Source organism: Anomaloglossus baeobatrachus, chromosome 4, assembly GCF_048569485.1.
Source record: "Anomaloglossus baeobatrachus isolate aAnoBae1 chromosome 4, aAnoBae1.hap1, whole genome shotgun sequence".
In the NCBI taxonomy this organism is placed as follows: Eukaryota; Metazoa; Chordata; class Amphibia; order Anura; family Aromobatidae; genus Anomaloglossus; species Anomaloglossus baeobatrachus.
This window is the reverse complement of record NC_134356.1, coordinates 673,741,313-673,812,858: the sequence shown is the minus strand read 5'-3', so window position 1 is coordinate 673,812,858 and position 71,546 is coordinate 673,741,313. Positions and strand designations below refer to the sequence as shown.

Here is a 71,546-nt window from a genome sequence, read left to right as displayed (position 1 = left end):
TGTTCCTGGAAGAAGTCGCCAGCAGCATGTGGATGCCGTCCCGAAGCACCGTAGCCCCCGCGCCGGGATCCGCGGCGTGGGTGGAGATCCGGACCGCGCAGCTCTATCAAAGGCTGCAGGTCAAAATGCAGCACCTCATGGAGGAGTGGGAGGCCGACATGGCGGACGTGATAGCAACCGTGCGGAGACGCGAGGAGGAAGCTGAGGAAGGGAGGGTGAGTGACCCACGCCCCGATGCCCTTGAAGGGCCGGTCATCGCGGCTGCGGGACCCGGTCCAAACCCTCTCGCCCTGTTACCTCCCTCGCCACCCGTCGCGGAAGCTGTGACCCCGCCACTAGGCCCACTGACCCCGCAACCAGTAGCGATACCCAGCATGCCCGCCCCGGCGGGCCGACCTGTAGCCGGAGTCCGTAGCAAATCGGAGGTGCTGCCATGGAAGGACCCGAAGTCTGCACCAGAGGCATCCCCTGAGAAGTCCCCCGAGCTGGAGCTGATAACCCGTTCCGAGCCGAAGGCCCAACCGCGGAAAGCCCCTGTGCCCACCCCCACACCTCGGCTGAGGTTCCACCGGGTTGCCGCTGCAAGGCGGCGTCCAAGGCCAAGACGCCGCGGAACCTGCCGCCCAGATCCCTGACAGTGGGCAGCGTCCAGAATGTCCCGCGGGGCCCGACCCGTGCGCCGGAGCTCGTAGCAGCGCCGTATTGGGACAGGGAGCCAGTACCGCTGGGCCCGGAGATCGGTGAGAGGGAAAGGAAGAAAGCGGAGCTGGTGGCCCGTGCAATCAGAGAGAAAGAGAGTCTGAGACAAGCGACTTTCCGTGTCCGGGGCCCGCTGTATGAGGGGCAGGTGAGGCGGTTTGATGTCCGCCGGGGCTATGGAATTATATATGAACCGGGCCTGGAGGCCGAAGTGTTTATAGCCCGGCGGGATGTGAATGCTCACCTGCCCGAGGAGCACCCTGGTCGGAACCTGATGCCGGGCGACTTGGTCCAGTACACCCGGCACTGTGGAGAGAGGGGGTGGTTTGCCCTAGATGCGAAATTGAGGGGCAGCCAGGAGTCTCGTGTAAGTGCTGCACCTCCTCCCCCAGAAGAAGTCGAAGACTCTGAGTAGGGCAGCGGAACCCCGTTGTCCAGTCCCCGTTGGGACCACCAGTGTGCCTGTTTAAAAAGGTTTGAAAGTTTTGAAAATGATGATAAGTAAATGGAACCGAACAGTCACCTGATTCACAGTGATTTGGAAAACCGGCCGTTGCCGGCACCGTTGTCCCCGTGGGGACCATTTAAAGTTGTATGAGGAACTGCTCATGGACAAGCCCGTGAACTTGCAGGGCAACCACAGACGCTAGTGGCTTGTAAATAAGTTGTGTTACCGGTACCGTTTCCGCAATTGCCGCCTCCGGAGAGGCAGGTTGGAGGGAGGGCCCCCAGTAGAGCCGGCTGGGGCCCAGCCACCACAGGAACCGGTGGCTACCCTCTGGAGGGGAAGGACAGATCCCGCTCGGGTAACTTGGTGCAGGACTGGGGTCAAGGGGTGCTGCCTGTTTTCTTAGGGGCAACATCAGGGCCAGGTTGCTTGGGTGGGAGAGAGCGGAGACCGTAACCGTTAACCGTTTGAAAACCGTAACGTTTAAATAAGAGTACCTCCCGATGTGGGAAGATGTTATTTTACTTGTAAATATGTTGCCGTTTTCTATCTTTTTCAGAAAAAAAAAAAGGAAAATAAATCCGGTGTTGGACGGGCAGCCCGAGGACGGTCTGCGTTTTGCTAAGGGGGAATGTGACGCCCTGGGCAAGCCAGGGGTCACAGGTCATAACACCACACGCACCCCACATTCCCTGCAGGTACACTGAAGTCAAAACTCAAATCCTCGGCCTCGTATCTAGAGCACCCGGCCTGACCGCCCTCATGATCTGACTGACCACCCCTGGACTTCTGACTGGTGACTATATGGCATTTATTCTGTCCCCTTCCACATGACTGGACTTCGGCCGCATGGCCTCAGGCAGCTGACCACTCTGTATCGGACCGTTTCTGGTATACATTCTGCTCTCCTCACATGCAGGCAGCATATGGGTGAACAATAGCAGCCACCCCTTGGCCTCAAACTTGGTTGGATTTCCATCTTCTCTTTCCCACTCCCTCAAAGGAGTCACTATACTCCTGGGACTGGCTTTGCCTGTTGTACATACAGAATATAGCATACTGCACCCGTGGTGCGGTTCCTGTTGGCCGCATTGCAGCTGCGTTTCCACATTTGAATACTAACGCATATCCTTTGTAGTTACTACTTTGGGGCTTTTTGATTGCCAAGTTTCCAACACCCCACGCCCTGGTACCTATACAGGATTTATGGTGTGGCTATCAAACCACATGGTTTTTGCCAGGGACATATTACACTAACTATCACCAAGTGACTTATATTGGTCCCTTCAGCATTCTGTATATGTCTTTCTGACACAGGACATGGGTTTGCAAGGTCCATATTGCAACATGCGTGTGTTTTTTTATATGTATTGTGATTAACATCTGCCATATCTTCTCAGTCTTTTGGTGCCATTATATGGATTGTTACCATCTATAATATGTGATATGCAATATTTGTCCTTTCCAGGGTTTTGATCTTTCTGTCATTTTTGCATCATTTGATATTATACTGTACTTCTTGACCATTTTTGGTCATCTGTGATACACGTTATTTTGGGCATTGGGTCTCGCCTCAGTGGTGCTCCTATGTTGTGTTGTATGTTTTTTAATTGTTTTTAAAGACGTGTTTCTTATGTGCAATAATAAAGGTGTGTTTTATACATTATATCATTGGTGTGCCTCTGCTTGCATGTGCGGATTCTTTTTCCCTTCCTGTTTCATTTTACTTGTAAATATGTTGCCGTTTTCTATCTTTTTCAGAAAAAAAAAAAGGAAAATAAAACCGGTGTTGGACGGGCAGCCCGAGGACGGTCTGCGTTTTGCTAAGGGGGAATGTGACGCCCTGGGCAAGCCAGGGGTCACATGTCATAACACCACACGCACCCCACATTCCCTGCAGGTACACTGAAGTCAAAACTCAAATCCTTGTTGCCTTCCTCCAGGGGCTGATGTCCACACCAGGGGGTGGGCCAGGCGGTTGGCCCCGCCCACCGAGGAGTTCACAGCCCTGGAGGCGGGAAAACCAGGCAGATCAGAGTGAGAGTTCAAAGAGTGAGAAGTAAACAGTGAAGGAGAAGGAAGGAAGTGAGAGTAGTGATAGAGAAAAGTGACAGCAAGAAGCCTGAAGTTGGTCCGGGTGTGTGCCCCGGACTGAGACAGCAAGGTTGGCAGACAGCGGTGACCGTCTGCAGGAGAGACTGCTCGGAGGTTGCCGAAAGGACCGTGGGTGGGTGGTGACCCGGCGGTACCGGAGCGGTATACGAAGAACAGTCTGCACCAGGGCAGGGGCCTTTTGGATCCCGGCAAGGCTAGGAGTCGCCATAATTTGCCAAATCCGCCAGTGAAGGGGACCTCCGGGTCTCCCAGCAGCAAAGTCCCGAGTGAAGGCAACCGTCCAACCGTGAAGGGGAGACACCGCCACCGCCAAGGCACCAGTTTCCCAGGGCCAGCGCCTGCGGGCAAGAGAGGGGCTCCTCCGGCTCATATCCAGGTCGGGGAGCGGGTTACCGGTGGGAATCCATCGCTACTAAAAGACTACACATAGGTGCAGGGAAGAGACCGTCACCGTCAACTGCAGGGAACATCAGCACCGTGACCGTCTGAGGGACCCGTCCAACCAGCCGTTTGTTTACCGAGAACTGTGTCGTGTTTACTGGCCGAGTGAGTACCTCCGTGCCGTGCGGCACAGCGCTGCCCCTGCGCCCCTGCACCTCCACAGGCCCCATAACCCGCCTGTCCACCATTCCAACCCCATCACTGGGCCCCGGGACTACCAAAACCCCTACCCACGGAGGGGCAAATCAACAACTGGCTGCTCCGTACCATCCCTCCCGGGCTCCCCAGGCAGAGCAGCGGTGGTGTCCACTCAATCACCACAACCGTGGGTGGCGTCACGGACAATAAACTATCCCAACCACCAAACCCCTTTCACTAACAAGCGAGGAGCACCGCTCGAGTCCCCGGGATCCGGCCCATCGCTTGAGCCACCGAGCAGCAGCAGGCCGCAGCAGCAGCGGCAGCCGGACCTGAGCAGTGGGAGAGCGCAGCGTCCCCTCCTCCGCCCGCGACAACTTGGCGTCACGAACAGGATCTTACCGCTCTGCCGTTGGGTAGAGGTGTGTCGCGGGCGGGGAGGAGGGTGTCAGCACACTACGCTCACCCCTCTGCTCGGGTCCGGCGGCTGCTGCTCAGTGGTGGCTCGAGTGGTGTGCTGGATCCCGGGGGTTCTCGAGCGGCGCTCCTCGCCCGTGAGTGAAAAGGGGTAGTTGGGTGTGGGGATTGTTTATTGTCCGTGACGCCACCCACGGTTGTGGTGATTTGTTAGCACCACCGCTGCTCGGTGTGGGGATCCCGGGAGTGATGGTGGGGGAGCAGCTAGTTGATGTATCGCCCCTCCGTGGGTAGGGGTTGGTGATCCCGGGGCCCGGTGATGAGATGGGAGATGCAGGGCCTGGTGGGCGCAGGGACGCGGGGGCAGCGCTGTGCCTTGCGGCACTGTGGTACTCACTCAGCCTGAGACGTTGACACAGTTTTACGGTAAACCACACGGCTGGAAAGACGGTTCCCACGGACGGCTGCACTTGCTTTCCCCAGAAGGTGACGGTGATGTCCCTTTTCCTGCACCTTTAGTTGTGGATGGTTTCGATGGGTTCCCACCGGTAACCTGCTCCCCGGCTTCAAGCTGGACCGGAGGAGGTCTACTGTTTGCCAGCAGGCGCTGGCCCTTAGAAACTGGTGCCCTGGCGGTGGCGGTGTCTCTATTGTAATGGTTGGGCTGTTGCCTTCAATCGGGACTTGGTTGTTGGGGGATCTACGTCCCCTTCACTGACGGATTTGGCAAATTATGGCGACTCCAAGCCTTGCCGGGGTCCGAGAGGCCCCTGCCCTGGTGCTGACTGTCCTTTGGTACACTGCTCCAGACCGCCGGGCCACTACCCGTCCGCGGTCCTTCCAGGAACTTCCAAACGGTCACCCCTTCAGACAATCACCACCGTTGCTGACCTTGCTGACTCTGTCCTGCACACAGCTGGACCCACTTCAGGCTTTCTTACTGTCACTGTTCCTACTTTTCTTCTTTACCACTTTACTTCCTTCACTTCACCACTTTCACTTCCTTAGCTCATCTTAGCTGTTTACTCCGTCACCTCCCTAGCTTAACTTAGCTCCACACTCTAGCTCTTCCCTGAGCTGACTCTCTGGTTTTTCCCGCCTCTAGAGCTGTGAACTCCTCGGAGGGCGGAGCCAACCGCCTGGCCCACCCCCTGGTGTGAACATCAGCCTCTGGAGGAAGGCAACAAGGATTTTGGGTTAACTTTGATGTTCCTATCTGGGGATGTAGGGTGTGTTGGTGCAATGACCTGTGATCCCTGGCTTGCCCAGGGCGTCACAGGTGCACCTTGTGACCGCCGGAGGTGTCCGGCCGAAAAATTTCAGAAGCCGCCATCTTGGGCGCGAAGAGTTCCCGCTCGAGCGTCTTCTCGAGTAGCAGAGGCGCGAAGGCCAAAACCCCGCCCCGATAGAGGAGGGGCCGGAAAAGAAGCTAAGGGGGACGCGATGGCGGCTGGCTGCATGTGAACGCAGCTATAAAAGCAGGGACGCCAGGACTCTGCAGTCACCCTGTTCCTGGAAGAAGTCGCCAGCAGCATGTGGATGCCGTCCCGAAGCACCGTAGCCCCCGCGCCGGGATCCGCGGCGTGGGTGGAGATCCGGACCGCGCAGCTCTATCAAAGGCTGCAGGTCAAAATGCAGCACCTCATGGAGGAGTGGGAGGCCGACATGGCGGACGTGATAGCAACCGTGCGGAGACGCGAGGAGGAAGCTGAGGAAGGGAGGGTGAGTGACCCACGCCCCGATGCCCTTGAAGGGCCGGTCATCGCGGCTGCGGGACCCGGTCCAAACCCTCTCGCCCTGTTACCTCCCTCGCCACCCGTCGCGGAAGCTGTGACCCCGCCACTAGGCCCGCTGACCCCGCAACCGGTAGCGATACCCAGCATGCCCGCCCCGGCGGGCCGACCTGTAGCCGGAGTCCGTAGCAAATCGGAGGTGCTGCCATGGAAGGCCCCGAAGTCTGCACCAGAGGCATCCCCTGAGAAGTCCCCCGAGCCGGAGCTGATAACCCGTTCCGAGCCGAAGGCCCAACCGCGGAAAGCCCCTGTGCCCACCCCCACACCTCGGCTGAGGTTCCGCCGGGTTGCCGCTGCAAGGCGGCGTCCAAGGCCAAGACGCCGCGGAACCTGCCGCCCAGATCCCTGACAGTGGGCAGCGTCCAGAATGTCCCGCGGGGCTCGACCCGTGCGCCGGAGCTCGTAGCAGCGCCGTATTGGGACAGGGAGCCAGTACCGCTGGGCCCGGAGATCGGTGAGAGGGAAAGGAAGAAAGCGGAGCTGGTGGCCCGTGCAATCAGAGAGAAAGAGAGTCTGAGACAAGCGACTTTCCGTGTCCGGGGCCCGCTGTATGAGGGGCAGGTGAGGCGGTTTGATGTCCGCCGGGGCTATGGAATTATATATGAACCGGGCCTGGAGGCCGAAGTGTTTATAGCCCGGCGGGATGTGAATGCTCACCTGCCCGAGGAGCACCCTGGTCGGAACCTGATGCCGGGCGACTTGGTCCAGTACACCCGGCACTGTGGAGAGAGGGGGTGGTTTGCCCTAGATGCGAAATTGAGGGGCAGCCAGGAGTCTCGTGTAAGTGCTGCACCTCCTCCCCGAGAAGAAGTCGAAGACTCTGAGTAGGTCAGCGAAACCCCGTTGTCCAGTCCCCGTTGGGACCACCAGTGTGCCTGTTTAAAAAGGTTTGAAAGTTTTGAAAATGATGATAAGTAAATGGAACCGAACAGTCACCTGATTCACAGTGATTTGGAAAACCGGCCGTTGCCGGCACCGTTGTCCCCGTGGGGACCGTTTAAAGTTGCATGAGGAACTGCTCATGGACAAGCCCGTGAACTTGCAGGGCAACCACAGACGCTAGTGGCTTGTAAATAAGTTATGTTACCGGTACCGTTTCCGCAATTGCCGCCTCCGGAGAGGCAGGTTGGAGGGAGGGCCCCCAGTAGAGCTGGCTGGGGCCCAGCCACCATAGGAACCGGTGGCTACCCTCTGGAGGGGAAGGACAGATCCCGCTCGGGTAACTTGGTGCAGGACTGGGGTCAAGGGGTGCTGCCTGTTTTCTTAGGGGCAACATCAGGGCCAGGTTGCTTGGGTGGGAGAGAGCGGAGACCGTAACCGTTAACCGTTTGAAAACCGTAACGTTTAAATAAGAGTACCTCCCGATGTGGGAAGATGTTATTTTACTTGTAAATATGTTGCCGTTTTCTATCTTTTTCAGAAAAAAAAAAAGGAAAATAAATCCGGTGTTGGACGGGCAGCCCGAGGACGGTCTGCGTTTTGCTAAGGGGGAATGTGACGCCCTGGGCAAGCCAGGGGTCACAGGTCATAACACCACACGCACCCCACATTCCCTGCAGGTACACTGAAGTCAAAACTCAAATCCTTGTTGCCTTCCTCCAGGGGCTGATGTCCACACCAGGGGGTGGGCCAGGTGGTTGGCCCCGCCCACCGAGGAGTTCACAGCCCTGGAGGCGGGAAAACCAGGCAGATCAGAGTGAGAGTTCAAAGAGTGAGGAGTAAACAGTGAAGGAGAAGGAAGGAAGTGAGAGTAGTGACAGAGAAAAGTGACAGCAAGAAGCCTGAAGTTGGTCCGGGTGTGTGCCCCGGACTGAGACAGCAAGGTTGGCAGACAGCGGTGACCGTCTGCAGGAGAGACTGCTCGGAGGTTGCCGAAAGGACCGTGGGTGGGTGGTGACCCGGCGGTACCGGAGCTGTATACGAAGAACAGTCTGCACCAGGGCAGGGGCCTTTCGGATCCCGGCAAGGCTAGGAGTCGCCATAATTTGCCAAATCCGCCAGTGAAGGGGACCTCCGGGTCTCCCAGCAGCAAAGTCCCGAGTGAAGGCAACCGTCCAACCGTGAAGGGGAGACACCGCCACCGCCAAGGCACCAGTTTCCCAGGGCCAGCGCCTGCGGGCAAGAGAGGGGCTCCTCCGGCTCATATCCAGGTCGGGGAGCGGGTTACTGGTGGGAATCCATCGCTACCAAAAGACTACACATAGGTGCAGGGAAGAGACCGTCACCGTCAACTGCAGGGAACATCAGCACCGTGACCGACCGAGGGAGCCGTCCAACCAGCCGTTTGTTTACCGAGAACTGTGTCGTGTTTACTGGCTGAGTGAGTACCTCCGTGCCGTGCGGCACAGCGCTGCCCCTGCACCTCCACAGGCCCCATAACCCGCCTGTCCACCATTCCAACCCCATCACTGGGCCCCGGGACTACCAAAACCCCTACCCACGGAGGGGCAAATCAACAACTGGCTGCTCCGTACCATCCCTCCCGGGCTCCCCAGGCAGAGCAGCGGTGGTGTCCACTCAATCACCACAACCGTGGGTGGCGTCACGGACAATAAACTATCCCAACCACCAAACCCCTTTCACTCACAAGCGAGGAGCACCGCTCGAGTCCCCGGGATCCGGCCCATCGCTCGAGCCACCGAGCAGCAGCAGGCCGCAGCAGCAGCGGCAGCCGGACCTGAGCAGTGGGAGAGCGCAGCGTCCCCTCCTCCGCCCGCGACAACTTGGCGTCACGAACAGGATCTTACCGCTCTGCCGTTGGGTAGAGGTGTGTCGCGGGCGGGGAGGAGGGTGTCAGCACACTACGCTCACCCCTCTGCTCGGGTCCGGCGGCTGCTGCTCAGTGGTGGCTCGAGCGGTGTGCCGGATCCCGGGGGTTCTCGAGCGGCGCTCCTCGCCCGTGAGTGAAAAGGGGTAGTTGGGTGTGGGGATTGTTTATTGTCCGTGACGCCACCCACGGTTGTGGTGATTTGTTAGCACCACCGCTGCTCGGTGTGGGGATCCCGGGAGTGATGGTGGGGGAGCAGCTAGTTGATGTATCGCCCCTCCGTGGGTAGGGGTTGGTGATCCCGGGGCCCGGTGATGAGATGGGAGATGCAGGGCCTGGTGGGCGCAGGGACGCGGGGGCAGCGCTGTGCCTTGCGGCACTGTGGTACTCACTCAGCCTGAGACGTTGACACAGTTTTACGGTAAACCACACGGCTGGAAAGACGGTTCCCACGGACGGCTGCACTTGCTTTCCCCAGAAGGTGACGGTGATGTCCCTTTTCCTGCACCTTTAGTTGTGGATGGTTTCGATGGGTTCCCACCGGTAACCTGCTCCCCGGCTTCAAGCTGGACCGGAGGAGGTCTACTCTTTGCCGGCAGGCGCTGGCCCTTAGAAACTGGTGCCCTGGCGGTGGCGGTGTCTCTATTGTAATGGTTGGGCTGTTGCCTTCAATCGGGACTTGGTTGTTGGGGGATCTACGTCCCTTTCACTGACGGATTTGGCAAATTATGGCGACTCCAAGCCTTGCCGGGGTCCGAGAGGCCCCTGCCCTGGTGCTGACTGTCCTTTGGTACACTGCTCCAGACCGCCGGGCCACTACCCGTCCGCGGTCCTTCCAGGAACTTCCAAATGGTCACCCCTTCAGACAATCACCACCGTTGCTGACCTTGCTGACTCTGTCCTGCACACAGCTGGACCCACTTCAGGCTTTCTTACTGTCACTGTTCCTACTTTTCTTCTTTACCACTTTACTTCCTTCACTTCACCACTTTCACTTCCTTAGCTCATCTTAGCTGTTTACTCCGTCACCTCCCTAGCTTAACTTAGCTCCATACTCTAGCTCTTCCCTGAGCTGACTCTCTGGTTTTTCCCGCCTCCAGAGCTGTGAACTCCTCGGAGGGCAGAGCCAACCGCCTGGCCCACCCCCTGGTGTGAACATCAGCCTCTGGAGGAAGGCAACAAGGATTTTGGGTTAACTTTGATGTTCCTAACTGGGGATGTAGGGTGTGTTGGTGCAATGACCTGTGACCCCTGGCTTGCCCAGGGCGTCACAGGTGCACCTTGTGACCGCCGGAGGTGTCCGGCCGAAAAATTTCAGAAGCCGCCATCTTGGGCGCGAAGAGTTCCCACTCGAGCGTCTTCTCGAGTAGCAGAGGCGCGAAGGCCAAAACCCCGCCCCGATAGAGGAGGGGCCGGAAAAGAAGCTAAGGGGGACGCGATGGTGGCTGGCTGCATGTGAACGCAGCTATAAAAGCAGGGACGCCAGGACTCTGCAGTCACCCTGTTCCTGGAAGAAGTCGCCAGCAGCATGTGGATGCCGTCCCGAAGCACCGTAGCCCCCGCGCCGGGATCCGCGGCGTAGGTGGAGATCCGGACCGCGCAGCTCTATCAAAGGCTGCAGGTCAAAATGCAGCTCCTCATGGAGGAGTGGGAGGCCGACATGGCGGACGTGATAGCAACCGTGTGGAGACGCGAGGAGGAAGCTGAGGAAGGGAGGGTGAGTGACCCACGCCCCGATGCCCTTGAAGGGCCGGTCATCGCGGCTGCGGGACCCGGTCCAAACCCTCTCGCCCTGTTACCTCCCTCGCCACCCGTCGCGGAAGCTGTGACCCCGCCACTAGGCCCGCTGACCCCGCAACCGGTAGCGATACCCAGCATGCCCGCCCCGGCGGGCCGACCTGTAGCCGGAGTCCGTAGCAAATCGGAGGTGCTGCCATGGAAGGCCCCGAAGTCTGCACCAGAGGCATCCCCTGAGAAGTCCCCCGAGCCGGAGCTGATAACCCGTTCCGAGCCGAAGGCCCAACCGCGGAAAGCCCCTGTGCCCACCCCCACACCTCGGCTGAGGTTCCGCCGGGTTGCCGCTGCAAGGCGGCGTCCAAGGCCAAGACGCCGCGGAACCTGCCGCCCAGATCCCTGACAGTGGGCAGCGTCCAGAATGTCCCACGGGGCCCGACCCGTGCGCCGGAGCTCGTAGCAGCGCCGTATTGGGACAGGGAGCCAGTACCGCTGGGCCCGGAGATCGGTGAGAGGGAAAGGAAGAAAGCGGAGCTGGTGGCCCGTGCAATCAGAGAGAAAGAGAGTCTGAGACAAGCGACTTTCCGTGTCCGGGGCCCGCTGTATGAGGGGCAGGTGAGGCGGTTTGATGTCCGCCGGGGCTATGGAATTATATATGAACCGGGCCTGGAGGCCGAAGTGTTTATAGCCCGGCGGGATGTGAATGCTCACCTGCCCGAGGAGCACCCTGGTCGGAACCTGATGCCGGGCGACTTGGTCCAGTACACCCGGCACTGTGGAGAGAGGGGGTGGTTTGCCCTAGATGCGAAATTGAGGGGCAGCCAGGAGTCTCGTGTAAGTGCTGCACCTCCTCCCCCAGAAGAAGTCGAAGACTCTGAGTAGGGCAGCGGAACCCCGTTGTCCAGTCCCCGTTGGGACCACCAGTGTGCCTGTTTAAAAAGGTTTGAAAGTTTTGAAAATGATGATAAGTAAATGGAACCGAACAGTCACCTGATTCACAGTGATTTGGAAAACCGGCCGTTGCCGGCACCGTTGTCCCCGTGGGGACCGTTTAAAGTTGCATGAGGAACTGCTCATGGACAAGCCCGTGAACTTGCAGGGCAACCACAGACGCTAGTGGCTTGTAAATAAGTTGTGTTACCGGTACCGATTCCGCAATTGCCGCCTCCGGAGAGGCAGGTTGGAGGGAGGGCCCGCAGTAGAGCCGGCTGGGGCCCAGCCACCACAGGAACCGGTGGCTACCCTCTGGAGGGGAAGGACAGATCCCGCTCGGGTAACTTGGTGCAGGACTGGGGTCAAGGGGTGCTGCCTGTTTTCTTAGGGGCAACATCAGGGCCAGGTTGCTTGGGTGGGAGAGAGCGGAGACCGTAACCGTTAACCGTTTGAAAACCGTAACGTTTAAATAAGAGTACCTCCCGATGTGGGATGATGTTATTTTACTTGTAAATATGTTGCCGTTTTCTATCTTTTTCAGAAAAAAAAAAAGGAAAATAAAACCGGTGTTGGACGGGCAGCCCGAGGACGGTCTGCGTTTTGCTAAGGGGGAATGTGACGCCCTGGGCAAGCCAGGGGTCACAGGTCATAACACCACACGCACCCCACATTCCCTGCAGGTACACTGAAGTCAAAACTCAAATCCTTGTTGCCTTCCTCCAGGGGCTGATGTCCACACCAGGGGGTGGGCCAGGCGGTTGGCCCCGCCCACCGAGGAGTTCACAGCCCTGGAGGCGGGAAAACCAGGCAGATCAGAGTGAGAGTTCAAAGAGTGAGGAGTAAACAGTGAAGGAGAAGGAAGGAAGTGAGAGTAGTGACAGAGAAAAGTGACAGCAAGAAGCCTGAAGTTGGTCCGGGTGTGTGCCCCGGACTGAGACAGCAAGGTTGGCAGACAGCGGTGACCGTCTGCAGGAGAGACTGCTCGGAGGTTGCCGAAAGGACCGTGGGTGGGTGGTGACCCGGCGGTACCGGAGCGGTATACGAAGAACAGTCTGCACCAGGGCAGGGGCCTTTCGGATCCCGGCAAGGCTAGGAGTCGCCATAATTTGCCAAATCCGCCAGTGAAGGGGACCTCCGGGTCTCCCAGCAGCAAAGTCCCGAGTGAAGGCAACCGTCCAACCGTGAAGGGGAGACACCGCCACCGCCAAGGCACCAGTTTCCCAGGGCCAGCGCCTGCGGGCGAGAGAGGGGCTCCTCCGGCTCATATCCAGGTCGGGGAGCGGGTTACCGGTGGGAATCCATCGCTACCAAAAGACTACACATAGGTGCAGGGAAGAGACCGTCACCGTCAACTGCAGGGAACATCAGCACCGTGACCGTCCGAGGGAGCCGTCCAACCAGCCGTTTGTTTACCGAGAACTGTGTCGTGTTTACTGGCTGAGTGAGTACCTCCGTGCCGTGCGGCACAGCGCTGCCCCTGCACCTCCACAGGCCCCATAACCCACCTGTCCACCATTTCAACCCCATCACTGGGCCCCGGGACTACCAAAACCCCTACCCACGGAGGGGCAAATCAACAACTGGCTGCTCCGTACCATCCCTCCCGGGCTCCCCAGGCAGAGCAGCGGTGGTGTCCACTCAATCACCACAACCGTGGGTGGCGTCACGGACAATAAACTATCCCAACCACCAAACCCCTTTCACTCACGGGCGAGGAGCGCCGCTCGAGTCCCCGGGATCCGGCCCATCGCTCGAGCCACCGAGCAGCAGCAGGCCGCAGCAGCAGCGGCAGCCGGACCCGAGCAGTGGGAGAGCGCAGCGTCCCCTCCTCCGCCCGCGACAGCAGCTTTAACAGCTTCCATTCTTCTGGGAAGAAGGTCTACAAATGTTTGGAGGCGTCTGTGGGAACTTTTGCTCCTTCATCCAGAAAAGCATTTGTGAGGTGACACTGATGTTGGGGAGAGGCCTGGCTTACAACCTTTATTATAGGTGCTGGATGGGGCGGAGGTCTGGGCTCTGTGCAGCCGCCATATTCTTCTACCAAACTACTCCACCCATGTCTGTATAGATCTTGTGCACTGGGCACAGTCATGGGGAACAGAAAAGAGCCTTCCTCAAACTGTTCCCACAAAGCTGGAAGCTACAATTGACCACAATCTCTTATGCTGAAGCATTAACATTTTTTTTCACTTGAAGTAAGGGACCATGGCCGCCCCCTGATGACTTCTCAGATGTACGGCTCGGTATTGTGCTTGGTGATGTACCTCTCGGCATTGTGCCTGGTGATGTACGGCTCGACATTGTGCTTGGTGATGTACCTCTCGGCATTGTGCCTGGTGATGTATGGCTCAGTATTGTGCTTGGTGATGTACCTCTCGGCATTGTGCCTGGTGATGTACGGCTCGGCATTGTGCTTGGTGATGTACAACTTGGCATTGTGTTTGGTGATGTACAACTTGGCATTGTGCTTGGTGTTGTACGGCTACTGCAGATACTCGGCCATGAGGTTCCAGTGGGCACAGTGTTTGTGCTGATGTTCCCAAAGTAGGTGTAGACTCTGCAGTTATGGGGTCAGCAGAGCGGTGGTGACTTTTCTGCCTTCTGCTCCTCAGCATTCGGCCGCCCCACTCTGTAACATTACGGGGTCTCCACTTTGTGGCTGAGTTGCTGCGGTTCCTTCCACTTCTCAATAATATCAGTCACAGGTGATGGAGGAAGATTCAGGAGGAAGAAATGTCAGAAATGGACTTGTTACATCGGGGGCTCCTATTACATTACTGCACTGGTATCAGTGAGCTCTGCACCACCGGCCCCTCTCACATGTTAGTAGAGGCAGACAGTATGGCAGGGAGCCGAAGGTTATATACTGGGGCAATGGGGCCGGATGTTATACACCGGGGTAGAGGGGACGGATTTTATACTCCGGGGTTGGTGAGGGGGCTGATGTTATGCACTGGGTGGTTAGGGGGCTACACTTTGTACACTGGGTGGGCAGTGGGATGGATCTTATACATCGGAGGTAGCAAGGGGGCCTGCATTATACACCAGAGGGGTGTGAGGGCTGGATGTTGTACACTGGTAGGTCAACAAGGCAAATGTTATACACCAGGGGGCAGATGTTATACACTTGGGGGGGGTAGTGGGGCAGATGTTATATGTGACGCCCTGGACTAGCCAGGTAGTCACAGGTAGGCCCTTGCATAACACCAGTCCCCCTAATAAGGTAACAAGAGCCAACCACACAAAACCTAGTCACCTCCCTCAGGGTTTGATGGACACACCAGGGGGCGGAGCAAGGTGGTTGGCCACACCCGTCGAGGAGTCCAGAGGGCCTGAGGCAGGAGAACAGTGTTCAGTTCAAGTTGAGTCAGTTCAAGGTCAACTGAAGTGGAGTAGAGAGGAGGAGAGTGCAGCAGTACTGTGGTGACAGGTCTGCAGCGGAAACTGACAGGTGCCAGGGTCGTAGCCCTGGTACATAGGCTAGGAGGCAGGCGGTGGCCTGGCCTGTAGGAGCCGGGAAGACGGCCAGGTGGAACCGTAAGGGACCGGGACAGGGTAGTGCCCCGCCGGTACCGAACCGGGGAATTGACTGGAAACCGGAGCACCAGGGGGGTACTCAGACCCAGAACGAGGCCCAGAAGCCACTGGACCACGTCAAATTCACTGATTGAGGTCTGGACCTTAGGTCCTTTCCCGTTCCAAGACCCGAAAGACGGCAACAGACCACCGAGGGGGATAGAAAGCCACCGCACAGGCAGAGAGATCCCACGGGCCAGCGCCTGCGGGCAAACGGACTCTTCCGGCACATAAGGTCGGGGATCGTACTCCCGTTGCTGAGGCATAGGCAGTCAACACAACATCAAGAGGTGCAGGAGAAAGACGAGGACCACCAACCCGAGTGGGGGACAAGACTTAGCTGGCTGCGGGCACCGACCATCACCAGTTTGGTTTACCAGAGACTTGCGTGTATCAATAATCGTGAGTACAACAGTGTCGTGCACCGCCCTGCACCGCACAGCCACCAAACACTTCCCAAACGGGTCCCGGGGCCACCATCCCTGCCCACGGAGGGGTTAACATTTTGCTGCACGACCATCTCCCCCGGGTGCCCGTAACTGCAGCGGTGGTGTCTACACCTTCACCACGTCCCATGGGTGGCGTCACGAACTCAAAACACGGCTTCGGCCGTACACCTACCTAACCACCCCCATCGAGATCGCCAGCAATCCCTTGCAGAGCGACGTGACCCCCGGGTCCGGAGGCACTCGAGCCACCCACCAAATGAGCCCGGATCCGAGCGGCTCGGCTGCGGCCGAGCGCACGGCGGTACATTATACACCAGGGGACATTGGGCAGTCATTATAAACTGAGGGGTGGGATATTATACACTGGAGGCAATGGGGCTGTCACAGGGTGACAGGGGTTAACAGGGGACCGGGGCTTCTAGTCTGGCCATCAGGCTAGGTGGCTCTAGCTGTTCCTGCTCCCAGAGATACATCTAAGGTTGCAGATGTCGCGGGCGGAGGAGGGGACGCTGCGCTCTCCCACTTCTCGGGTCCGGCTGCTGCTGCTCGGTGGTGGCTCGAGCGGTGGGCCAGATCCCGGGGACTCGAGCGGCGTTCCTCGCCCGTGAGTGAAAAGGGGGTGGTTTGGTTTAGGGATATTGTCCGTGACACCACCCACGGTTGTGGTGAGATTGGTGACACCACCGCTGCTCTGGACAGGGATCCCGGGAGCGATGACAGGGAGATGCTTGGATGTTATTTCTCCCCTCCGTGGGTAGGGGGGGTTGGTTGTCCCGGGGCCCGGTGAGGGGTAGGGATGGATGGCAGGCAGGTTACGGGGCCTGGTGAGGTGCAGGGTCGCGGGGGCAGCGCTGTGCCGCACGGCACAGTGGTACTTACTCAGCCAATGATGAATGCAAAGTCTCTGATAAAACAAACGGCTGGATGGACGGGTCCCACAGACAGCTGCGGTAGCCCTCCCGGTAGGTTGATGGTGACTGCCTTTCCCTGCACCTGTGTTGTGTTTACGGTTCCAATGGCTTCCCACCGGTAACCCGCTCCCCAGCTTGGATGGATGCTGAGGGAGCCCCTTTTGCCCACAGGCTCTGGCCCTGGGAACTGTAGCCTTGGCGGTGACTGTGTTTCCCTTTACGGTGTGAGCTGTTGCCTTCAATCGGGTCTTGACTGCTGGGAAACCCCGGAGGTTCCCTTCGCTAATGGATTTGACCAGTTTTACAGCGACTCCTAGCCTGGTCGGGGTCCGTAAGCCCTGCCGAATGGTGCTGGCTTCTCTTTGCTCCCCGATCCGGTACCGTCGGGCCACCGCCCGTCCCCGGTCCTTACGGTTCGCTCCAATCAGCCTCTCCTGCAGACGGTCACCAACGTCTGCCAACCTTGCTGTTCTGTCCGGGCCACACACCCGGATGCCTTCAGTCTCCTCTACTCCTTCACTTCACTCCTCTCCTCTCAAACTTCAAACTATATCCCTCTTCTTCCCCTTCCTTTTCCGGCCTCCAGGACTGTGAACTCCTCGATGGGTGGGGCCAACCGCCTGGCCCACCCCCTGGTGTGGACATCAGCCCCTGGAGGGAGGCAACAAAGATTTTCTGTTTGACTTCGGTGTGCCTAGCCGGGGTGTGGGGGTTGTGTTGTTGTAGTACCTGTGACGTCCTGGCTTGTCCAGGGCGCCACACAGACACATTTGCGCATGGCATCTGATGCAAGACAATCGGATGTGATATGCTAATGACCCCCGACTCAGGATCTGCTGCGAGCGTGAGCTGAGTGTCATGCAACTGTGACTGGATCTTGCCATCGGGTCACAGCCATGAAGCTGAGGGTGTGCGCTGTAGAGGAGAGGGAGGGGTTAATCCCCCCATCTCCTCCATAGTCAGCCTGTGCGTATATCACACTGCACTGGGATATCATCCGAGTGCAGTCTGATGTTTCTCTCGCACCCATACACTTGAATGGGTGCGAGTGATACGGCTCTCGCACACAATCGCAGCATGCTGCAATCGTTCAGGGCTGAGGAAAAACTCGCAGATGTGAGCTGCAGCATTGTCTAACATGGGCCTGAATACAATCAGAGATTTTCTCGCATTGCACTTGTCCGATTTATACGCTCGTGTGCGTATACCCTAATAGTGACAATGTCTGGGCCACCTTCTTTACCCTGATCCTGGCCAGCCCTGATCTAATAACGCACCCCAGGGCCGTGGGGTACTCCATCTCGGGCCTTGAATCACAGGGACATGTCACGTGTATGGCCGATGCCAAGTTCTGTGACCCTGGGGGTCGCTTAAAAAGGGGGAGAAATAAAAATAGAATAAAATGTTTTTTTGTGACGCCACTTACGGTATGCGGCTGGGTGAGGAAAGCCACTGATGCAAAGTCTCTCACTGTTGGCAATGGTGGTATTGAGCAGCTTGGATGTTATGACCCTCCGCAAGTAGAGATGAGCCCGAGGGGAAAATGATGGTGGTTGTGGTATAGTAAAAGTTGTTAACAGAGGAAGAATTCAGACAACACAGGGGCTGCCCCCCAATATCTAAACATATGTTAGCCTATGTATAATGAACTTATTTTTACTATTTATTGCACTGGCACTTTGTACAATAAATTTTCTACCTTTTGAATATCATAATTTGTGATTCCTCAGTATTTTGTAGGTTGTAACACAGAGGCTGTGGTTTAACTGGTTCTTTACTCACTGGTTTTGTGGAGCTGCAACCCGGCTAGTGCTGGTCTTTACCAATTTGGGCCTCAGGTAATCCGGTATTCCTTTCGTCCCAGTGCCGGTGTAGTGACCTGGTGGTGATCTTTACTTCCATACACCCGTTTGTAGTTGGTGGGTCCCTGAAGCCTGAAGCGTTTTGGGGTCCCCTCCTGTGTCACAGTCCTGGCCCGTATGGTAGGCAGCTTGAACCTCTCTTGGGTCGGACCTCTGTTTCAGTCCCGGGTTCCCTCTTTGCTGCTGTGCCCCGGACACTAACGTTGATGAGGAACCTTGATGATTCCCTCACCGGGCAGATTTATCAGGTGAGCTTGAAGCATCTTCCTGAACTAGGGCTCTGCACCCCGCCAGTGCCTGGTCCCATGAGTACTCACACCGTACTCTCCCGGCGACCATACTTCTTTTTGCCCAACAAGTCACTTCGCACTTTCTGTCTGCACGCCACTTCAGATGCCATCTTAAGAGGTCTGACTACTGTCTCTTCTGCTCTGACTAGCCCCTCCTCCTTCCAGGTTTCTGACTAGCGGGCTGGATAAGTCCCAACTATAGGTCCCGTCTCTAGCCTGTTACCCAGTCTGGGGAAAAGGGCAGAATTGTGTGTGTGTTTGGTTGGTGGTGTTTGGTTTTTACCAGCACTGGTCTTCCAGGAACCCGAGGTCAGCACTGCACCTGTTGCTGGATGCAATACCCTGTAGCACCTAACACCTCAGGGGTGCCACATGTCAGTTAATATGATTTTGGTGGTGAGTGGGAGAGAGAGAGAGAGTGGGAGAGAGGTAGATAGAGTGAGAGAGTGGGAGAGAGTGAGAGTGGGAGAGAGTGAGAGAGAGAGGGGGAGAGAGGGAGAGAGAGACTAAGAGAGAGTGAGCGAGGGCAAGAGAGGGAGAGAGATGGGAAAGAGATGGAGAGAGAAGGGGAGAGTAGGAGAGAGTGAGAGTGCGGGGGAGAGTGAGAGGAAGAGAGAAGGGGAAAGAGGAAGAGAAAGGGGCAGAGTGGAAAAGGTGGAGAGTGGAAGAGTGGGAAAGGTGGAGAGAGACAGAGAGATAGAGAGACTTAGTTACTATCCCGGGCAACGCCGGCTACTACAGCTAGTTATTAATATATGTCTATGCTTTGTTACGCTGTATAATGGCCCTATATGCTGTGTCATAACTTTTTGTTTTATTGGGGTCTTTAGTTTATAGTAGGTAGGGGATGTCATTCTGGCCACAACTAGCCAGGTTGAGCTCTGAATGTAGCCAAACAGAACTTCTTCAAGGCTAAATTAATAAGCTGTGGTCACGGTGTGTTTCGTAATCGCTGTAGAAGATCAACTTTTTGCCACTATTTTGGTAAACTATGTATCTTTTTTTTTTACATGACTGCTGAAATAAATTAATGCAATGTGTGAATGTGTGAACACCGCCTACGTGTCTTCCACCATTTGCACTGTTTGTGTAATGTATTTGCACCTCTTATTATACCCTTACTCAGTGGCGTACCGTCAATAGAGGCAGATCAGGGGAGGCTGCCTGCAGTGTGTGCGTTTTCACGTTCATGCATCATGCCCCCGGGCCGTCATCAAACAGCTGTTACCGCCGCTGGGTGCCGGCACTGTTTGTATAGCTGCAGACTGGCCAACGCAGAGATGCAGACTCGCCCACACTGCACACTGTGCACGGCCTGTGCTGAAGAGGAGGGAGTGGCCAGGCAGCTTCTTCCTCCAATCAGAGAGCTGTGAAAGATGCCAGGAGGAGAACAGCCAATCAGGAGAGGGGGCGGAGCTTGTTCAGTACGGCTGTGGGAGAAGGGTCATTCCGTGTCAAGTGGACCAGTGGTCCCCACTCGACGTTCTCCGATTTTGCTGAAAATTTATAAGGATGTACATGTATGTTTGAAAAGAGGTTCTGTAAATTTTTAGGGCCAGATCTCAAATATATTGGGCACTGTTGACCTTTCACTGGAGGCCCCCCCCAAGGCTGCGGCTTCAGCTAAGAGGATTGTGCAGACTTTGGCACATAGCCATTAGAGTTCTATACTGGCTATGATGCTGAAATTTGGCATACTAGCTCAACTTTTGCTGCTAAACGCGATAAAATTATTACCGGCTATGACAAAACAATATTTTGGCCGCAATTTTGTGTCAAAGTAGCTTGCAAAACGCCTCACATAAAATTTATGCCAAACTTTGCCCATATATAACTCAAGACCAAAAACCAATAGGAACTGGTGCTTTACCCTGTACACCAAACATCTTCATGACTTTGCATTGCTGCAATATCACGGTCAAAGCATATGTATTTGTGGAAATATTCACACCCACATATGATGAAAAACTTTAAAAAAACGAATTTTACCTATTTTTAGGTCAAATTTCCCAAAAAGGGTACCCCTAAAATATATTACTTCTGTTATCATTTGAAAGAGCACATTTTTCTCTACAAGGATCATTGGGGGTTTTTTTGGAGTCTCTCCATTTAAGAAAAGAAAAATGCCACTGAACATGGTGTTATGTATGCACGCAATGCATTGATTTTGTGTTTGATTTTCAGATTCTTATCACGTTACAGAGTTGTATTGTTGCTAGCAATGTCTATTATAATCAAAAACCTATAAACCTATTGACTATTGTTACATTTTAATATTGTTACATTTAGATTTAGATGTACCATCAGATTCATTCAATGGTATTTTTAATCGATCTAACTGTTCTCTGGTAGTGGAATTACCCACAACAGTGGAGGGCATATTTAACTCAGCCATGGCCTGCATAAATGTATCCCAACCCCAAGGAAAATTCCTGTTGGTCAGGGCGTGACTCTGAGTTGTGTTACGTACCAAATCCATCATGTTAGAGCCTGGAATTACACTTCCTTTGAATATAAATTCACTTTTATCATTCCACGATGTAGCATATATTATTTATTTTTTAGTGATGGAGAATGAAATTGATGACAAAAAGATTGGCATTTCAAGGGTGTGAAATGACCCTTCATCTTTCATTGCCCATGTAGATGGATCTGTCAGATCAGAAATGCCTTTTGTGCCAATTGCAAACCTCCAGCCCGGGCGATACATTGCCTGCATTTACCATAGGAACTGGTGGATTGGAAATATTTCTGAAATTTCAGTCGACGACCATGATGCATTAATACATTTTCTGCATCCTCATGGAGCAGCTTCTTTCACTGGCCTGTGAGAAATGATACAGGCTGGATTCCCGAGCAGTCGATCATTGCAATAATTCCAGCACCAGCTGCAACAGCAATGGGCCGACAATACAGCTTCTCTGAACCGAGTATGTTGCAAATTCAGCAACAATTCCAGACCACTTACTTAGACTGAACATTATGGCTTGGGAACCAACAAAAGATACCCAATATTAGGCTTGGGATCCTAGGCAAAGACACCCACCCTCAGGCTTTGGAACCTGCGATAAAGAGACCGCCCGCGACTTGCCTTGCACGGCTATCGGCCATGGCTCCTAGGCGATGGGGCTGCCAATTCTCGAAAGACAGCATTATTACAATTCTTAATAGGATTATAATACCAATTCTTAGGGAATTGGTTGTGGTATAACCACCATGGACCAACGCAAGGGTTTGAATAGTGCAGTTAGCATTCATTGCGTATTAATAAATAACACCATGTTCAGTGGCATTTTTCTTTTCTTAAATGGAGAGACTCCAAAAAAACCCCCAATGATCCTTGTAGAGAAAAATGTGCTCTTTCAAATAATAACAGAATTAATATATTTTAGGGGTACCCTTTTTGGGAAATTTGACCTAAAAATAGGTAAAATTCGTTTTTTTTAAGTTTTTCATCATATGTGGGTGTGAATATTTCCACAAATACATATATGATTTGACCATGATATTGCAGCAATGCAAAGTCATGAAGATGTTTGTTGTACAGGGTAAAGCACCAGTTCCTATTGGTTTTTGGTCTTGAGTTATATATGGGCAAAGTTTGGCATAAGTTTTATGCGAGGCGTTTTGCAAGCTACTTTGACACAAAATTGCGGCCGAAATATTGTTTTGTCATAGCCGGTAATAATTGTATCGCGTTTAGCAGCAAAAGTTGAGCTAGTATGCCAAATTTCAGCATCATAGCCAGTATAGAACTCTAATGGCTATGTGCCAAAGTGTGCACAATCCTCTTAGCTGAAGCCGCAGCCTTGGGGGGGGCCTCCAGTGAAAGGTCAACAGTGACCAATATATTTGAGATCTGGCCCTAAAAATTTACAGAACCTCTTTTCAAACATACATGTACATCCTTATAAATTTTCAGCAAAATCGGAGAACGTCGAGTGGGGACGATTTTTAAAACTGGTCCACTTGACACGGAATGACCCAGAAATGAAATGATGGAAATGAAAACATTGCTGAAGTGGAGGAGGAGTAGAGACCACAGAAAAGAGAGAAAAGCAAACAGAGAGCAGAAAAAACAGTGAGAAGCGGAGAACAGAAGGAATAGAAAGAAAAAGCAGAGGACAGGAGGAGCAGCCAGGAAGACTCACAGGAAGTGCATGCAACAAGAAAGGCCGGAGTCGCTATCATCTCCCACAGCACAGGAGCAGGTATTATAATGTACAAATGTCTGCCTGTAACACTACAGAAAAACTGCCCTGTGCTGTGCCATCACTGTGTTGTGTCCGTGTGTCTGTTGCCCCTGTGCTGTGCCATCATTCTGTGTGTGAGTGTGTGTGTCACCCCTGTGCTGTGCCATCACTGTGTGTGTGTCTGTTGCTCCTGTGCTGTGCCATCACTGTGTGTGTGTCTGTTGCTCCTATGCCATCACTGTGTGTGTCTGTTGCTCCTGTGCTGTGCCATCACTGTGTGTGTGTGTGTGTGTCTGTTGCTCCTGTGTTGTGCCATCGCGGTGTGTGTGTGTGTGTGTGTGTTGCACCTGTGCTGTGCCATCAGTGTGTGTTGCCCCTGTGCTGTGCCATCATTCTGTGTGTCTGTTGCCCCTGTGCTGTGCCATCTGTGTGTGTGTGTCTGTTGCCCCTGTGCTGTGCCACCTCTGTGTGTGTGTGTGTCTGTTGCCCCTGTGCTGTGCCATCACTCTGCGTGTGTCTGTTGCTCCTGTGCTGTGCCATCAGTGTGTGTGTTGCCGCTGTGCCATCTGTGTGTGTGTGTCTGTTGCCCCTGTGCTGTGCCATCTCTGTGTGTGTGTCTGTTGCCCCCGTGCTGTGCCATCAGTGTTTGTGTGTTGCCCATGTGCTGTGCTATGTGGATGTGTGTGTTTTGCCCATGTGCTGTGCCATCAGTGTGTGTGTGTGTGTGTGTGTGTGTGTGTGTGTGTATTATGCCTGTACAGTGCAGAGTTTTACTATAGATCTATAGACCCTAAGGCTATGAAGAGGGTCATAATCGTTACCATTATATGGGTGAGACAGATGTGAAAATGTATAGTGTGTGTGGTGAGGGGCATGAAGAAGGACATCGCTAATTTAGGCCAAGTTCACATGTGGCGCCCTGGACAAGCCAGAACGTCACAGGTACTGCAACAACACACCCTACACCCCGGTTAGGAACATCAAGGTCAGACACAAATCCTTGTTGCCTTCCTCCAGGGGCTGATGTCCACACCATGTGGGGCGGAGCCAGGTGGTTGGTTCCACCCACCGAGGAGTTCACAGTCCTGGAGGCGGGAAAAGGAGGACAGTTGAGTTTAGGAGTTGTAGAGTGAGGAAGTAGTAGTGGAGGAACTGACTGGCCGTGTCCGGGTACGTGGCCCGGGCACCTGACAGCAAGGTTGGCAGACGGTGGTGACAGTCTGCAGGAGAGGCCGATTGACGCACAACCGTGAGGTCCGGGGACGGGCGGTGGCCCGCCGGTACCGAACCGGGGAGCGAAGAGAAGCCAGCACCATCCGGCAGGGCCTACGGACCCGGACCAGGCTAGGAGTCGCCGTAAAACCGGTCAAATCCGTCAGCGACGGGAACCTCCAGGGTTTCCCAGCAGTAAAGACCCGACTGAAGGCAACCGTCCAAACCGTGAGGGAGATAAAGCTACCGCCAGAGCTAGAGCTCCCAGGGCCAGAGCCTGCGGGCAAAGGAAGGGCTCCCTTAGCCCGCTCCCCAGCGGTATGTTGGCTATCAGTGGGAAGCCATTGGGGCCGAGAACAGAACACCGGTGCAGGGAGAGACAGTTACCGCCAACCTACTGGAAGTGACCGCCGCAGCCGTCTGTGGGACTCGTCCATCCAGCCGTTTGTTTTACCAGAGACTCCGTGTGCGTTACTGGCTGAGTGAGTACCACCATGCCGTCTGGCACTGCGCTGCCCCGCGACCCTGCACCTGGCCCAGCCCCGCAACCCACCTTCCGACCTCCACCACCGGGCCCCGGGGCCACCAAAACCCCCCTGCCCACGGAGGGGAGAAAACATCTCAGCTGCTCCCTGTCAACGCTCCCGGGATCCCCGTCCAGAGCAGCGGTGGTGTCCCAACCTCACCACAAACCGTGGGTGGCGTCACGGACAATATCTCTAAACCAAACCACCTCCTTTCACTCACGGGCGAGGACCGCCGCTCGGCGCCCCGGGATCCGGCCCACCGCTCGAGCCACCGACCGAGCGAGCAGCAGCAGCAGCCGGACCCGAGCAGTGGGTGAGCGCAGCGCCCTCCCCGCCCGCGACACACATATTGCAGATTTTTGGGGATTTGCGGTGTGATCCCACAGGTCTTGGTGCAGTGGACTTTGCTCAGTAACAGGATGGTGGTTATATTCAGACTCTATGTGGTGATATTTGGTCATGGTGTGGCGGCATTATTTGGCAATGTATTATTGGCCTTTATATGGTGGGTGTTGTTCAGTAACACTATGTAGTAGTATGTGTTATTTCTGACTATAACACGCCCACAGTAACGTGTATGATGATTATTATGTTAATATTTTATTGTATTTTTTTTTTATTGGGCGAGGGGGGGCCCCATTCAGACTTTTGCTATGGGGCCCCCATGATTTCTATGTATGCCCCTGCCCTTACTTATTTGTGATCAATGCTGTTTAATTATTTTAGCGCTGCTATCCATCACTGGCAGCGCCGGTATCATCCTTCTATGAGGTCCAGCTTGTGTGCACCGGGCTTCATTAGAGGACATCATTTATGACATTTAAATAACACTTATCACAGGTTCCTTGAAAAAATAAATAAATAAATTTTAAATAAAAAATATTAAGCACCCTGTTCATTTTTTTTTTTTGTTTAGATAAAGTAAAAGTTTGATCTATCAACATGTCAAATTAATTAACCCAAAATTTGCCATTTATTACCTTTCCACACCTCCGAAAATGCAATAAAAAATTATTTAAACATTAAATTTACCCCAATGTGGTAAAAAAAAAAAAGTTCTCAAATTCTGAAAAAATAGATTACGTTACGTCTCACAGTACGGTGAAACAAAAAGTTCTGATATTTTTTTTCACCAGTTGCATAATAATAAAAAAATACAGGCAGACGTTTGGTATCGCTGTAATCATTAACACACTAAAATAAAAAAAAAACAATGCTGCAATTGTGTTTTTTTTCACTTTCACTAGTCTTGGATTTTTTTTTAATTTTCAGCACATTATATGGTAAAATGAATAATGTAATTTATAACCACACCAAAACAAAATGTGGATGGAAGAATAAAAGATCTGGAAAAGAAAAAAAAAAAAAGAGAAAGATTACACTGTTACATAACCTTTGGGGCTTTTAATATATAAACTATTAGCACCCTGCATACTATCCGTCCCATAAAGGCAGAGTTTTCAGATTACCTGGGATTGCAGGCGCGGGTGTGTCCCTCTGGGTGAACTTGGACTCTGTAACCTTCTTGTCTTCCCGTCACTTCAGCGCTCATAGGGATCATGTCGGAAGATACCTCATCTCCACTTATTGATTTTGTACCTGCCACAGCTGAAGACTATGAAGAACTGATGTCCATCTCGGGTGGGATATACAATGGGACGGACTATCTGCCATTTAGGTACCACGCATGGCTGAAGGACCCACAGAGAAGAATGTTTCTGGCCAAGTGTAAAGAAAAAGTGGTAAGTCGAGGGCACTTTAAAAAAAAATAAGGTAAATTCAGAAAAAAATTATCATTAGGAAAAGTAGAGTAAGCTGATACCAGACTTGGGGAGAGTGTGACGCCCTGGCCTATTAGGTCGTCACAAGGTATTGTGCAATCTCCCCTTCTGCACAGTATCCGCCTCCTCCTTGGTTATGGGTCCCTGGCCTTTGGTGTTGCTAAGAACAAGCTAATTAAAATCCTAGGAACACTCTGCACCACACCCACCCGACACACCAATGAGTAGCCTGAAGGGAATAGGGATGCCCACTTGGGGGGTTGGTTAGGGAGAGTCAGGAGTGTCAGGAGCAGACAGTTGAGGAGAGACTCTCATGAGGAGAGGTCAGGAGCAGGGCTCCTTGAGACTACAGGGTGGCATACGTTGGTCTGGGCCTGGTGGGAGCTGGAACCCCGGCCGCAGGGGATCGTGTCAAGGGGCACGAAACTGCCGAGGAGGGCAGCCGGTGACCTTGTGCCATCTCCGGCCAAGGGCCAGGGCACAACGGGGTACGTGGACCCTAGGCCGGGAAGTAGCTTCACGCGTCCTGGTAATTCACCTGACGATGACGAAGTCTTTAGGATTCATTCTATACCCGCTCCAAAATCGGGGTACTAGCGCAACGAGGGGGATAGGATTTTCCCAATACACAGTCCAGAAAATCCCAAGCATGAACCCTGATTGCAAGCTCACTCCGTTAGCCATACGGGTGAGCGGGACCCGACTAGGTCTATACTACAGGGGCCAACCAGTAAAGAAGGTGCCAAGGGAAAGGTCACAGGCTAACAAGCAACACCAACAGGCACGGGATCCAGGCGTGCTCCCTCCCTGTTGTCGGTGTTATTGGACTAAGTGAGTACGCAGTGACCCTTTCCTCCCCGATGGTATCCCCTCACTACCATCACCGAGCCCCGGGGAATTTCCCCCTACCCATGGAGGGGGTTAAACACCTGGCTTCCATCCCATCGCCACCGGGCGCTCCCAACAGCAGCGGTAGTACTCCACCTTGCCACACACTGTGGGTGGTGTCACGAACTTTAAACACACAACCCCCTGTAAATACCCCTCTTTTATTTCGAGTGGCCGCATGACCCCTCCCGGGTCCAGAGACCCTCGAGCCACTGCGGATCAGGATGCGAGCAGTTCTGGCTGCTGACGCTGGGGCAGCACAAGAGTAGCATAAGCTGGTGCCAAACTTAGGGAGAGTAGTGCAAGCCAGTGCCGGACTTAGGGAAAGTAGAGTAAGCCGATGCCGGACGTAAAGAAAGTAGAGTAAGCCGGTGCCGGACTTAGGGAGAGTAGAGTAAGCCGGTGCCGAACTTAGGGAGCGTAGAGCAAGCCGGTGCCAGACTTAGGCAGAGTAGTGTAAGCTGGTGCCGGGTTTAGGGAGAGTAGAATAAGCTGGTGCCGGACTTAGGGAGAGTAGCATAAGCCGGTGCAGGATTTAGGGAGAGTAGAGTAAGCCAGTACCGGACTTAGGGAGTGTAGAGCAAGCCGGTGCCAGACTTAGGGAGAGTAGCGTAAGCTGGTGCCGGACTTAGAGAGAATAGAGTAAGCTGGTGCCAGACTTAGGGAGCGTAGCGCAAGCCAGTGACAGAGTTAGGGAAAGTAGAGTAAACTGGTGCCAAAATTAGTGAGAGTAGAGTAAGTTTGGTGACGGATTTAGGGATAGTAGATAGTAGAGTAAGCCTATAAATAAAACCGCCGAAACAAGGGAAACTAAGGGTCCGTTTAAGTGGACCGAACAACACCACATACTGACCACTGATCAGTAAACACTTACCAATTGGCCGTCATTTAAAAAGGAATCTGTCATGTAAAAAAAAATGCTATTAACCTGGAGACATATTATTCATCTGCAGGATAATAGTGTTCTGAATCTGCCTAGCGCTGACACATTAAACCCTGCTTCCAGGAAGAAATTAACGTTAATCCTCTCAGCAGCATTCGGCTTCTATTCATGGGGCATGGCCAGCGTGGGTTCAGTCACCACTTAAGGGGGCTTTACACGCTATGATATCGTTAATGTTTGGTTGTCGGGGTCAAGTTGTTAGTGACGCACATCCGACGTCATTAACGATATCGCAGCGTGTGACACTGACCAACGACCTTAAGCGACGTCAAAAATGGTGAAAATCGTTCACCATGGAGAGGTCGTCCCAAACTCAAAAATCGGTAAGGGTTGTTTATCCAGGTGGTTCATCGCTCAGGCGGCAGCACACATCGCTGTGTGTGACACCGCATGAGCGAGGAACGTCTCCTTACCTGCCGCCGGCCACAATGCAGAAGGAAGGAGGTGGGCGGGATGTTACATCATGCTCATCTCCGCCCCTCCGCTTTGATTGGCCGGCCGCTTAGTGACGTTGCGGTGACGTCGCTGTGATGCCGAACGTCCCTCCCCCTTGAAGGAGGGATTGTTCGGCTGTCACAGCGACGACGCCGACCAGGTAAGTACGTGTGACGCTGCCGTAGCGATAATGTCCGCTACGGCAGCGATAACAAACAATCGCATGCGCGACGGGGGCGGGTACTTACACAGACGCTATCGCTACAAATTGCTAGCGATATCGCTACCGTGTAAAGCCCCCTTTAGTGTATAGTGAGCGGCGACTGTAACTGTGCCCCTGGCGGTCACTGACAGAGCGCTAATGCAGTGTGGAGGCGAGGTTACAGTCACTGATCACTTTCAGGCCCCAATACTCTCCATGGGACAGCCACAACGCCAAACATCAAAGTCCGCATGCCACCCATAATGCCAGACAGTCACAGGAACCACCCCTCCTATAGACCCGGCCCTTCCCAGCTTCCCGTGAGGGTTTTCTCCACTTAGTCTGATGTATGGCACCAATGTTCACATCAGACATAGTAACTGACACTGGCTCCAATATACACTGGAGATCAAAATTAGAGAACAGCGCACAATTTCCTAAATGTTGCAGTCATTGTGTCGTCCTATGTGATTATATCCTGACATGAGGAAACTCGCAGGATTTTCCACTTATTTCATAAACTGCATTTATTGTAAAGCACAAAATAAAAATGTAAATGAGATAAATTAAAAAGACACTGATCAAAATTAGAGAACACTTTCAGATCGCTGCAAGTTATCGGTGTTAATCTGGCACCTGGTGCTAATTTCCTTCATTATCTGACAAACCCTATGTAACTATCAGCCTAACTTTCCAGTTTACACTGACTTTGCAAAAATGGTGTGCCGGCCCAAAGTGACTGAAAGCCTCCGGCAGCAGGTTGTCCAGATGAAGGCCAAAGGGGTGACCCTATCAGCCATAGCAAGAGAAGTTGGTCGTTCCAAGTCTGTGATTTGAGAATATTGCATCTTTACAACATTACAAACTCTATCAAGTCCTGCAAGATGGATGCTTGCCCTCAAAAAACAAATGCAAGAGAGGTTAGGATAATGTGGAGAATCTCTGTGAGTAATTGTTTGCACACTGCAGCTGGAATTGCTCGCCACTTCAGCACTGAACAGGGTAAGGATCTGTCTCATCATACAGTGTCACGACATATAAGAGCATTTGTACTGAAAGCCCACTCTGCAGTAGCAAAATCACAAGACTAGACTCACCTTTGGTAAGGAGCATGTTGTGTGGACAGGGGAGAAGTGTCCACAGGTCATTTTAGTAATGAAAGCAAGTTTAATTTATTTGGGTCTGATGAGAAACATTATGTTCAGCAACAAACTGGGGAAAGACTGAACCCAAAGTGTGTTAAGAAGTCAGTGAAAGGTGATGGAGGAAGTGTCATGGTTTGGGAAATGTTTTCTGCAGCAGGAGTTGGACCTCTCATACAGCTACATGACGGAGTGACTGCAAGTGTGGATCAGAAGCTTCTTCAACAACACGTGGCTCCTTACTTGCATTCATCACTCAATCAGCAATTTTCATGCAGGACATTGTCCCCTGTCACACAGCAAAACAGGGAAAGCCGATCCTGGAAACAATGAAATGGCCACAGCCCAGAGTCCTGAACTAAACTCAATAGAAAACCTCTGGAAAATCCTTAGTTATGGCCAAGAAACCCACAATAGTCAAAGAACTGTGGAAGGACTGGAAGAAGAGTGGGCCAAAATCCCACCAGAGCAGTGTGAGAGACTAGTGATGTCCTGTGGCCGCAGATGTGCTGAAGTCATTCACAGCGACAGCCGGTACCCCTTACACAAAACCTTCAAATATTCATCAATGCAGATTATATTATTTCTGAAAAAAGCAAGTGATCATACATTGTTCTCTAATCTTGATCTCCAGTGTAAATCCAATATAAAGTCCTAAAAATACCGATACTAGTGAGGACAATGACCAATGGCACGCAACACTGGCCCTACGAGAGTGTCTTTGCCAGTATTCCACCCAATCGTTCTTTTTAGCAAGATGCCAATAAAGTTTCCATAGTTGACCCCTTTTTCGTCATTCCCTAGTAAGTATCTTTAAGACACAATCCATTTTTCGTTATCACGAGTAGTAATTCTTCCTAGTCGCCTACTGGTAATTTAAAAGTCTTTCACTTCTTGTCTTTTTTTTTTAGACATTGATCATGGATTTTTTTTTGTTCAATGACTGAGAGAAGAAGAACTGTGAAAAATAACGTAGAAAATAATCTACTTTCTTTGTCCATATCCATCAACCTTTAAGAAAGGACGTAAGCGTCTCCATGCGTCTCCATAGAGATAAATGATTTCCGCATCAGCTTCCATTTCTCCTTCATTCATCTGTCAAACTCGGAGTGGAGGTGACACATAATAGACTCTATTGCGCTCTATAAAATATTAAGCATTGGGGGTTAGATCATAAACTATCAAAAACATAAAGAAAAAGTATAATAAAAATCATGAAAAACATTTAAAAAACAGTAGAATTAATTCATAGTCCTTGAAGACCATTCCTGGTCTACTCATTGTATAATTCATCTTTTTACATCTTTGTGTTTTGAGGCTTTTTCCAACCGAAAAACTGACAGAATTAACATTGATGGATTAAGGTTGTTCCAAGCCCCTAAACCAAAAAAATAATGGGGGTTCATATCCTTCATTTTGCACTTGTTGGGCAACTGTGTTTTAGAACTCTTGTTGGGTTTTAACTACCTTGGTCAAAGATGGTGAGTGGTGTAGACCCCACAGGTCCGTATGTTGGTGACCCAGAATCACCTCTATATCGTCCCTCACACATTACAGTTGACTATTTTGAGTCCATCTTATTTTTTTTCCCCATCAGGTTGCCTTTGAGTCATTCATATTGGTTGATAATGGAACTACGGCAGTGGTGGAAGGTCTTCGGGTAGCTCCGTGGATGAGAGGACAAGGTGTGGCTGGATTGATTCAGAAATTTTGCTTGGCCACTCTACATTCTGACCACCCAGAGGTTAAAAGAGTTCGACTCACCCGGGGAGGAAATCCATCAGCTGCTATGTTGACGAAATTCAAACTGATCAACTCTAAAGTGGGTTCCATTTGTCGTGTGTACATTTTTTTCTTCTCTTCTTTTACTGTTGCCTCTGTATCTTTTCCTTTACATCCCTGTAACCTCTTAGACCTATTTATTGCCCTTCACTTATTCAAATTTGGTCCACTCTTCAAATTTAATCTATTCTCCTATGTCCATTTTGTTGACCATTAGGCGGTGTTACCATTATTCCTTCCCGCTGACCAGTTGAAAACAGGCCTGATGTTACTGGAGTCCCGAGTTACCAATATCAACAGTTCAAAAGAGCTATCTGTTCTGGGGGAAGAGGAAATTCTCAGATTCTTTGAAGAGTCTAAGACAAGGGAAGAATTGCTTTCTGGTGGATTCCTCGTTCAAGGCTGGCTTCCTCTAACCACTCATAAATCCAACCTACATCTTCTACTGAATCGACGGATTGTCTGGATGTACTCGCATCCCGGGGAATCAAGTGGTTCAGTATCTTCTTCCGAGGTTTCAATCAGCTGTTTTGGCACCCCAACATATCTGGAAGGGTTTCTTAGCCTTGGTACCCCACCATATCCCGTGCCCTTTGCAGAGGGAATTCACCGTCTAGACATTGACATGTTTGGGAATGACCCATCTTGTGTCAAGGTCCATGTCCTACAGCAGTTGAAGGTAGCAGTACAAGCATTGCCTGCAGGGTCTGGAATTATCTGCGTCCTTTATGCAGACGAGAGTCTCCGAGCTGAGATTGAACAACTGTGTAAAGGGTTGACTCCATTTCAGATCGTGAGGGAACAGATGATATTGGAAATGGAGATCTAAGGTTGCCTGGGATCTAATTTCCTGCCTTTGGAAGGTCTTACGTCAGTGTTTGGCTACATTTTGCAATTATTTGGCTACATTTTGAAAATGATTTGTCAATTGTTCTATTATAATTAAATGCTGTGCTACATGCTCCAGAAAACATGGCTTTCTATGGATCTGATTTACATTTCCTAAATTGAAAATGATATGTATAGTTTTACAAATAGGTTCTAACAGCTCCAAAGTATCTAAAATAAAAACTGAAGATAGACTATATGACAAAAGTATGTGCCTCCTCCACAATACACCTACAGGAGGTTTTCAGACATACCATTCTACATTCTTAGACATTTTTAACACCCCCGGGGTCGAGGGGTTTTCACCCGACACATCGCCGAGTCAAGGGTGCAGATCCTCTGCGTAGTCACGGGCTGGCTTGGCCTGGTTTCGTGACCCTGAGACGTACAGGAGGGAGGGAAGGCAGTGGATGGGAGGAAGGAAGGAGGATGGGGGTGGTAGTGATGGTTAGGAAAGTCTTTTTAGATTGTGACGCCACCTGTGGTCCGCAGCCAGGGATGGGCCGCAGCTGCTTCTCTCTGGGGCTGATGGTGAAGGTCGCAGCCGGGATGGTGTCACTCCCCACAGGCAGAGCGGGGTTACCCCGGGGAGGACAGTGGAGGACGGACGGGGGTGGTGGTAGTCCCCATTGGCACCGTAGCGCTGGGCATCGGTGCCGGCAAAGGAGAGGCAGAGACAGGGGCTGTGGTTCCAGGTCTTTTACTCACTGATAGTTCAGGTGCTGCGCCAGAGTACCGATCTCTGCCACGATGGGCTCCAGCCGATCCCGGATTCGTGAAAGGTCAAGTCCGGTGTGTGTCAGCCTATGGGCCCTTCCACCTTTGATGCGCTAAGTATCGGACCCTCGTGGTGTGAAGCACTTGGGGATCCCGGTGTCAGTAAAGTGTCCCGTTCTGTATGCTGATAGCGTGGTTCCGTTATAGGGCCGGTCGAGGCCTCAGCCCCGGATCTTATATGCTATTTCGCTCCAGACTCGGTGGGACAGGTCCGGTGACTTTTCTAGCCGTTCCCGCAACCCTTGCAGAGTTGGTAGACAGCGTGAAGTAAGCCTGCCCTAGGGTTCTGTACCCCAACAGCGCTGGTCCTGTGGAAGCAGCCTCCTGCTTCTGCCCAGCGACCGTGTTGAACGCCCTGGCCCACAGAGCTGTTCGCGGCACGTCCGCCCTGCTCTGTGTCTGTAGCTGTTCTCCTTTTGTAGTTGTGTTGTGTGTCCTGAGCTTTTGCCCCCAACCGCTCCCACAGGCTGGTTCATTACTCTCACTTGGTCAACCTGCTCTTCCCACTAAGTGCTCCTCACTCCCCCTGGTGGTTGCTTCTCCCTGACGCTGAGTCCCGGTTCCAGTGGATCGGGGAGCCCCTTGTGCAGTGGCGTCTTGTAAACCTACCGCTGTAGTGACCTCCTACTGTGACCCGACCCTGGCCCGGTCCCCATTGGGGAGGGCAACCCATTGTGACTGTATGTATGTGTTAGTGGGAACCGGTGCCGACCTTCCTTGGACCCGGGATAAGTACTACACCCTAATGGAGGTGCAGTACCTTGTGGCACCTGAAGCCTCAGGGGCACCACATATTAATATGGCAGCTATTACAGCTTCCATTCTTCTGGAAAGAATGCCTATAAAAGTTTGGAGGTGTATGTGGGAACTTTTGCTCCAGAAAAGCATTTGTGAGGGGACACTGATGTTGGGGGGAGGCCGGGCTCACAACCTCCATTATAGGTGTTGGATGTGGCAGAGGTCTGGGTTCTGTGCAGCCGTCATATTCTTCTATCAAAGTGCCCCAACCAAGTCTGTGTGGACCTTGTGCACTGGGCACAGTCATGGGGAACAGAAAAGAGCCTTCCCCAAATTGTTCCCAGAAACCTGGAAGCTACAATTGACCACAATCTCTTGGGCTGAAGCATTAATATTTCCCTTCACTGGATCTTAGAGGAAGCAGCCACCCCCTGATAACGGCCCGGAGCATCATCCTCCGCCATCTCTACAGCAGGACAATGCAGTCAGAACTCAGGAGGTAACATTCTCCATTCACCAAACCCAGACTGATCCATCAGATGCAGATAGAGGAGTGAGATCCATCATTGCACAGGACACGTCTCCTCCAGAGTCCAGAGGTAGTGGCTTTTACAGTGCTCCATCCAACACTCGGAATTGTGCTTGGTGATGTACGGCTCAGCATTGTGCTTGGTGATGTACGGTTCGGCATTGTGCTTGATGATGTACGGCTCGGCATTGTGCTTGGTGATGTACGGCTCGGCATTGTGCTTGGTGATGTACGGCCTGGCATTGTGCTTGGTGATGTACGGCTCGGCATTGTGCTTGGTGATGTATGGCTCGGTATTGTGCTTGGTGATGTACGGCTCAGCATTGTGCTTGGTGATGTATGGCTTGGCATTGTGCTTGGTGATGTACGGCTCGGCATTGTGCTTGGTGATGTACGGCTCGGCATTGTGCTTGGTGATGTACGGCTTGGCATTGTGCTTGGTGATATATGGCTTGGCATTGTGCTTGGTGATGTACGGCTCAGCATTGTGCTTGGTGATGTACGGTTCGGCATTCTGCTTGATGATATACGGCTCGGCATTCTGCTTGGTGATGTACAGCTCGGCATTGTACTTGGTGGTGTATGGCTCGGCAATGTGCTTGGTAATGTATGGCTTAGCATTGTGCTTGGTGATTTACGGCTTGGCATTTTGCTTGGTGATGTACAGCTCGGCATTGTGCTTGGTGATGTATGGCTTGGCATTGTGCTTGGTGATGTACGGCTCGGCATTGTGCTTGGTGATATACGGCTCGGCATTGTGCTTGGTGATGTACGGCTTGGCATTGTGCTTGGTGATATATGGCTTGGCATTGTGCTTGGTGATGTACGGCTCAGCATTGTGCTTGGTGATGTATGGCTCGGCAATATGCTTGGTGATGTATGGCTCAGCATTGTGCTTGGTGATGTACGGTTCGGCATTGTGCTTGATGATATACGGCTCGGCATTCTGCTTGGTGATGTACAGCTCGGCATTGTACTTGGTGGTGTATGGCTCGGCAATGTGCTTGGTAATGTATGGCTTAGCATTGTGCTTGGTGATTTACGGCTTGGCATTTTGCTTGGTGATGTACAGCTCGGCATTGTGCTTGGTGATGTACGGCTCGGCATTGTGCTTGGTGATGTATTGCTTGGCATTGTGCTTGGTGATGTACGGCTCAGCATTGTGCTTGGTGCTGTACAGCTCGGCATTGTGCTTGGTGCTTTACAGCTCGGCATTGTGCTTGGTGATGTACTGCTCGGCATTGTGCTTGATGATGTATGGCTCGGCATTGTGCTTGGTGATGTATGGCTTGGCATTGTGCTTGATGATGTATGGCTCGGCATTGTGCTTGGTGATGTATGGTTTGGCATTGTGCTTGGTGATGTATGGCTCGGCATTGTGCTTGATGATGTATGGCTCGGCATTGTGCTTGGTGATGTATGGCTTGGCATTGTGCTTGGTGATGTATGGCTTGGCATTGTGCTTGGTGATGTATGGCTCGGCATTGTGCTTGATGATGTATGGCTCGGCATTGTGCTTGGTGATGTATGGCTTGGCATTGTGCTTGATGGGGTGTGCCGCCCCCGTGCCAGCAGCCGGCGCTGCTCGGGTCCGGACCTTCAGGGGTGGTGGCTCGAGGGTCTCCGGACCCGGGGGTCTGGCGGACATGCTGAATAAAAGGGGGTAGGACGTATATGTACGGGCTAGGCCATAATAAGTTCGTGATGCCACCCACGGTGTGTAATGAGGTGGGACACCACCGCTGCTGTTGTGGGGCACCCGGGGAAGATGTTGTGCAGTAAGTTGTTAACCCCTCTGTGGGCAGGGATGGTGGCCCCAGGACCCGATGGCTCTGATGCAGGGGGAATGACGACCACTGGGGGTGCTGGTGTACTCACTGTTGGAAACAAACACACGAGTCTCTGGTAAACCAAGGTAGTGGTGGTGGCCAGTGCCACGGCCGGTTGTATTCAAGGTCCCCCACCTGGCTGGTGGTCTCTATCCTTTACCTGCACTGTTTTACGTAGAAAAGACTTCCCAGAATAAAACGTAGGAGTCCGCTCCCGGCTGGATGTGGCCTAAGGAGCCGTGCCCGCAGACGCTGGCCCGTGGGATCTATGGGCCCTGGCGGTGACCTCTTATCCTGAATCGGTGGGCTGTTGTCTTCTACGTGGACTTTGGGTGGGATATAACCTCTAGTCCTGGCCTCAATCAGTTAAATAACCAGCTCCAGTCGATTCTGGCTTCTGGCTTAAGGGTCCGAGTGCCCCCCTTTGTGTTACGGTTTCCGGGTCGGTTCCCCGTGTCGGTACCGGCGGGCTGCTACTCTGTCCCGGTCCACCTCGGTTCCACCGAGCCCTCTTCCCATCTCCTGCTGACGGAGACCTCCTAGCCAGTAGTACCAGGGCTCCTACCCTGGCACTGTTCTACTTGACCTCCTGTGCTGGAGCTGCACACAGCCCCAGCACACCTCCTGTCAACTTGAACTCTCACAGTAAACTGTTTGTTTTCCTACCCTGGGCTGTCTAAACCCCTGGGTGGGCGTGCACCAACCGCCTAGTCACAACCACTGGTGTGTCTATCTGTCCCTAAGGGGGTGAGTAGGCTTTAATGATTGGCTGTATGTTTCCTCGTGTGGGAACGGTGTTGTGCAGGGGCCTAACTGTGACTACCTGGATTCTCCAGGGCGTCACACTCCTCCTTGGTAAAACACAGACCGTCCGCGGACTGTCTGACCACCACCGGTTTATTTTTACTGCAGAAAGATAAAAGGAATTAAAACATTTTACAAGAATAACATATTTACATTGCAAGAATATTTTGTTTTCTTCCCTTACGGGAGGCAGGTTACTTAAACGTTGCATAACATATCCGGGACGGGACCGGGCCCTTCTCACTTTACCACCCAACCAAACCTAACCCTGGTGCCACCACTAAAACACAGGTTGGCACCCCTTGCCCAAGTCCAGGTTAAGTCCGGGTGTTGCCCAAACGGGCCGGGTTAAAAGTTCCTTGCCCGGCAGTCCTTTACAGGGACCCCACGTCCAGGGGACCCCTGTCCCGGAGGATTGTCACCGGTCCAACTAGTGACTGGGCCTCGGCCTACTCTACCGCAGGCCCATCCTCCAATCAACCTCTCTGCAAAGGTGACTGCTGCAAAGGTGAAGAAGGGAGGTCCGGGATTATTTACAAGGCCCAAACGTTTACGGGTTGGCCTCCAAGTTCTCAGCCATTGTCTTAGGTTTTAACTTTCAACTTTAAACATTAAAAGGCACATTGTTCCAACGGGGAACCGAACTTTGTGGGTAGCCGGGAACCGCTACCTAATACTCTTAATGTGGTGACAGCCTCGGTTGATTCGTATTCATTCACACTTGTATTTACACAATGCACAGACACCACTCACTATATTGCGGTCTCTCGGTACCTAAGTGGTGGCTGGCCCAAGTTAGGGCGTGTGGACCTTCTAGGCCCGCTAGGTTCACAGGGGACTGGTGGGAGAGAGGGAGGCACAGGTCCCTCTTCCCCAATGTCAGGCATGGCTGGCAGAGACCTACGGGGGCGGGCTGTAGGTGCATCCCTGGGCGCTGGTGTGGGTACGCTACTGGCAGGCTGTTCTGGCCCGCTCTCTTCCACAGGTTGTGGGAACATAACGGGAACAATCACCGCTCCATTCTGCGTAGGCCAGTCGGCTGGAAAATCACTCATCACGGTGTGGATCACCTCTTTCTTTTGCTTCACGTTCAGTGTAGGAGGGAGGACCTCTTCCATCCCCCTTAGGGGCTCTGGGCACTTTTTCAGGTGGTCCCTGGAGACGGTGGTCGTAGTTCTTCCCTGATCTCGACTGACAAGGTATGTTTTCTGGTATTCCCATCCAGTGGGCTGGACAACGTAAGGGGTTCTTTCCCACTGGTCGTCCAGATTGTGCGTCCTTCTCTTCCTCTTCAGTACCACATCTCCGGGTCCAAAGGGAGCAGCCCGAGCCCGCCTGTTAAAACGCTGCTCTTGCCTCTCTCTATTCTGGCTCAGGTTCTTCTCCACATATTCCTGAATCTGCCGATACTGTTTCTGGCGCTTGACGTCCCAATTGGCAGTGGGGGAGATGGTCTTAGGTACTTCAACGTGCAGCTCTAGGTCCACCGGCAACTTCCCAGGCCGGGTTCTCATCAGATATGCAGGCGTACATTTCGTGGATCCGCAGGGGATATTGTTGTACATGTCCACTAGATCGGGCAGTTTCTCGGGCCACAAGTTCCTCTCCTCCAGGGGCAGGGTTTTAAGGAGATTGAGGACCAAATTATTCATTTTCTCACACATTCCGTTAGTCTGGGCATGGTAGACTGTCCAATTTGTATGAATCAGCTCACCGTATAAAATCTCAATCCCGATTCCGTCCTGGAGCACGGACAGGCACTGCCACAGCCCAATGAAATGCAGAAAAAAGAGGATGTCCAGCTCTTCAGGCAAAGAATCACATCTTTATTTCATCATGCAGACACAGAGAATGACATGACCAGCACTACGCGTTTCAGGTGAAAACACTCACCCTTAATCATGATTAAGGGTGAGTGTTTTCACCTGAAACGCGTAGTGCTGGTCATGTCATTCTCTGTGTCTGCATGATGAAATAAAGATGTGATTCTTTGCCTGAAGAGCTGGACATCCTCTTTTTTCTGCATGGTAGGCTGTGGTCCTGATTTTCTTGCACCCGTATAAGTGGCAGAATTCCTGGAAAACCGTGAGCACCTTCTCCAGGTACCCGTGCGGTTGGCAGAAGTACACCTGGAAGACTCTTGCTGCAGTGCGACCTGTTAAATCCTTGACAGGGACTACTACCATAAACCTGGAGTAGTGGTCTATGATGGTCAAGACATACGTGAATCCACTCTGACTAGGCGTGAGCTTCACATGGTCCAAGGCCACCAACTCCAACGGCTGGCGAGTAACAACTGGCTGCAGCGGAGCTTTTTGACTGGTCTCGTCCCGTCTTCTCAGCGCACAGGGACTACATTCTCTACACCAGGCCATTACAGACTCTCTCATCCTGCTCCAGTAGAAGCGCTCTCTCAGCAGCATCTCCAGCTTCTTCCAGCTGAAATGTCCGGCCCCATCATGATAAGCCTTCAGAACCATAGGTACGTATGCTTGTGGCACCACCAGCTGGAGGACTTTCTCGTGCGTTTTCGGGTTGATCAATCCCCGGTACAGCTTGCTGTGTTGCAGGTAGAGGCGGTCCCTCTCTTTCCACAACCTCTGTGCTTCGGAGGGGGCAGTAGGCTCTAGCCTGGAAGCATCTTGAGATATCATTGTTTTGACTAGCCGAACTGCGGATTCTTGATCTTGAGCTTTTCGTCACCCATGGCGAGGTAACGGGTCAAAGCTCGCCTGCTGCTGCCAACACTAGGCCTTTCATCCCTTGGTTAATGGAACGCGGGCAGCTCGATTTCTTCCAACCCATCTTCATCCACCCTTTCATCAGGTAGGCGCGGCATCTGGGACAAGGCATCCGCGTTGTTGTTCTTGCGGCCGGCTCTGTACTTAATGGTGAAGTCGTAGTTAACTAGCTGGGCTACCCAGCTCTGTTCCAGGGCCCCAAGTTTCGCCGTATCCAGATGTGTCAGAGGATTGTTGTCTGTATAGGCGGTGAATTTCGCCGACGCCAGGTAGTGTTTGAACCTCTCAGTTATCACCCAGACAAGTGCCAGGAACTCCAACTTGAAAGAGCTGTAGTTCTCGGGATTTCTCTGTTGGCCGTGTGGCGCCCTCGACAAGCCAGGGGCCACAGGTGACTACACCAACACACCCCACACTCCCGGTCAGGCACACCTAAGCCAAAACACAAAACCCTTGTTGCCTCCCTCCAGGGGCTGATGATCACACCAGGGGGTGGGCCAGGCGGTTGGTCCCGCCCACCGAGGAGTTCACAGTCCTGGAGGCGGGAAAAGCAGACAGTTCAGTTCAGTTTAGGAAGTGAAAGTGAGAGGAGTAAAGTGGCAGCTAAGCAGACTGAAGTTGGTCCGGGTGTGTGGCCCGGATGGATCAGCAAGGTTGGCAGACGGTGGTGACCGTCTGCAGGAGTGCCCTATTGGAGCTAACCGTAAGGACCGTGGACGGGCGGTGGCCCGGCGGTACCGGACCGGTACGCAAAGAGAAGCCAGCACCATCCTGCAGGGGCTTACGGACCCCGGCAAGGCTAGGAGTCGCCGTGAATTTGCCAAATCCGTTAGCGAAGGAAACCTCCTGGGTTTCCCAGCAGCCAAGTCCCGACAGAAGGCAACCGTCCAATCGTTAGAGGGAAACACAGTCACCGCCAAGACTAAAGTTCCCAGGGCCAGAGCCTGCGGGCAAAAGGGGCTCCTTCAGCCCATATCCAAGCTGGGGGAGCGGGTTACCGGTGGGAACCCATTGGAACCGTACACACTTTACACAGGTGCAGGGAAAGGCAGTCACCATCAACCTGCCGGGAGGAGAAACACCGCAGCCGTCTGTGGGACCCGTCCATCCAGCCGTGTGTTTTACCGAGAACTGTGTCTTCATCATTGGCTGAGTGAGTACCACCGTGCCGTGCGGCACAGCGCTGCCCCCGTGACCCTGCACCTCACCAGGCCCCGTAACCCGCCTGCCATCCATCCCTACCCCATCACCGGGCCCCGGGACAACCAACCCCCTACCCACGGAGGGGAGAACTAACATCCAGGCTGCTCCCTGTCATCGCTCCCGGGATCCCCGTCCAGAGCGGTGGTGTCACCAATCTCACCACAACCGTGGGTGGCGTCACGGACAATATCCAATCCTCACAATCAAACCCCCCTTTTCACTCACGGGCGAGGAGCGCCGCTCGAGTCCCCGGGATCCGGCCCACCGCTCGAGCCACCACCGAGCAGTAGTAATAGCAGCAGCCGGACCCGAGCAGTGGGAGAGCGCAGCGTCCCCTCCTCCGCCCGCGACAGTCGGAGCTTCCTGCTTGCATAGGCAATCACCTTTTCCCTGCTATCTTGCATCTGAGACAGGACAGCACCCAAGCCCACGTTCCTGGTGTCCGTGGAGAGAATGAACGGAAGGCCATAGTCGGGATAGGCCAGGATCTCTTCTCCAGTCAGGGCCCTCTTCAGTTGCTGGAAGGATTCCTCGTGCTTCTCACCCAAGGCAAATGGGGGTCCGGGAATTTTGCCATTCTTAGGCGGGCTTTGCACGTTGCGACATCGCAAGCCGATGCTGCGATGTCGCACGCGATAGTCCCCGCCCCCGTCGCAGGTACGATATCTTGTGATAGCTGGCGTTGCGAAAATTATCGCTATGCCAGCTTCACATGCAGTCACCTGCCCTGTGACCGTCGCTCTGGCCGGCGACCCGCCTCCTTCCTAAGGGGGCGGGTCGTGCGGCGTCATAGCGACGTCACACGGCAGGCGGCCCATAGCGGCGGAGGGGCGGAGATGAGCAGGATGTAAACATCCCGCCACCACCTTCCTTCCGTAGAGCTGCCGGCGGCAGGTAAGGTGATGTTCCTCGCTCCTGCGGCGTAACACACAGCGATGTGTGCTGCCGCAGGAACGAGGAACAGCATCGTACCTGTCGCGGCAGCGTAATTATGGAAAAGTCGGAGCCTGCACCGATGATACGATAACGACGCTTTTGCGCTCGTTAATCGTATCATCTAGAATTTACACACAACGATGTCGAAAGTGACGCCGGATGTGCGTCACTTTCGATTTGACCCCACCGACATCGCACGTGCGATGTTGCAACGTGCAAAGCGGCCTTTAGTCTGTCCCACAAGGAGGTCCTGCATGGGAGCAGCCATCTTGGTGTATCCCTTGATGAAGCGACGGTAGTAGCCCACCAGGCCCAGGAACTGTCGCACCTCCTTAACTGTGGTTGGCCGCACACAGTTAAGGAGGTGCGACAGTTCCTGGGCCTGGTGGGCTACTACCGGGATGGCAGTGGTCTTCTCAGGGTCCGGGGCCACACCTTCGGCACTCACCACATGTCCGAGGTACTGCACTCTGGGCTTCAACAGGTGGAACTTAGAGGGTTTCAATTTTATCCCGTACCTGGAGAGGACTTCAAACACTTCCGCGAGGTGTGCCAGATGGGCTTCGTACGACTAACATTATCCAGGTACAACAAGACCGACTCGAAGTTGCGATGTCCCAAACAGCACTCCATGAGCCCCTGAAAGGTTCCCGGGGCATTACACAGCCCAAAAGGCATGCTGTTGAACTCACATAGTCCCATCGGGGTAGCGAATGCAGTCTTTTCGCGGTCTTCTTCCGCAACTGCCACCTGCCAGTAGCCACTAGTGAGATCAAGAGTAGAGAAATAATTAGCTGATTTCAACGCGGCCAATGACTCTTCAATGCCGGGGAGAGGGTACGCGTCCCTATGCGTTATCTGATTAATTTTCCGGTAATCCACACACATTCTCATAGTGCCGTCCTTCTTCTTTACCAGGACCAACGGAGCTACCCAGGGACTACAACTATCACGGATGACCAATGCCTCCTTCATGTTCCTCAACATATCTTTGGCGCACTGCATCTACAGTGAATAGCTTAGCAATGGTGGCGTAGTGGGGTAGCCTAACCTCTTCCTCTCCGCAGTTCATCACTCTCACGGGCACCCGTCCTTTCTTGACATCAATCACCCCTCTAGCTGCCATCACTGTGGGCCAATGCTCGGAAGGTAGGGGTTCCACCACTGCCAGGTAATCCTGTCCACGGGGTCCCACTGCCACTCTACACCAAATCATCATCTCGCTCTGTGGAGGCACCACTAGAGGCGCTACATCCATCACTCGCACACCACCAATCTCTCCACCTAACATATTCACTTGCTGCCGCTGCAGTAGGGCCCGAATTTCACGTTGTAAGGCCCTCTGCTGCCCTCCTCCTGCTGTGACGGACAGTTGTTGCAATAGGTGCAGCACTTCTCCCATGCAGTTCTCGATTACGTTGGTCCCTAGGACCATTTTTGGGGTACGGTCACTAGAGTAATTTTGCACCACAATTAGCCCTTGGTGCTTCAGTTCTGCCCTCCCCACCTTCAAGGTTACCTCCTTAAACCCCACCTGGGTCATAGGGAGTCCATTAGCTGCAATGATGGTCAAACTGGGGTCTGGAGGGGTGAGCTCACTATCGGACCAATATTGCTTGTACAGTATATAAGGCATAGTTGTTACCTGTGAACCGGTGTCGAGAAGGGCGTAGGTCGGGATACCGTCCACAGCAAGGGAGATGATGGGGCGGCCTCCAACGTATCGATCACGCCAGTCGGCTGGGTCTTGAGGGTCTATTCCTGAGGATTGGCCCTTGGCCTCAGGGGTTGCTCGTTTAAAGGGCACCGGCGAGAGTAGTGACCAGTCTTGTTACACTTGTAGCAGACAGGCGGTCCATACCGGCTGTTGTTGTTCCTCCTCCGCTGCATCCACGGGACGTCCTCTGGGCTGTCGGCGAGCTGTATCTACTCCGCCAGCTTGGCTTTTGGTGGTAGCTGTAAGGCGGCAAGGATCCTGGCAACGTCATCACTCAGGCGCTGTACTTGCGATGACAGGTACTTCGAGGTTCCGGCTACTGCTGCAGGAGCTGGCAGGGCCAACAAGCGAGGCGCCACCGAGACGGGAGCGGTATCAGCCGGCCAGGGTGGTGAGTCAGCGGTACCGGCATCGACCGTCTGCAGCGCTTTAATGTCTCTTTCTTTCAGAACCGCAAAGCTCAAGTCCGCATGTTCTAGAGACCACAGCCGTAGTTGTTTCCGATCTTCGGTGGACCCCAGTCCTTGCAGGAACTGTTCCACCAGCATTTTATTGCCCTCAGCCTCATTAATAGTATCCACCTGCTTCAGGGTGGGTAGGGCCGTCTGTAGCCTCAGGGCGTAGTCTCAGATGGTGTGCTGCGGACAATTGTAAGACTGCATCCGCAGCTCCGCTTCGGTACGGGTCTCAAAAGCGACTTGCAGTTTGTCAAAAATGGCGGTTACCAAGACCCGGTCAGCGTCAGCCCAGGTCTCCACCTTTTGTTCAGCGGCACCAGTCAGCTGCCCGAGTACCACAGACGCACGCTGCTTGTCGGTCATGGCATACAAATCAAGGATAGTGCATATTTTCTTCCTGAACATCTGCAGGGCATCAGGCCTCCCGTCATACTGGGGTTGCCAGGCAGCACCGGGTACATATGGCAAAGAGATCGGCATTACCTGGGTGACCGCCGGAGCCACGGCTCCCCCCGCTCCTGCGACCGGAGCGAGAGCCGCCACATTTCCGTCATCTGCCCCGTCCGCAGGCGCTGCCGCTCCAGCAGCCGGCGCCCCTCTGACATCGGGGTTAGGCGCAGACATCTTCCCGCTGCACCCCCTTGGTCTTTTACTGCCACTCCTCTTTCGAGCCTGTAAGTTTCGCTTTGCGACTTCCGGCCTCCTTTTCCGGCCGCGTTCTCAGGGAGCGGGGCTTTGGCTTTCGCGCCCTTTTCACGGGGAAGAAGACACTGACCTGTAGTTTTTCGCGCCAAAATGGCGACCAAAGTGGCGACTTTTCAAAAATTTTCAACGGATTACCGCTGACTGTCCAATACAAGGCGCACTTCCACCAGGTAAGTGGATGGGTAAGTATCCTGTTTGTGACGCCAAGTTTCGGGGTGTGCCGCCCCCGTGCCATTGTGCTTGGTGCTGTACAGCTCGGCATTGTGCTTAGTGATGTACAGCTCGGCATTGTGCTTGGTGATGTATGGCTCGGCATTGTGCTTGGTGATGTATGGCTCGGCATTGTGCTTGATGATGTATGGCTCGGCATTGTGCTTGGTGATGTATGGCTTGGCATTGTGCTTGATGGGGTGTGCCGCACCCGTGCCAGCAGCCGGCGCTGCTGGGGTCCGGACCTTCAGGGGTGGTGGCTCGAAGGTCTCCGGACTCGGGGGGTCTGGCGGATACGCCGAATAAAAGGGGGTAGGACGTATATGTACGGGCTAGGCCATAATAAGTTTGTGACGCCTAAGGAGCCATGCCCGCAGAGGCTGGCCCGTGGTATATATGGGCCCTGGCGGTGACCTCTTATCCCGAATCGGTGGGCTGTTGTCTTCTATGAGGGACTTTGGGTGGGACAGAACCTCTAGTCCTGGCCTCAATCAGTTAATTAACCAGCTCCAGTCGATTCTGGTTTCTGGCTTTAGGGTCCGAGTACCCCCCTTTGTGCTACGGTTTCCGGGTCGGTTCCCCGTGTCGGTACCGGCGGGCCGCTACCCTGTCCTGGTCCACCTCGGTTCCACCAAGCCGTCTTCCCATCTCCTGCTGATGGAGACCACCGTCTGCCTCCTAGCCAGTAGTACCAGGGCTCCTACCCTGGTACCGTTCAACTTGACCTCCTGTGCTGGAGCTGCACAAAGCCCCAGCACACCTCCTCTCAACTTGAACTCTCACAGTAAACTGTTTGTTTTCCCACCCTGGACTGTCTAAACCCCTGGGTGGGCGTGCACCAACCGCCTTGTCACGCCCACTGGTGTGTCTATCTGACCCTAAGGGGGTGACTAAGCTTTAATGGTTGGCTGTATTTTTCCTAGTGTGGGAACGGTGTTGTGCAGGGGCCTAACTGTGATTACCTGGATTCTCCAGGGCGTCACAGATGTATGGCTCGGCATTGTGCTTGGTGATGTACGGCTCGGCATTGTGCTTGGTGATGTACGGCTCGGCATTGTGCTTGGTGATGTACGGCTCACCATTGTGCTTGGTGATGTACAGCTCAGCATTGTGCTTGGTGATGTACGGCTCAGCATTGTGCTTGGTGATGTACAGCTCAGCATTGTGCTTGGTGATGTACAGCTCAGCATTGTGCTTGGTGATGTGTGGCGCCCTGGACTAGCCAGGTCGTCACAGGTACTACAACACGACACCCCCACCCCGAGACAGGCACATCAGTCAGACACAAAATCCTTGTTGCCTCCCTCTAGGGGCTGATGTCCACACCAGGTGAGGTGGAGCCAGGCGGTTGGCCCCACCCACTGAGGAGTTCACAGTCCTGGAGGCGGGAAAAGGAAGTCAGTTCAGTTCAGTTAGGGAAGTTCAAGTGTGAGGAGTGAAGTAGCAGTGGAGGAGCAAACTGACAGTGTCCGGGTACGTGGCCCGGGCACTTAGAGCAAGGTTGGCAGACGGTGGTGGCCGTCTGCAGGAGAGGCAGATCAACGCGGAACCGTAGGACAGGGGACGGGCGGTGGCCCGCCGGTACCGAACCGGGGAGCGAAGTGAAGCCAGCACAAACCGGCAGGGCCTGCGGACCCTGACCAGGCTTGGAGTCGCCGTTAATAAGGTCAAATCCGTCAGTGACCGGAACCCCAGGGGTTTCCTAACAGCTAAGACCCGATTGAAGGCAACCGTCCAACCAACAAAAGGAAATACAGCTACCGCCACAGCTACAGTTCCAAGGGCCAGAGCCTGCGGGCAAAAGGGCTCCTCTGGCACATACACACGCTGGGGAGTGGGTTACCGGTGGGAAGCCATCGGAACCGAACATCCACAAAAGGTGCAGGGAAAGGCAGCCACCACCAACCGTCCGGGAGAAGTCACAGCAGCCGGCTGCGGGACCCGTCAATCCAGCCGTTTGGTTTACCAGAGACTTTGCGTACATTTGTGGCTGAGTGAGTACAACCATGCCTTCCGGCACCGCGCTGTGCAGTCCCCGCGACCCTGCACCTTGCCGGCCCTGCCTCCCCATCACCTCACCGGGTCCCGGGACCACCAACCCCTACCCACGGAGGGGGGAAACAACATCCCAGCTGCTCCCTACCATCGCTCCCGTGATCCCTGTCAATAGCAGCGGTGGTGCCCAACCTCACCACAACCCGTGGGTGGCGTCACGGACCAAATCCCCAAACCAAATCACCCCCTTTCACTCACGGGCGAGGAGCGCCGCTCGAGTCCCTGGATCCGGCCCACCGCTCGAGCCACCGAGCAGCAGCAGCGCCGGACCTGAGCGTGGTGAGCGCAGCGCCCCGCCGCCTGCGACAACTTGGCGTCACGAACAGGATCTTACCGTTCTGCCGGCTGGTAGAAGTGCGCCTTGTGTCCCGCCGGCGGTGTCCGGCTGAAAAATTTCAGAATCCGCCATCTTGGGCGCAAAGATTTTCCCGCTTGAGCATCTTCTCGAGCAGTGGAGGCGCGAAAGCCGAAGCCCCGCCCCTGAAGAAGAGGTGCCGGAAAAAGACCAAGGGGGGCGGAAACAAGATGTCTGCGCCCGGAGCCGCTGGAGGAGCGGCGGTCGCAGCCGCAGCGGCGCCTGTGGATGGGAATGGGCCAGCCCGTGCTCCGGCCGCACGAGCAGGGGAGGCCGCGGCCCCCGCCATTGCTCAGGTGATGCCGTTCTCCTTGCGCTATGTGCCCGGAGCTACCTGGCTGCCGCAGTACGACGGGAAGCCTGACGGTTTACAGGTCTTCCGGAAGAGGCTTAACCCGGTCCTAGAACTGTATCCCCTGACCGATAAGCAACGTGCAGCGGTAGTGCTGGGGCAGCTAACCGGCGCGGCTGAGCAGGAGACTGAGACCTGGACTGAGGGGGACCGGTCCTCCGTGGCCACTATCTTTGAAAAGCTACAGATTGCCTTCAAGATCCGCACCGAAGCCGAGCTGCGGATGCAGTTTTATCAATGTCGACAGCGGCCTGCAGATAGTATTAGAGACTATGCCTTGCGCCTGCAAACTTCCCTCCGTACACTGAAGCGGGTGGATACCATTAATGATGCGGAAAGCAACAAAATGTTAGTTGAGCAGTTCGTGCAGGGGATGGGATCCCCGGAGGACCGCAAGCAGCTACGGCTGTGGGCCCTAGAACACCCTAATGTGGACTTTGCCGTGCTGAAAGAACGGGCCATCAAAGCTCTGCAGCCCCCAGCATCCGACGGCCCTGAAGCGGCCCCATGGCCAGCTGAGACGGCTCCCATCGTGGTAGCCCCTTCTCTCCCTGCTCCCTTGGCGCCTGCAGCCCCTGGCGGAATGATGGAGGAGCTGGCTGCCCAGGTCCGTCACATGGATGGAGACCTCGCCAAGATCCTCGCCGCACTCCAGCCTCCGACGATACCCAAGCCCCCGGGGAGGATGCAGCTCGCCGACAGCCCGGAGGACGTCCCCTGGATGCAGCGGAGAAGGGCCAATGACTCACGGTATGGACCTCCAATTTGTTACACGTGCAGCAAGCCCGGCCACTACTCCCGACGGTGTCCGTTAAACGAGCAACCCCTGGGGCCAAGGGCCAATCCTCAGGAGTAGAACCCAGTGGCCCCCCAGACTGGCGGGACCAGTACATCGGAGTATCATCCATCATCCCCCTGGCAGTGGACGGCATCCCGCTGATGGCACTCCTGGACACTGGATTCCAGGTAACCACGATACCCTACACACTGTACCAGCGGTATTGAGGGAATGATGAACTTGCCCCCCCAGACGGTAGCGTGACACTGGTCGCAGCCGACGGACTCCCCTTGACCCAAGTGGGGTACAAACCATGACCATGGCCATGACCGGAGGACGGGCTGAACTGCAGCACCAGGGAATGATTGTGATAATGAATGAACCCAGCGACCATAACCCGAAGGTAGTGCTAGGGACTAATGTGATGGAGCACTGCATGAGTGAGGTGTTGACCCTACTGCAGCAGCTGGCCGCCACAGCAGCGGGAGGCCGACAGAGGGCTGTGCAGCGTGAGATCCGGGCCTTGATGTATCGGCAGCAAGTGAATTCAACAGGAGGGGAGATTGGGGGAGTGAGAGTGATGGATGCGGCCCCTTTGATTGTGCCTCCCAGGAGTGAGATGATGATCTGGTGCAGGGCAGCGGTAGGTCCCCAGGGACGGGATTACCCAGCCATGGTAGAGCCCATGCCCTCCGAACACTGGCCCACAGTAATGGCCGCCCGAGGGGTGGTAGACGTCAGGAAAGGGAGAGTGCCCGTAAGGGTGTTAATCTGCGGGGAGGAGGAGGTTAGGCTTCCCCGATACGCTACCCTCGCCAAGCTGCTTACTCTAGACCCCCACACCATCCAGGAGGCCGTTCCCCCAACCTCACCGCCTCCTGCCAGTCACCACCCACCCCCGGAGTGGTTAGATGGGTGGTGTCAAGAGTTACATGTAAGCTAAGTTCAGAGTAGAGCTGGGCTCAACTGCGGGTATGGGGGAGGTGCTTTAAGGGAAAGTAGTTACAACAGTTAAATTAATCCCAAGCACACAATCAATTGCAACAGGGTAATGCAAAAAGTGATTTTTATTATAATTATGCAAGCAGAAAGAGAATGCCACTACCGAAAAAGCAAAGACAAAGTCAAGCCAACGTTTCGGCCTTCACAAGGCCTTTATCAAGGACTTGCCTGTAAAGAAATAATAAAGATTATATACACACCAATGAGTGAACATAATGTACATATTTACATATTTACAAGGAGTATATATACACACATACGTGTATCAAGAAGTGACGGGTATAGACGGATTAGACGTCAAATGGGTAAACCACAGGTAGGGCGTTCTGCTCTCAAAGCACAACTTGCTGGATGGAGAGAGGGATACAACAACAATAAGCACCATGGGAAACATGGCAAGCAGAACGTACAGTAACGGCAAGTACGCGCTGGTACATAACTCGATCAAATGGTGATGCCAGCAGGCAGTGAAATCATAAGATGAACCCAATCCGTTCAGAACCATCGGAGATGGGTGACATAGTAGACAATGCAGGACATACAGTATTAGCAATACAGATATATGTATAGCACTTGTTACCGGACGGGCAGAACCAGGAGGAGGCAGTAGATAAAACAGTGCAACTGCTATATTAGTGGTCAGGCGCCTAAGAGTAAAACTAAATGTAGCATGTATAAACAACGCTAGCCATTGTATGTAGATAAACAATATACAGTATAACAGCGCGGTAGACAGTATGAGGTTAAAAAACCTACCCAGAGTCAAGGAGGCATGAAAGGTGAGTGGGTGGATGGAGGAAGTGCCTATGGAAAGACAGGATACATTAGTACAAATTGCTATGCATGTGGGGACCAGGCAAGTAGAGGTGCGCATTATAGATAGTGTGTTTACCTTACAGGGCACAAAGGCAGGGGGACAGGGTCCCAGGGGTGCTGGCAGCAGGCGTATGGCAGTGGGGGTCTGTGAAACGGCAGCTATTTGTAGCCAGGGCATTACTTCCTGGTGTGAATCATGGGGGCAGGAGCGCAGGCGCCCGTGACGTCAGTGATGACGTGGGCTTACTACTGCGCATGCGTCCGACGTCAGTGGGGAGCAGGAGAGGTGCTGTTTGCAAGCACCTTAGTGTGCATGCGCGCAGGACGTCACGGAGGGGGCGGTTACCAGGGACAGGATCCCTGCCAGTGTGGGTCACTAGATTCGGCGCGCTTGTGTGCGTCGCGTCACAGGAGGGCGGGGTAAGGGGAGTAACAGGCTGTGAACGGGGATATGGGTGTTTATAATGTCACATAGGGGGCCGGATGTGATAGAGAGGTTAAAGTCCCTGTATGTGGTTATAGTGCTGGTATGTACCGGCTCGTAAGATTCATGGAACCAGGATATGTGTGGTGGGGAAACACATTATGGATGACTGTGTATACAATGTATGTGTGGTCTGTAGGTGTGGAGTCAGTATATAGAATGTAAAAGGGAGGATTGTATATGATCATAGAGGGCGACTGGAAACATGGATGGGACGAGTATACAGCTATATATTACTGATATGAAGCTGTTAGTGTATAGCTGATATAGATTGGCGAATACTGCTGGTATATAGCTGAAATGGACAATAAGTTGGGATGTGGCTGATATGTGGTGCTGATATATAAATGGTATAGGCAGAAAGTACTGTGGTAGAAGTGTATATATGAGGGATGATGAAGCCAGGGTTAAAAGAAATGTAATGGTTTGCTTGGATGTAGAGAAGATAAGTAGTATATGTATGGTAATGTTGTGTGTTGTAAGAGCACGTGTGCCCCAGTGTGTACCGTGTGGGGGGGGGGGGGGAAGAAATTGTTGGAAAGGGAGGGAATAGTGATGGGGTAAGGATGCTACCTGGTGAGGAGGAGGTGCCAGTAGTGGAGAAGGTGCATGGGTGGGATCCGATCGGTGGAGCAGGTGATCAGTATCTCTAAAAGAAAAAAGAGATAGGTTAAGAAAACGGTTATATAGGCATCAAATACATACATAAGACATAATGCATGGCAGTGGTCTACACAGGTACACAGGCAAGGTTAATAATTTGTTTCATACTCTCTATTCATACCCCACGGCTCAAGGGTTTGTAAGGTATGTATCCAGTATGCCTCACGGTCTCTGAGAATTTGTACCCTATTGCCACCCCTTCTGGGTAGTGGGACGTGTTCTATTATCTGAAACCTTAATTGGGAGACTGAGTGACCTCTGGCCGCAAAGTGAGCCGGAATGGGGAGTACAGTCAGGCCGCACCTTATGGTCGATTTATGTTTGCTAATGCGGTCTCGGATATGTTGGGTGGTTTCTCCAACATATCCGAGACCGCAGGGACATTTGATTAGGTAAACAACAAAATTCGTGTCACATGTATAGAAACCTCGGATGGGATATCGTTTACCGGTTCTGGGGTGTGTAACGAACTCTCCTCTGGTGACGTTCGAGTACTGTACACAGTGGAGGCACGGGAATGTGCCCTTCCGTGGCGTGGCCAAAAAACTCTGTCTGTCCCGGTTTAGGGATGAACCTATGTCTGCCCGGACCAAAGTGTCTCTGATGTTGCGAGGACGTTTATGACAGATCAAAGGTGGAGATTGAAATTCCTCAATGTCCGGGTATGCACTGCCGAGAATAGGCCAGTGTTTTTTAATAACCTGGCTAAATGAAGGGGAGAAAGGGTGATATGTATTCACGAATGGTATGCGTTGTTTTTTATTGGGTTCTGGACTGTGTCTGGGGGAGGTACTGGATGCAATATGATGTGGATAGTCCCTGGCTTGAAATTTCCAGCTCATTTCTTGATGTCTAAGTGTGCGTGTAGTGGGATTGGAGACGATCCTTTCAACTCTACAATGTTGGGAGATGGGCAGAGAATTCTTGGTATGTTTTGGGTGACAACTACTGTAGAGAAGAAGACTGTTTTTATCCGTGGGTTTTGAGTATATGTCGGTGGCTAGTTTACTGTTGGAGTCCCGGATGACAAGGGTGTCGAGGAAGTTGATGGAATCGTGATCGTAGTGGAGGGTAAAAGAGATATTGGGAGAGATGGTATTGATGTCATTGAAGAAACTAGTGAGTGTTTCTTCACCACCGGTCCAGATGAAGAATATGTCATCTATATAGCGTTTCCAAATGGGGATATTGATGGGGAAGAAGGGGTGTGGATAAATAAAATCTTCCTCAAATTTGGCCATATATATGTTTGCATATGGAGGTGCTACGTTCGAACCCATTGCGGTCCCTTTCCGCTGCATGTAGAACGTATCTTCAAATAGGAAGAAGTTATTTTCCAAGACCACCCTGAGGGTGTCTAGGCAAAATTGCTTTTTCAGATGGTCAAAGTCGGTATGTGTATTGAGAAACCACTCAACCGCCAGGAGACCTCCTTGATGGTCGATGCTGGTGTACAAGCTGGTCACGTCCATGGTGACCAGGAGATCGTTGTTGGTGATTTGGTTGATACTAGATATGGTTTCCAGAAAGTGAGTGGTGTCCTTAAGGTAAGAGGGGGTTTTTGGGATAAGGGGTGTGAGTATCTTTTCTAGGGTACGGGCAAGTGGAGACAAAATGGAATCGGTGGAGGCAACGATTGGGTGGCCGGGGGGGGAGGTGATATTTTTATGTATTTTGGGGAGGGTGTAAAATACGGGTGTGATGGGATGGTTGTTGATGAGGAAACTGGAGAGTTTGCTATCTATCGTGGCGTTGCTGGTGTAGAGGTCGACCAAATTTTTGATGGTAGAGCGGATGGTTGCAGTGGGGTCCCGTGGAATAGGGGTATAGGTTGTGAGGTCACTGAGTTGGCTCTTAATTTCAGACACGTAGTAAGATTTATCAAGGACCACGATGGCACCACCTTTGTCAGCAGGTTTAATAACCAGCTGAGGATTGTTTTTAAGTGCGAGGAGGGCCTTAGATTCCTCGTTTGTCATGTTATGACGGAGGTGTAGCTGTCCATGTCCTATGTTGATTTTAATCTTATCAATGTCACGTGTGACTAGTGATATGTACGTCTCTACTGGATGGTAGCGCCTAGGTGGTTGAAAGGTGCTTGGATTAGAGAGGCCTAATTCACGTAATGACAGAGAGGTTGTCGGACAAGAGTCCAAAATGGGAACTACGGGGTTAGAGTCTGGAGAATCATGAGGGGTGGCGAAATGGGCCTTTAGCCGAAGATTCCTGAAGAATCTATTCAGTTCTTGCTCCAAGGTGAAGGTGTTGAGTGGGGGCGTGGGGCAAAAGCTGAGGCCCTTTTGTAGGACCCGGGTTTCTGTGGGTGTAAGGGTGAGCGAGGAGATATTATACACGATATTCTCCCTACCTGGGACCATGTGTTGATCCTGTGCGGGGGAGCCCTGTTTCTTGCCCCTCCTGGTTTGCCTCTTGTCTGTGGACCGGTACCTAAAAAAGAAGAGGGGTTGGGACCGGAGAAGCTCTGGTCGCTGTCCGAGCTGTACGTGCTTGTGTAATTCCCTCAATGGGAAGGCCTTCGTTCTGATGGAAATGAGGAGGTGCGCCATTTGTAGACTCGATTTCTCAAGTAGTCGTCTTGATCACGAATGAATTTCGAACGTTTTCGGGTTTGCAGGGTCTGTTGGAACTCCGTGATGGACTCTTGGTTCTTAGTTTTCAGGGAGGAGAAGTCGGCAGCAGGGAGAGTCTGGGACAGCTGTTCCTCGATGGTCTTGATGCTAGCATCAACAGTGGCAATCTCTTTCTGCAGGTAATCAAGTGTCAATATGATAATATCGAGAGAACACTTATTGAGGATACCCTCGAATTGATCGCAGTATGCGGGATTATCAGCAAAGAGAGTTGGCCTTAGAGGGACTCTAAGTCCTCTGGGGATGCGTTGAGCCCGGTGATACTCCGCGAGGGTCACTGCGTGGAGTTCAAGCGACGTGTGTCGCTTCAACTCTTTGAGGTAATCCCTGGTGCGGAGCTCCTCCATGGGTACAGTGAGAAAACGATTAGTTGCGGATATCCCAGCCAGGACAGTCGCTGCTTGATCGTTACTGTACGAAAGTATTGGGAGAGACATTAAGGGTGCTGTGCAGGAGCACCAGCATAAAATAGTAAGCTAAGTTCAGAGTAGAGCTGGGCTCAACTGCGGGTATGGGGGAGGTGCTTTAAGGGAAAGTAGTTACAACAGTTAAATTAATCCCAAGCACACAATCAATTGCAACAGGGTAATGCAAAAAGTGATTTTTATTATAATTATGCAAGCAGAAAGAGAATGCCACTACCGAAAAAGCAAAGACAAAGTCAAGCCAACGTTTCGGCCTTCACAAGGCCTTTATCAAGGACTTGCCTGTAAAGAAATAATAAAGATTATATACACACCAATGAGTGAACATAATGTACATATTTACATATTTACAAGGAGTATATATACACACATACGTGTATCAAGAAGTGACGGGTATAGACGGATTAGACGTCAAATGGGTAAACCACAGGTAGGGCGTTCTGCTCTCAAAGCACAACTTGCTGGATGGAGAGAGGGATACAACAACAATAAGCACCATGGGAAACATGGCAAGCAGAACGTACAGTAACGGCAAGTACGCGCTGGTACATAACTCGATCAAATGATGATGCCAGCAGGCAGTGAAATCATAAGATGAACCCAATCCGTTCATCTGTTTTATCTACTGCCTCCTCCTGGTTCTGCCCGTCCGGTAACAAGTGCTATACATATATCTGTATTGCTAATACTGTATGTCCTGCATTGTCTACTATGTCACCCATCTCCAATGGTTCTGAACGGATTGGGTTCATCTTATGATTTCACTGCCTGCTGGCATCACCATTTGATCGAGTTATGTACCAGCGCGTACTTGCCGTTACTGTACGTTCTGCTTGCCATGTTTCCCATGGTGCTTATTGTTGTTGTATCCCTCTCTCCATCCAGCAAGTTGTGCTTTGAGAGCAGAACGCCCTACCTGTGGTTTACCCATTTGACGTCTAATCCGTCTATACCCGTCACTTCTTGATACACGTATGTGTGTATATATACTCCTTGTAAATATGTAAATATGTACATTATGTTCACTCATTGGTGTGTATATAATCTTTATTATTTCTTTACAGGCAAGTCCTTGATAAAGGCCTTGTGAAGGCCGAAACGTTGGCTTGACTTTGTCTTTGCTTTTTCGGTAGTGGCATTCTCTTTCTGCTTGCATAATTATAATAAAAATCACTTTTTGCATTACCCTGTTGCAATTGATTGTGTGCTTGGGATTAATTTAACAAGAGTTACATGTAGGCACTGATGATACCCCCCCACATCACAAAGAAGGGGTATACAGGGTGGTACAGGAATACGGGAATACGAGCAGGTTTTCAGCAAACATTCACTAGATTTTGGGTGGATTAAAGGGGTCCAACACCACATCCCCACCGGCGAGCATCCCCCCATTAAAGAGAGATACAGACCTATTTCCCCTGCACACTACCAATGCGCCAAAGACATGTTGAGGAACATGAAGGAGGCGGGGGTTATTCGGGATAGCTGCAGTCCCTGGGCCGCCCCGCTGGTGCTATTAAAGAAGAAGGATGACACCATGAGGATGTGTGTGGATTACCGGAAGATTAACCAGATAACGCAGATGCCTATCCTCTGCCCCGTATTGAAGAATCACTGGCCGCACTGAGAACCGCTAACTACTTCTCCACCCTGGACCTCACCAGTGGGTACTGGCAGGTGACCGTGGTGCCCGAGGACCGCGAGAAGACTGCCTTCGCTACACCCATGGGACTCTGTGAATTCAACAGCATGCCGTTCGGGTTGTGCAACGCCCCTGGAACCTTCCAACGGCTGATGGAATGCTGTCTGGGACATCTGAATTTAGAGACCGTCTTGCTGTACCTGGACGATGTAATTGTATACTCACAGACGTATGAAGCCCACCTGGAGCACCTAGCTGAGGTGTTCGCGTCCCTTGCCAAGTACGGGATGAAATTGAAGCCCTCCAAGTGCCATCTATTGAAGCCCAGGGTGCAGTACCTCGGACATGTGGTGGGCGCGGAAGGCGTCGCCCCAGACTCCGAAAAGATCACTGCCATTCAGGACTGGCCGAGGCCGACCACGGTAAGAGAGGTGAGACAGTTCTTGGGTCTGGTGGGCTACTATCGCCGCTTCATTAAGGGGTACACGAAGATGGCCGCCCCCATGCAAGACCTCCTCGTGGGACAGACCAAAGGGGGCAGGTCCCCTGGAACCCCGTTGGCGTGGGAAGAAAAGTCCTTCCGTCAGCTGAAGACGGCCTTGACCGGGGAAGAAATCCTGGCGTACCCCGACTACAGCCTCCCATTCATCCTCTACACCGATGCCAGTAAAGAAGGTTTGGGAGCAGTCTTATCCCAGGTCCAGGACGAAAGGGAGAAGGTGATCGCCTATGCTAGCCGGAAATTCTGACCTACAGAAAGGAACCCTGAGAACTACAGCTCTTTCAAGCTTGAGCTCTTAGCACTGTGGTGTGGGCCATCACCGAGCGATTCCGCCATTACCTAGCGGCAGCCAAGTTCACTGCTTATACGGACAATAACCCGCTAACCCATCTAGATACAGCTAAGCTGGCTGCATTGGAGCAGCGTGGGTGGCCAGGTTGGCTAACTATGACTTCACCATCAAGTACCGAGCCGGCCGGAAAAATGCTAACGCAGACGCACTCTCCACCTGTTGGGAGAGGGGCCGGACGATGATGACCTCGAAGAAATCGAGTTGCCTGCGTTCCACCGGCCGCCAGCCGAGAAGTTGCATGTCCAGCAACAACAAGTGAACCTAGATCCGCTGCCCAGCCAAGGGTGGCAAGAAGCCCAGGACCAATCACCTGCTGTCCGCTTGGTCAAGACCCTGGTGGAACAAGGCTCTGCCGGAATAGATCCTGCCGCCCCCGCCGAGGCCCAACGACTGTGGAGAGAACGAGGCCGGCTGTACCTGCACCAGGGGAAGCTGTATCGGGAATTGATCAACCTGAAGACCCATGAGAAGGTTCGCCAGCTGGTGGTTCCCCAGGCTAACGTGCCCACTATTCTGCAAGCATACCATGACGGTGCCGGGCACTTTGGGTGGAAGAAGCTGGAGATGCTGTTGAGGGAACGGTTCTATTGGAGTGGGATGCGGGAGTCGGTAGAGGCCTGGTGCCGGGAGTGTGGTCCCTGCACGCTGAGAAAAAGGGACGAAGCTAGCCAGAAGGCCCCCCTACGCCCAATAATTACCCATCAACCGCTGGAGCTGGTCGCCCTTGACCACGTGAAGCTCACCCCTAGCCGAAGTGGGTACACCTACGCTCTGACTATGGTAGACCACTATTCGAGATTCATGGTGGTTGTCCCAGTTAAAGATCTGACCGGGCGTACCGCAGCCAGAGCCTTCCAGGCCTACTTTTGTCAACCACATGGGTACCCGGAGAGGGTGCTGACCGACCAGGGTCCAGCTTTCGAAGCAGAAGTGTTTCAGGAATTCTGCCAGTTATACGGCTGTAAAAAGATCTGGACCACCCCGTACCACGCCCAGACTAACGGCATGTGTGAAAAGATGAACCATCTGGTCTTGAACCTCCTTAAAACCCTGCTGTTGGAAGAGCGGAACTTATGGCTGGAAAAGCTGCCCGATCTGGTAGACATGTACAATAATATTCCTAGCAGCTCCACCAAGTGCACGCCCGCGTATCTAATGAGAGCCCGACCAGGCCGGTTGCCGGTGGACCTAGAAATGGATCTGGAGGCTCCAGAGGCCCTTCCTTCCACTGCTGACTGGGACGCCCGGCGGAGGGTGCAGTACCGACAAGTCCAAGAATACGTAGAAAAGAACTTGTGCCGGAGTCGGGGACAGCAAGAACAGTGATTCAACAGGAAGGCCCCTGCAGGGCCCTTTCAGCCGGCGGATATAGTACTGAAGCGAAAGAGAAGAACCCATAAGCTGGATGAGCAATGGGAGAAGACCCCATATGTTATACAACCCACTGAATGGGAGAATGGGAAAGCCTACCAGATCAGTCGTGACCAGGGGAAGACTTTGGCCACGGTTTCCAGGGACCACCTGAAGAGGTGCCCACCACCGTTAAGGGTGCAACTTAAGTCCTGGCCCCCCGACCGGCTGGGGAGAAAGAGAAAGGGGTAATCCACACCATGATGGGCGATTTCCCGGCAGATTGGCCTACGCAGAACGGCGCAGTGATTCTTCCAGTGATACTGTTCCCACAACCCGTGGAGGAAAAAGAGATGGAAGTAACCAACAATGAACCAGTGCCCAGGGATGCACCTGTACCCAGCTCCCCTATGTCTCCGCCCGTCCCACACAATAGAAGGGAAGAGGAACCAGTTGTTTCCTCTGCCCCACTGCCTGTCACCACTGACATTGGGCCCCGAAGGTCCACGCGCCCCAACCTAGGTCGACCCCCGCTTAGGTACAGGGAAACTACCATTTAGGGGTGTGATACGTTGAGTGTGTAAATAAGTAAGTGAATGACTGTGAATCAACCGAGTAAATCATCTGATTATCCGTCTGAAGAGAACCGTCCCCCGTTGCGACTGGAGTTGTTGTCCCCTGATTAACCGTTGATTACCCCCACCGTGCATAAGAAACCGCTTATGGACATGCCTGAGAATTTGCAGGGCACCCACGAACTTGTGGGATTGTAAATATGTTGGGGCATGTTTTCCGTTGCCGCCTCCGGAGAGGCAGGTTTGGAGGATGGGGCTGGAGGAAAGAGATGGCCCAGGCCCGCCACTACCGCAACCGGTGGCAATCCTCCAGGGGGTCAGGGGTCCCCCATGGACGTGGGGTCCCCTGAAGTGACAGTCGGGTGCGAGATACCGTACGCGTTCCCGCTCGGGCAGCCTGGATCTGGACTGGGGTCAAGCGGTGCTGCCCATTTTCTTAGGGGCAGCATCAGGGCCAGGTTGCTTGGGTGGGAGAGCGGAAGCCGTCCGTTGTTATTAAACTGTATATATATGTTTTGCAACATTCAAGATGACCTGAACTATGCTTAATGTTTACCGTTATATGTTATTTATTCTTTTTACAGTTTGAAAAATAAAACCGGTGATGGACGGGCAGCCCGCGAACGGTCTGCATTTAACCAAGGGGGAATGTGGCGCCCTGGACTAGCCAGGTCGTCACAGGTACTACAACACGACACCCCCACCCCGAGACAGGCACATCAGTCAGACACAAAATCCTTGTTGCCTCCCTCCAGGGGCTGATGTCCACACCAGGTGAGGTGGAGCCAGGCGGTTGGCCCCACCCACTGAGGAGTTCACAGTCCTGGAGGCGGGAAAAGGAAGTCAGGTCAGTTCAGTTCAGTTAGGGAAGTTCAAGTGTGAGGAGTCAAGTAGCAGTGGAGGAGCAAACTGACACTGTCTGGGTACGTGGCCCGGGCACTTAGAGCAAGGTTGGCAGACGGTGGTGGCCGTCTGCAGGAGAGGCAGATCAAAGCGGAACCGTAGGACCGGGGACAGGTGGTGGCCCGCCGGTACCGAACCGGGGAGCGAAGTGAAGCCAGCACAAACCGGCAGGACCTGCGGACCCCGACCAGGCTTGGAGTCACCGTTAATAAGGTCAAATCCGTCAGTGACCGGAACTCCAGGGGTTTCCTAACAGCTAAGACCCGATTGAAGGCAACCATCCAACCAACAAAAGGAAATACAGCTACCGCCACAGCTAGAGTTCCAAGGGCCAGAGCCTGCGGGCAAAAGGGCTCCTCCGGCACATACACACGCTGGGGAGAGGGTTACCGGTGGGAAGCCATCGGAACCGAACATCCACAAAAGGTGCAGAGAAAGGCAGCCACCACCAACCGTCCGGGAGAAGTCACAGCAGCCGGCTGCGGGACCCGTCAATCCAGCCGTTTGGTTTACCAGAGACTTTGCGTACATTTGTGGCTGAGTGAGTACAACCGTGCCTTCCGGCACCGCGCTGCACAGTCCCCGCGACCCTGCATCTTGCTGGCCCTGCCTCCCCATCACCTCATCGGGCCCCAGGACCACCAACCCCTACCCACGGAGGGGGGAAACTACATCCCAGCTGCTCCCTACCATCGCTCCCGGGATCCCCGTCAATAGCAGCGGTGGTGCCCAACCTCACCACAACCCGTGGGTGGCGTCACGGACCAAATCCCCAAACCAAACCACCCCCTTTCACTCACGGGCGAGGATCCGGATCCGGCCCACCGCTCGAGCCGCCGAGCAGCAGCAGCAGCGTCGGACCCGAGCGTGGTGAGCGCAGCGCCCCGCCGCCCACGACAGATGTACGGCTAAGCATTGTGCTTGGTGATTTACGGCTCGGCATTGTGCTTGGTGATGTACGGCTCGGCATTATGCTTGGTGATGTACGGCCCGGCATTGTGCTTGGTGATGTACGGCTCAGCATTGTGCTTGGTGATGTACGGCTCGGCATTATGCTTGGTGATGTACGGCCCGGCATTGTGCTTGGTGATGTATGGCTCAGCATTGTGCTTGGTGATGTACGGCTCGGCATTGTGCTTGGTGATGTACGGCCCGGCATTGTGCTTGGTGATGTACGGCTACTGCAACTACTCGGCCATGAAGTTACCGGTGGGCGCAGTGTTTCTGCTGATGTTTACAGAGGAGGTGTAGACTTTGCAGTTATGGGGTAAGTAGAGTGTTGATGACTTTTCTGCCTTGTGCTCCTCAGCATTCGGCCGCCCCACTCTATAACATTATGGGGTCTCCACTTTGTGGCTGAGTTGCTGCAGTTCCTTCCACTTCTCAATAATATCAGTCACAGGTGATGGAGGAAGATTCAGGAGGAAAATGTCAAGAATGGACTTGTTACACCGGGGGCTCCTATTACAGGACTGCATTGGTATCAGTGAGATCTGCACCACCGGCCGCTCTGTCACATGTTAGTAGAGGCAGACAGTATGGCAGGGAGCCAAAGGCTGTATACTGGGGCAATGGGACCGGATGTTATACACCAGGTTTGGCGAGGAGGCTGATGTTATACACTGGGGGGGTAAGGTGGACAGATGTTATACACTGGGGGGTTAGGGGGCCGCACTTTGTACACTGGGTGGGCAGTGGGGTGAATCTTATACATCTGGGATAGCAAGAGGGCCGACATTATACACCAGAGGGGTGTGGGGGCTGGATGTTGTACACTGCTGGGTCAAAAAGGCAAATATTATACACCAGTGGACAGATGTTATACACTGGGAGGGTATTGGGGTGGATGTTATACACCAGGGGATATTGGGCGGTCATTATAAACTGAGGGGTGGGATATTATACACTGGAGGCAATGGGGCTGTGACAGGGGATAACAGGGGAACGGGGCTCCTAGTCTTGCCATCAGGCTAGGGGGCTCTAGCTGTCCTATTCCCAGAAATACATCTAATGGTGACAATGTCTGGGACGCTTTCTTTACCCTGCTCCTGGCCAACCCTGATCTAACACCTCCTTTCTCCCACCCTAGATGAGGACAGGAGTGGTGAACCGACAGATATGGACAAATGGGGAACCCAAAACTCAATCATACAGCTATCAAACACGGAGTTATAAGACGATACATAATTAGGAGGAAATAAAGAGCAGAGAGGAAATAATCAGACGACGAGAGGATTTGCACAGCACACCAAGTAGCACACAGTAAATCCCCAGCAACAGGAACAGAAAAGCCCACGGACAGGGTTAGCGAAGGCTATAATCGGCATGGAAAGACAAATTCCTCTATCTTAAAAAGGCGGGAAGAGTAGTTGGTTACAGTTCTCATCGTTGTTTATACAGTCTTGAGTTTTATATCTCCCCATATTTAGGAATTGATCTGCTAACAATTCCTCGATACAATGCTTGTGTTCTGACATTGTGCAATACTCTGTACAATACGGTGTTTCCTGTGTTATTGATAATGTTAATAAAAGTTAAATTTATAAAAAAAAAAAAGGCGGGAAGTGCATGTGATATGTCTCTACAAAATGTGATCCAAAAGGTAACCAGCAGGATAGCAGAAATTAACTCCTTCTAGTCCGATCACTTATAAGCACACAGCTGGTCGACGCCGTAGCAATCACTAATGCGCACACAGCTGGTTGACGCCCGAGCCTGTCTGTGCAACTCGAAAGCACCAGAGAAAGCACAGTGTGGAGTGTCAGTGTCTGTAGTCTGAACAGCGTCTGATGCCGCCATGACACTCGGAAAGTTTAGAGCCAAAACACCGTATGACAGGGGCTGAATGAAAAACATGTGTGAACTTTGCAACCTTATTATTCACTCATTAATTTGGTTCCAATCCTCCAAAATGATATCCATTGAATAAACCACTGAACTAGTTAGGAAAATCTAAGGCCTGTGCCAAACGGAGCACCTCGACCTTTGTCCTTATTGTGGTAATGAGGGTCCCGTGGGTTGGTTCCTTGCCTGGATGTGGTGGGAGTCGGATAGCTGCAGATTTGTACTTTTCTCTGTTAATACAATTTCGCACCTCACACTTGGAATTCCGTATTACTATAATTAGTTTCTACATGGTCCAGAGACCCAAAAACTCTCAAAACACAAAATCGATGATGACTTTTGCAGAACAGCTCATTCAAATTAAAATTTCACACAAATTAGATCACATCCCAATCCAGAGAACGCTGTCCCAGAAATGTCTACTTACATTTTATCCATGAAGCTGCAGTGAAATTCCGGGCAGTGACAAGAAGCAGACGAGGGAATTCGCTCTAATTGATCTCCTCTTTATCCTCCTTCTTTGCCCTCAGGCTCTTGCTCATCATATTGTTAGTTTCATCGTATTTTCGGAATCTGGTTTCCAATGTCGGCTCTGTCACTCATTTTGGCACCGTGTCTACGTTCTTTCCCACCACTCGCAGCCGAGTCCCCCTCTGGGTAATATTTCATTGACCATTTATGAACATTCTCAATGATGGTGACCACTCGTTCCTTAGGATCGAAGATCCAAGGTTTCTGGAATACTAAAAATAAGAGTTTCTAAACCTTAAAATGGTCACTGGTTGGGTCCAGTCCTCGTATATTATTATGGTGCCATGCTGTAATACCAGACTCAACCTATGGATAGGTGTGGTGCTATTTCAGGAAAAAAATAGTCTTTTTTTTCTAATACTGTACAACCCTTTAAGGGAAAGTGAGATTGTGTAGAGCAGGGATCCCCAACCTGTAGATTCTGTGGAAAAGCTTTGGCCGTAATTAATGGGGGCTCTGGTTGCCACTACTAAATGTGGCTTGTAACCCACTCTCAGAGCTGAACGTGGCTCTCCAGGTCAGAAAGGTTGGGGACCATTGGTGTAGAGGAAAGTTGTAGCTCCGACGTCCTTGGAGAGATGTCGAATTACTCACCGCGCCGGCCGGGTCACGTGCTCCCCCGCACCCCTCCGGCCATGCATGTATGTTGCTGCCTCCTTCTCCCCCCAGGGCCTGTGCACGCCGCACAGGCTCCCTGGGAATGTGCTTAGGGCGGTGTGCCATTTTCGGAAATGCCTCTCAGCCTAAGTCTTAGAGTCATTGTATTTAGGGCACCCTCCCATTAGGGGAGGTGCCCGATCAACACCTTCAGTTCAGTGTCCCGTCTATTGAGCTAGTTGTCCGGTCCCATTATCCCTATGTCCTTCATCTGTACATGAGTCTGCCTTCCCATACCTATCTGTCTCTGCTGTGCCCACCATACCTGTCCATACCCACCTGCCTGTCTGCCCCGGTCATCTATTTCCACACCCGAGTCTGTCTCCTGTCCTGGGGGTCAGCTGCCACAGTCCCGGTCACTGCCCTTGGAGTAGTACCTGGCGTCCACTTTGCGGTGGGTGCTTAATTAAGCCCCTGCCACTAAAGAGTAAGCCCGGGTCTCCCCTATGGTCCAGTGGGTCCACTAATCCTGCTCACTGCCCCTACACTGGCCTTGATCGTTACAAAAGTGGAGTTATTCGGCTACTAAGAATAATTTCATTTAGTGTAAATTCAACATGATGATTCTTCTTGAATCCGTATCATCAGAAGAACCTCATACTTTTTCGATGGTTGGCCGGTCCTTGCGAAGTATAAATTGGTCTTAACCTAATGAGAATACGTAGCCTTTAACTCCACAGTGCCCACAGACCAGTGACGTACCTAGATGAAAGGTCCAGGATTGCTTCCCCAATTGGACCATGACATCAAAGGAATTCTGGTTTAATTGGACTAATATAGAACATTTTTGTAGGATCTTGTAATAATCTTCTTAAGATTTTTTTTTCTTTGAAGGCTCAATCATTCATGGTAAACTGATGCCAGATTTTGGGCGTTTGCATCAACCTTCAATTACCTAAAATTAGTGGACGTGATGCTTGCGACAAAGTGTCGTTATTATGTGATTGTAATACGAGGTTGCGTTCCAGATTAGAGAATGCAAAATCAGTCTGGAGCAACACGAGGCGGCATGATAAACAAAAGGGCTCGACAATCTATTCTGAGGACAGTGATGGGTGTGGGGTAGTTTGAAAAGGGCAATGCACCTGTCAAACCTTAATGTATGTGTCAAAAAAGGGAGGACAGGAAGGACAGGATCCAGTCTAGAGGAGCAAAAAAAGGCAAAAGCTATTAAAGGCAGCACGCAAAATGATCAGCCTCAGGCTACACAGGGTGGTAGGGTAAGTGAGAGGACTCAAGGATTTTGTTTGAGAACAGTGTCAGGTGGAAAGTTTAACTGGGTGTTCAACCATATGCCAAACCGTAACACGGATGTCCTAAGAATACCAAAATCATCTTGTGGAGAAGAAGAACACAAGCTATATGAGACGGTGTAGCAAAACTGAGGACACACGCATCACTCTTGATAACAGTGGGGTAGTATTAAGTACGAGAGATGTTGATGGTCTATTACAAGGTGGTACATCTGTCAAACCAAGAACGCAAGTGTCCTAGGGCTGTAACCTCTCATGGGAAGATCAGCAAAAGCTACTTAAGTAAACAAGTCAGTGGAGAAGACATAGTGATAGGTGGTGAGACATCAAGAGATTTCCGTAGAATGAGAAGTCTGGAGCTATACAAGGTGGTATGCAGAAGGCTCAATGATTAGTCTTGAGTTACACAAGGCAGTATGCAGAAGGCTCAATGATGGTCTTGAGCTACACAAGGCGGTATGCACAAGGCTCAATGATTATTCTTGAGCTAAACAAGTCGGTATGCAGACGTTTCAATGATTAGTCTTGTTCTACACAAAGCGGGATGCAGAAGGCTCAATGATGGTCTTGAGCTACATAAGGCCGTATGCAGAAGACTCAATGATTATTCTTGAGCTAAACAAGTCGGTATGCAGAAGTTTCAATGATTAGTCTTGATCTTCACAAGACATTATGCAGAAGGCTCAATTATTAGTCGTGTTCTACACAAGGCGGTATGCAGAAGGCTCAATGATTAGTCTTGAGCCACACAAGGCCGTATGCAGAAGGCCCAATGATTATTCTTGAGCGAAACAAGTCGGTATGCAGAAGTTTCAATGATTAGTCTTGAGCTTCAGAAGGTAGTGGGCAGAAGGCTCAATGAGTAGTCTTGAGTTACACAAGGTGGTTGGTAAGCAGAAGACTCAATGAGTAGTCTTGAGCTACACAAGGTGGTAAGCAGAAGACTCAATTATTAGTCTTGAGCTACACAAGGCAGTATGCACAAGGCTCAATTATTAGTCTTGAGCTACACAAGGCAGCATGCAGAAGGCTCAGTGATGGTCTTGAGTTACACAAGGCAGTATGCAGAAGGCTCAGTGATGGTCTTGAGCTACACAAGGCGTTATAAAGAAGGCTCAATGATTAGTCGAGCTTTAGAAGGTAGTGGGCAGAAGGCTCAATGAGTACTCTTGAGTTACACAAGGTGGTTGGTAAGCAGAAGACTCAATGATTAGTCTTGAGCTACACAAGGTGGTAAGCAGAAGACTCAATTATTAGTCTTGAGCTACACAAGGCAGTATGCAGAAGGCTCAGTGATGGTCTTGAGTTACACAAGGCAGTATGCAGAAGGCTCAGTGATGGTCTTGAGCTACACAAGGCAGTATGCAGAAGGCTCAGTGATGGTCTTGAGTTACACAAGGCAGTATGCAGATGGCTCAGTGATGGTCTTGAGCTACACAAGGCAGTATGCAGAAGGCTCAGTGATGGTCTTGAGTTACACAAGGCAGTATGCAGATGGCTCAGTGATGGTCTTGAGCTACACAAGGCAGTATGCAGAAGGCTCAGTGATGGTCTTGAGTTACACAAGGCAGTATGCAGAAGGCTCAGTGATGGTCTTGAGCTACACAAGGTGTTATAAAGAAGGCTCAATGATTAGTCGAGCTTTAGAAGGTAGTGGCCAGAAGGCTCAATGAGTAGTCTTGAGTTACACAAGGTGGTTGGTAAGCAGAAGACTCAATGATTAGTCTTGAGCTACACAAGGTGGTAAGCAGAAGACTCAATTATTAGTCTTGAGCTACACAAGGCAGTATGCAGAAGGCTCAGTGATGGTCGTGAGTTACACAAGGCAGTATGCAGAAGGCTCAGTGATGGTCTTGACCTACACAAGGCGGTATACAAAAGACTCGATTAGTCGTGAGCTACATTAGCCAGTATGCAGATGGTTCAATGATTAGTCTGGAGTTGTTCATCCCAGTTGGTTGACAACACAGCCCCACACTTTGCACGGCTAAAGCTCTTGCCTCCTCTTCCACCACTTGCTTTGAATTGACACACAATCACTATCCGGCACAAGGCTGCTGCGTCATTTCTGCTGCCCCCATATCAGTGGAGCCGCAGAGTCCTCTTTTGCCTTTCAGATTAGAACATGAATCACTGATTTATGTGAATTTGAAGCGTCCACCTTTCATCTATCACTCATCTCACTGATCACTATGTTGAATGATTTATTTCTTCCAAGATGACGAGAAATAAAAAAAAATTTGGTTCCTTCCCCGTTATCTGTGCTATGAAGCATCTTGCCCTTCCTAGAGAGTTTGTAGCGCAGACTGGCGGAAATTATTATCCTCACGAACATCAAAGAAAAGAAGATATACCCAAAAATAATGTATGCACTTCATCAGAAATCCTGCCGAGAGTCCTGTTTTTCCTTCCAGATAATGTCTGCAGAAGATTAGTGAACCTCTAACTGGTGAGTTATGATTCATGATTTATTAAAAGTTCCATAATCACAGGCTTTCATGTGAAAATGCTGTGTCTATATTATGTGCTCGGCTTAGTCATTTAGACTAATGTATTCTGTGTGTCATACACGACAATCCTTCCGGAGAGCGCTTCAGGTGGCAATGTCTATCACACCTCTTGACTATCTCATTTTCCTGATGTGAGGCAGCATATGGTTGCGGTTCGGCAATCTTTTCCAGAGCCTACCCCCCCTTATTCTGTATCAATTAGCTTATAAAAAGCAAAAAACACCAGATTTTTTATGGATTCTACAATATTCTACATCCTCCAAGGCTCAACATAACCATGGTCAACAACAAGATGGTCTCCTACCAAAACTGATGTCATGAATGCCTTTAGACCATTTCTTCCTAAAGTTATGCTTTAAGGCAAATGTAAAAATCCAAAGAAGTGGTCACCACCCCCAAATATATAACCATCTGGTGCTTGAGTACAAATATACTTACAAGTCATTATTTCCTGTGGTGGTCCATCTGCCATTTGGGCCATGAGCCTGGATTTAGACCCTCATGAATTCTTGGGTTGGTGAAAGCATGGTGAGTATTACTTGGGCTTTTGTAATACGTTCCTCTGGAATTAGGCTGTATATGTGTTATATAAATAGGCTGTATGTGTGTTATAAACAAGGCTAGATATAGGTGGGGTAAACAGAGCTATTGCCACTAGGTTTCCATCATTTATGCACTGCGTGTACACTTTCAGAAAACTGGCAGTACAGGGGCTTATGGTTTCCCAAGTCCATGACAGCTTGCTACCGTAAGCTTGGTTCACCTCACATCTTGGCCACTTTTGTGATTCCATTTGAGCTTCTTTCTGAACCCTCGAAAAACAGGAACTGGACATGCCCCAGTGAAGCCTTTAGAGCGCAGGCGTTCCTGAAGGGATACCAACTTACTCACCGCCCCAGCGGGGTTCCCATGCTTCCCTGCTTTCGCACGGACCTCCACGTGCTCTTCTGCCTTCCTCCCCTCAAGAGCCTTGTACATGCTGCACAGGTTCCCCGGGAGTGCACCTAAGACGTGCACGTGCACACTGGCCCTTTTCTGAAAGGTCCGGTGCGCTATTTCCAGGAAAAACCTCTCAGCCTATGGCTAAGAGACACTATGTATTTAAGGCACCCTCCCATTAGGGGAGGAGCCTGTGCAACATCTTGTATTAGTCAGTGTCTTATCTGTCTAGCTAGTTGTCAGGTCCCATTATCCCTGTGTCTGTCACCCTGAAACTGCCTTCCCATATCTGTCTGTCTCTGCCATGCCCACCATGCCTATCCATGCCCACCTGCCTGTCTGCCCCGGTCTTCTCACCTGCACCTGCCTGCATTTGTGTCCGTGCCTGAGTGTTATGTCACCGCCGGAGTCTGCTCCAGCGACTTCTGCTCCAATCGCCAGGCGACGCCGTGTTCCTGCCGTGGATGGTGCTGGTGATGGGAGAGGAGTCGATGCCAGTGGCACCGGTGGGCGCAGGCTCCGATCATCCACTGGGCTGGGTTATCTTGGGATCTGCAGTACCGCTGGCTGACTGTTGGTGGCGTGTGTCTTCCAGCTGAAGTTGCAAGCGTTCAGCTACAGCCAATGGGAAGACACCACACCCTTCTTGATTCCCCTCCTATCTGCTGACCTCTGCCAGAGATAGTTCTGATTTCCTGGCTCCTGGTCCGCTCTATTCTGTTTTGTGATTCCTGTGTGCTGACTTCTGCTTGTTTCCTGACTACCCTTCTGCCTGCTGTTTTTGTACCTCGCTGCCCGATCGGGATTTGACCTCTGCTACGTTTTCTGATTACGTCCTTGTCTGCTGATTCTGTCCCTGTTCTGCTATTCCTGGGTTGACCCTGCCTGACGACTACTCTCATCGGACTGCTGCCTTCCACAGGTATGATCTCCAGAGCCCTGTGTAATTCCAAATCCCTGTATAGGGGTTAAAGGGTTTCAGGGTTCTGGGGGTCCTGCTTGGTGAGTGGCTTCCCTCTAGTCTGTCCATTACATCCCCTTGAGCCTGTTGATCTAGGCAGGCGTTACATTGAGTAAATCTTCGGTCCTGAGGTTCAGTCCCTGTCACTGCCCTGGGAGTGGTACCTAGTGTCCGCCCTGTGGTGGACGCTTAGTTAAGCCCTCCTACTAAAGGGTAAGCCCGGGTCCTCCCTGTGGTCCAGTGGGTCCACTAACTAATTCTGCTAGCTCCCCCTATACCGGCCGTAAGCGTTACAGCCACTAATGGAATTGAAAACATGCAACTTTGGGTTTCAGCTTTTAGAATTTTCATCTTTACATCATACACGCAGTCCATAGATGATGGTAGCCAGGGGGCAATAGCTCCATTTACCCCACCTATATTCTAGCCTTGTCTTTACAGCCTATATGGACCCCCAATGGGAATCTGAACCTCAAAAAGGATGTAAAAAGGGAAAAAAGCACCACCGACTGCCATGCCTTGGACTTTGCATATTGGAGTTTGGTGAAGATTATCCTTAAGCAAGCACGCAATTCCTCACATCCATATTATATAGCTACTGATTTAAACACTGTACAGCAATTGTTGGTGGGCAAAATATGGTGGTATTATTAAAGCACTGTGTAGTTAGTAATTTTATTTGGACAGACACTATTCTGAGTTTTCTCAGATTTTACTATGAGGTCTATGGAAAAAAAAACTATGTGTAATATGGCATCCATGTAGAATGAGGCTGTCAGCAATATGGTGCTCAATAGTATGTTAGCCACCATAATGAAGATCAAATGTCAAGAAGATCAACTGTTCCTGGTAATACATCTAAAAGAACTATTTAGGGTCTATAATAAAAGGTTTCATGTAGAGGTCTCTATTGGGGCCTTTCGGTAAAATATAAAGATAAAGCGTGGTTTGTAAATACGTCTATACGAGCTCACCCTTAGGATCTCAGCTCGAAATTACACCACTGCCCACTAGCTGCCATAGTTAGAAAAAAGGCCAACTGGATGGCACTATTTCGTCCATAGCTCTCCTCTTTCCCAACACTTCAGAAGAATAGTAAGACGAGCCAACGTTAGGTAGCAGAGGAGAGCCGACTACGGCACCAGACAGACGCACCTGGCAAAGTAGAGAAGATGATGGAGCGGGACCAGGTGAGTACATGACACTCTAATAAGGATAGACATCAATTGTACCTTGATCCTGTATTCATTGCCCAGCATTGTGGTCAGGTCCGAACCCTCAGTTTCCATCAGGGGAGCTTAGAAGTAATTTATACAGCGCTTTCTGAATCCTTTTTTTTTCCATGCTGACAACACATTTCCACCAGGTGGCAATCCACAACAAGGACAGAAGATGGGAAAGTTTCAGTATTAGAAAGTTTGTATTCAGAAGTTAGCGTTACTTTGCCGATGAACGGAAACATTTCTACGGAGATGAGAACTCGATCAACGAGCAGCGGGAATCGGAAGAGTACCCAAATTAGCTTGGAAACAGAAGAACCCTAGGACTGTCCGTAGACTCTGACTCAAATAGGAAAAATAACGTTTTAGGAAGTTCTCGATTCCCTCCTAGCACCTATAGGAAACAAACTTTGTGGCCACCAACAACTACAACATGGCTAGTGATAGCAGAAGTTACAGTATTTCCATCTCTCACAATGGAGCTATCAGGTGGAATATATTCTTGGTATCTCT

At 52.1% G+C, this 71,546-nt stretch overlaps 1 protein-coding gene across 1 annotated transcript; it reads left to right on the top strand.

Annotated features, from left to right (window-relative positions):
- The first annotated feature begins 26,026 nt into the window (after window positions 1–26,026).
- Window positions 26,027–32,642, top strand: LOC142302095 (putative N-acetyltransferase 16). The gene is made up of 3 exons (XM_075343176.1): window positions 26,027–26,247; window positions 31,494–31,718; window positions 31,896–32,642. Exons 1-3 carry the CDS (start codon window positions 26,065–26,067, stop codon window positions 32,505–32,507), a joined length of 1,020 nt encoding a protein of 339 aa, XP_075199291.1. The 5' UTR covers window positions 26,027–26,064; the 3' UTR covers window positions 32,508–32,642.
- The last annotated feature ends 38,904 nt before the right edge of the window (window positions 32,643–71,546 follow it).

Bases quoted from the DNA above. Each gene is read 5' to 3' on its own strand.
- LOC142302095 (XM_075343176.1), top strand. From the start codon at position 26,065: ATGTCGGAAGATACCTCATCTCCACTTATTGATTTTGTACCTGCCACA. The intron at 26,248-31,493 runs GTAAGTCGAGGG...TTTCCCCATCAG, and splicing joins CCAAGTGTAAAGAAAAAGTG to GTTGCCTTTGAGTCATTCAT. The intron at 31,719-31,895 runs GTGGGTTCCATT...GTTGACCATTAG, and splicing joins TCAAACTGATCAACTCTAAA to GCGGTGTTACCATTATTCCT.